Source organism: Danio rerio, chromosome 21 (assembly GCF_049306965.1).
Source record: "Danio rerio strain Tuebingen ecotype United States chromosome 21, GRCz12tu, whole genome shotgun sequence".
Classification (NCBI taxonomy): Eukaryota; Metazoa; Chordata; class Actinopteri; order Cypriniformes; family Danionidae; genus Danio; species Danio rerio.
In genome coordinates, this window is record NC_133196.1 from 31460655 (window position 1) to 31532743 (window position 72089).

A 72089-nucleotide genomic window follows, 5' to 3' on the forward strand; every position below is an offset into this window, starting at 1 on the left:
TAGTCCAAATACCTTTGGATTATGTACACACCTAAGCAAACAAAAAAAGTCAAACAAACCCTAGGCTTTGACATTTTTTTTTTCTTTTGCTTGAGCATTTTTAAGACTTCTGTTTTTGTTTACTTCCAGATTTAAGTCAGAGAGATAACAGCTAGGTAATATTTTCGAGGCAGAAATGTTTACTTGCAGTAAAGAATGTCACAAATCACATGCATAAATGATAATGGTTAAGTATTTAAAAGTGCGTTCACGTTTGCAGTTCTCTGCCTGAATCTGAAAATATATTTGAAAAAAGGCTTTTATGGCATATACAGTACTACAGTTTGCATCTGATCTTATAGAACATCCAAAGTGTTGTGTGCATTGCTAAAAGCATTTATCGTATGTGCATGCATGTAATGCTGTTTTTATTAGTTGAGAACTCATGAAGAGCATAAAAAAATGAGAGTCAAAAAGCCTGAGATTCCTCTGTCACACAAAAATTAAAATCAACTGCGAGGAGACATGTTTCTCATGCTAATACTAAACTGCAAGTGGCAACATATAAATGAATAAAAAACATGTATGCTTGAGCATTCCTCCCTGTTTCCTGTATCCTGTCCTGGTAACATCTTTTTACATAATTCCCTGTTTTTGATTCATTTAGAAGTCTCAGCTCAGCTAGAAAAGTTCCTTTGGAAATTGGCTGAAACCAGTGTTTTCAGTGGTCTCGGTCATCTTGTTGGTCGCATGCCAAAGTTCACACATCCAAATAAACCAAAGTCAGGCATACACGTTCCAAATTCTGATCTGATGATTGTATGTGCATGCACACATCCAAAGTGAGTTTTTATAAAAATTATGTGGATCCAATGATATCTACACATATTTTTGACCTGCTGAATTTTAAAACATGAGCATGAAATACAACACCAAAAATGCAAATGTTTTTTTTTTTTGGTAATTTTAAATATAAGGAGGATATTTTTTTGTGACAATTGTAACATTTTGCTTTGGTGCTGGTTGAAAGTCTCTTCACATTCCAATAGAAATGATTAAAGTTAATGATGTAAATGTATTTATATGTATTTTAATATTCAGTGTAAGGCATAGGGAAAAAATGTCTGTCCAATTAAAATGTGTTTTCATTTCCATAATTCTGATAAGTAGCCCAAACTGTCTGTTAAGAAATGTAGATTTGTACAACTGTGCATCCCTATTCACGCAGACAGATTCGCTGTTTGCAAGTACATATGAGAGAGAGAGAAAGAGAGAGAGAGAGAGAGAGAGAGAGAGAGAGACCAGTAAAAACAAATGATGAATCAAAACTTTTTAAAATCCTGAATCAATATTGGACTTACTTTTGCACACTGAAGGAAAGGATGACACCATAGCTTAAGTATTTCTGTTAGACTGGTAATGTTACGTTTTAAAACAATTTTAGTCACGCAAAGCTGATGTAGATTGTTGTTTTAGAATGGGTTGTATGCACGCAAGTGTAGTTCAGCCACTGAAATCTTCTGGTGAAAGATTGATGTGACTATATTCAATTTCATAAAGGCCCTTTAACAGCATTGATAATGTAGATTTTTTAACAAAACATAAGTATTTAGAGCTATTCCGCCTAGCCTGCTTTACTGAGGTAAAGTTGCTTTTTATATTTATATTGGTTCATTTTTGAACAATGACAACCTGTGGCGCACTCCCTATATTGTTTACCATGCTACTTTAAATATTCAGTCTGAAATCGCATGTAAATATGGTTTAGTCCTGCACTCCACCGGCCAAGCACCATAGTTGCTTTAGGACAAAGCTCGTGAGAGAGTGAAACCAGCTATCCATGGATGAAAAATTGCACATTATGACAAGTTTGTCTTGCTACACAACTGAAAACATGCTTTTTCATTTGAAATTGTAATATTATAAAGTACTATAAAGTATTCTAAATGGCAAAAGACATGATCTGGTGGGTTGTCTATTGTCATCTTTATGGTGAGCGTTTGTGATTTTAGGAGGTTGCTTTGAACTGGACTTTGGAGAGGGACTGTGTTTTCAAAGCTATACGCTTATTTCACGCAGCCGACATTTTAAAGAACAAAAGCAAGGCTGTGGTGGGAAGAAACCCGGAAGTGTAGCACCAGCACTGGAAACAGCAGTTACAGTACATGCTGTGGACTACAAACCTTCAGCTGTTGCCAAGATTTCAAAATGCAAAAATGGTGTAAACATCACTTTAATATCATTCAGTAAGTTTAATTTAAACATTTAAAAGCAATTTAGCATCAAACAACATCACAATCTCTGTAAGAGTAATATGTTCAAGTGTCCTCCTAGGATTCAGTTCATAGCACTAGTTCCTGCTTCAGCATATGTAACCGTTGAGCGATAAAACACCGCAGTCCTCTGTAGCACACCCTTGTGTTGTCTGTTATAGTATTGTCCCGGTACTGAAGTTTTAAAAACGTTCATTTCCCGCTAACTTTTAAGCACTACTGAGCGCGTTCATAAGCAGAGCTGATTTACCATAGTATTCTCCAGTGCTCAACAGTTTACCGCTCTTCACCAAGTGCAAACACAGATCCACAAACACTGGAGTGCGAAGCAGCCATGAAGATCAGTCAAGTCATCAAGCAGATCGCCTGTCTGTGTTTGTACTCGGTAAACAGCGGAGGGTAAACTGATGTCCTTCTCGGCCAATCACAATCATCTGTTGAGCTCGTGAACACAATGGCAAATCAGCGCTGTTTTAAGAAAGCCATCAATTTGAAGATTTTTCTTTTAATTCAGTATCATGACAAGACTAATATAGTGAAAGAATCAGTATATTAACTGGATAAATGGCATCTAAAACGTGTGTTTGGGAAAGAAAACGTTAGCTGACTACTGCCATTTCTCTTAACTTAGCTGCAAATGAGCTCTGATATCCCTTTTTATTTTCACCAATTGTTCAGAACGAATCTTGGGTCACTCGGAAGGTGGAGAAACTATAAATTTGTGTCACTTTCTTTTTGCTGATAAGATATACAGCCAGGTACACAATGTTCCTCTGTAACTCCCAGTGATACTTCCTAATTTTCTTCCCACTGCAGCCTCGATTTCGCTTTTAAAAATGGCGGCCGCCTGAAATCTGTCTATTATGCTAACGAATAGCATTTTGGCAGATCACCTACTGCACCTTTAAGTGTAGAGGAAGAACACACAATTGAAAGACTGAAAAATGTTGCTGGGAAAGATGTGTTTCAATTTGATAAAAATCAAGAGTAATAACAGATTTCATTTTCTTTTTTAAAGATATGAGTTGTTGTCATTTGAATTCAACTGTAGTGTAAATGTATTGTTTTCAATATGTAAAAAGAAGTTATTCTCTGAATTGTTCCTTTAGTAAAGGAGTTTACAGTATTGTGACATTGTATATATTTTTTAAATGGCAAGTGTTTGTGTATGTGCTATATGCATGTAAAAAAAATAGATGTCTTTTAGAAATGTCATAGTTTTTTTGTGTTGAATGTATTTTTCAAATTTAATTCTCTCTCTCTCTCTCTCTCTCTCTCTCTGTCTCTTACAGCAACTTAATATAGGAGCTGTGAATGATTGCTACACTTACACATTCTTTTTTCAGCAGCAGGAAATACCTTGTCACCTTCTGTGTGTGAATTATAAAGCCAAGTTAAACACAACAGCTAACAATGTAGCTACCTACTGTACAAAATAAGAGCTACATCTCAGCTGATAGCTGTAGCTCTTGAGCAAACCATTGTAAACTATCATCTCTGTTGATCCTGTCATGCATGACACACCATGCAGGGCTTACAGTTTGTCGTGATCGGTCAACTTCAGACAGATTGACAGACCGCCTAATTTATCCATACACACCTCACAAATTCAAGCTTACAGCTCTCAAACTTTTTTGACATCTTTTAAAAGAAATCATGAGATGTGAGATGATCTGCTCGTGAAGTCCTCTAATAATGTAAAAAATATAACCATATAGGCATCAACAATTTTCACATGACAATGTGCAATTTTGGGCAGATTTTGAGCCGATTTATAATTTATGCTGGGTTCAATTAATTTGTGTAGAAATAACATGAATGAATTAAGATAACATATTAGTTTTTACAAATTTGAGAGGGTTGAACATAAAACAATTAAGTTAGCCTCCAAAAAGCCTCATGAATTGTGTTGTTTCATTTTAAATAAGGAGTTTAAATAAACAACAAACATTTACATGTTTGACTGTCCAGAGAGGTAATTGAGCTGTCCCAAGCAACAATCGAAAGGTTGAACAATTTTCTGAAATGTCTGAAATTTCAGTTGGCCCTCATAAAGAAATTGCACATTGAATCAAAGCTAGAAACAAATTGAGTTGATTGTGTTTTTACCCTCACTGCACCTGCGTGAAAACTGAAACACATGTTTCCGGGTTCACTGCACTAAAGGTACAAGAGCTGTCACTGGGATGGTACCTTTTCAAAAGATGTACTTGTACTTAAATAGTCCATATTGGTACCTCAAAAGCTTATATGTACCTAAACATTTAAAAGGTACACTTGTGTACTTTCTAGCTACTAATATTTACCCTTGAGATATTAATTGGGATCCTTTAGATACAAATGTGTAGCTTTTAAAAAGCTAGTACCAGCAGCGACAGCTCTCATACCTTTGTTTCTGAGAGTGTAAAGTAACATACTGTGTATATATATATATATATATATATATATATATATATATATATATATATATATATATATATATATATATATATGTGTGTGTGTGTGTGTGTGTGTGTGTGTGTGTGTGTGTGTGTGTATATATATATATATATATATATATATATATATATATATATATTATTCAAGAACACAAAGAACCGGTTAACAATGTATGATATTATGTTCATACATGTATTTTTGTCAGATACTGATTTCACATGTATAGAGTGAGCAGGCAAGACACTTGAATGGTGAGCTAAGGATTTACATTGCATGCTTTTTTCCCATACAGTGAAAGTTTGTACCTTGCTGAAATCGCATTAAAGTTGCGCAATGTATGGCCAACCTTAAAAGATCAAACATACCAAAGTACATTTTAATCAAACCAAATGTGAACACAAATTTTTCTTTAACTAAAAAATGAAGCAGTGACACAAAGTGTTTCAGATTTTGTAGTATATCTCACTACTCTTTTCCTTCCCTGCGCCCCAGTTATGTCCAGCAGTTTAATATAACAGTGATATTAAAAACCAATTTTAACATGCAATACAGCACACTAAACTTCACATTATTAATAATAAACCAGAATTAAGAAAAAGTTTAATACAGCTTAAGAGCTGATCAAAATGTTTGTGTCTGATAAACATTCAGACATTTATTCAATTTCTTTTCGGCTTAGTCCCTTTATTAATCTGGGTTCACCACAGCGGAATGAACCGCTAACTTAATCGGCACATATTTTACGCAGAGGATGCCCTTGCAGCCACAACCCATCAGTGGGAAACATCCACACACACCCATTCACATACACACACTATGGACAATTAAGCTTACCCAATTAACCAATGGTGCATGTTTTGGGACTTGTTGGGGAAACCAGAGCACCCAGAGGAAATCCACGCACACACGTTGAGAACATGCACACTCCACACAGAAATGCCAACTGCCCAGTCGATGCTCGAACCAGTGACCTTCTTGCTATGAGGCGAACGTGCTGCCCACTGCTCCACCGTGACGCCCTCCGATAAACGTGAACATTTAAAACATACACAAGCAAGCTAAGGTCAATGTGTGTTGTTGTTTCAATCGAAATAAAGCTGTACTATTTCACTAGCTCTTCTTTTGCTGGAATTTTCTCCCACACAATGGGGTTACGACTAGTTGAACATTTAGCATATCCCCATTACAGACCCGCCACTGATTGCACACCTGCACCGCCTCTGTCGTGCATCCCATGTGCCTGCAGGTGCCAGCAGCTCTCAGCATGTGTGTGTATGTGTGTGTTTCCATCAAATGATCATGACTTCCACACATCCTTCCTTTCTATCAGCTCATCACAGTTTGATACAAAATTACAGCCATCCGCTCCACCCACGGCGGTTCGCAGCCATCGATTCCCGTGGGAGCAAACTCTTCAAATCTTCTTCAAATCTGTCCCTCCACATGTCCAGGTAAGACGCGTTCACCCACAGGCCAGCATGCATGAGCGGCCACACTCGCTGGCCTCGGTTACCCAATATAACCCCTTTCAGCTGAACCCTGGCCAGCCGTAACTTGATTTAATTACTATCTCATTACTCGCTGCAGCTGCACATACTCCGTCCACTCTCTGTCCTTCTACTCCAGGCTAGTGAATTCCACTCAATTGCCCCGGTTAATGGGGAGAACACAATAAAATACACTCTCTTGGAGGTAGACGTTGAGAGGGAAACCTCAGAGTCAGAAAATCGGCCCTGGCGCAGCTTGCTTCTGTTTAGGTTGTACACGATCGCCAGCCATATCGATAGACCCTCCACCATGGAGCGGTAATGCAGCCGGAATGAGAGGAGAACTAAAATCAGCCATGCGGCCTCACGCCCACCGCTGGCGTTCGACTCCACTGTAATAGTTTCTATTTGCGGAAGAGGAAGGATATAAACAAATGCATTAGCTTCGCTTCGCCACAGGAACGGCGGGGGAAAACAAGTCAAAGTGAACAGCGGGAAAGAGAAGGAGGTGAGGCGGTGGGTGCCAGGAGTGAGGGGGAAAGCAGAAATGAAAATGTTGAGATTGGGATGTAAAACTGCAAAGTGGCGTGAACAGATAAGGGACGGCGAGAGAGAGAGAGAGAGGAAGATGGTGTGAGTAGATCCAATCTTCAGCCCTGTCAATCAGAGGCGCAGTGTTTACTGCCCCACACACTCCCTGCCCCTCTTACAGACATTACACATGCAGCGAAGAGCGTCTCGCGTATTGATCATGTGCCAGGATGGACCGCGGGCCTCTGCCGATTGAATATGTTGGATGACTTCCATTGTGGTGCTTCGTCTTCAAAGTGGTTGTGAAGCTCGGGATCAAACACGCAGTGTCGTAAGTGATTATAGACCATAATGATAATGACTTTGTTCTGTCCTGCATGACTGTTTGATGAAGTTTGTTCTGCTTGCGAAGTTCAAAGAGGCACGACCAACACTTCCTGGAGTGAGCGAAATGGTTCCTGTCGTTCAATTGACTATATGATAAAACCTCTTGCTAGCTCATAAACTGTGAAGTCTATAAAACAGAAGTGATTCATCTGGAATATCAGCGCCTCAACACAACTGCTTAACTCCTTGCTAACAACTGCTAGGGAAATCCTATTGTTTTGGCTCAAATCTCATAGTACAGATGTTTTTACTATGTTAAAATGTAATGTTAACAGTATATGTATAACTGACATGGCCAAAACACAGACAATAGATAGCTATACATTACAGATAACATGGTCAAATGCTCCCCAGGCTAAAGGGTCCAAAAACTGACAAAAAACAGCCTATAGCGCCATCGTCTTACAGCAAGAAGGAAGCGGGTTCGAGCTCTGGCTGGCATTTCTGTGTGGAGTATGCATGTGTTTGTGTGGGTTTCCTCCGGGTGCTCCAGTTATCCCCACAGTCCAAAGACATATGGTATAGGTGAATTGAATAAGCTAAATTGGCCGTAGAGTATGTGTAGGTATGAATGCAGGAGTGTAAGGGTGTTTCCTAGTGCTGGGTTGTGGCTGGAAGGGCATTCACTGCATTGAACATATGCTGGATAAGTTGGCGGTACATTTTCGCTGTGCAACCCCTGATGAATAAAGGGGGACTAAGCCAAAAAGAAAATTATAAAATAAATTTTTAGACCTGTTAGACTCGTGTTAGACTTTTGTTAGACTGTAAGAGACTCTTATAGGCTCTTACACACTCGTGTGGACTTCTTGAAGACTTGACTGCAGAACAACTAACCCGTGTTAATACAAAACCGTTCATGTTAGGAGTCCCCTGGTCTGAGTCCTTCAATTTACAACAACTGACATGGTCAAAACATAGAAGATAGCTATATATAAGACACAACACCAGCAAAACACTCCCCAGTCTCAAGGGTCCATGTATAAACTTACAAACTGAAAACGTAAAATACAAGACATCAGAAACACGAATTTTGATGCCAGTTACCAAAAGTTTTAATTTTTATATGAATAAGTTTATGTAATGTAATGCAATGTGTGTATTTAGTGCATTTATCATGTACAGCCATACACCCAAAGCATTTAACAATTATGAGGGGGGCTCTCCACACCACACCACATTCACTTGGATGTTGCGACGGCAGCCACAGGACAACGGTGCCCGTGTGGCAGTGTGGGTTTTTTCCATGTGCTCCAGTTTCCCCTACAGTCTAAAGACATGCAGTATAAGTGAATTGGAAGACCTAAATTGGTCGGAGTGTGAATGTGAGTGTGTATGGGTGTTTCCCAGTACTGGGTTGTGACTGGAAGTACATCCGCTGCATAAAACATATGCAGGAATAGTTGGCAGTTAATTCCAATGTGGCCACCCCTGATAAATAAGGCACTAAGCTGAAAGAAAATGAACGAGTGAATGAATTTTACATGTTTAAAGCACTAATAAATAGAAAATATACTAATATATGAAAATATGTTTTTCATTACAATATTTAGCAGCACATTATTTATAATAAAACATTAGAAAATAAAACATTAGCAAAAGAAGAACCTAATTGGTTTTTGAAGGATGATGCAACATTGAAATGGCTGATAAAAATTCTGCATCCTGTGAACCACAGGAGTAAATTACATTTTAAACCACATTTAAACAGAAAACACTTGTTTTAAATTTTAATAACAGTTCATAATTTTACCATATTTAATAAAGCTCTGTTGAACAGAATTAGGGCTGCATGATATTAGAAAAATTGGATATTGTGATATTTTTCTGCAATAGATATTGCTAGGAATACAGTTTACAAGGTAATTTGAATATCACTTTTTGACAGTCTAAAAGTATTCAGATACAGAAATTGAATATTCAGATATTGAAATATTCTAATATTCTGTACACATAAAGAAATACAATTAATCTTAGATACACCTCTAAACAACATAATTTTTGTGCCCAAATGTTTAACTCTCTTGTAATGCTCAGACACAGGACTTAAAAACACAAATAAGAAACATTCACTCTATTATGGTTAAACTTACAGTAGCAATGACTCTACAAATCAAATGTTGTGTAGCTCCTGGTGAACTATACGTTAGACTTAACATTGCAAATCCTCTTATGTGACTGTTGTAGATGCACATATTGCAATATTGAACATATCACTGAAATGAACAAAATATTGTGTAGCTCTAAACAGCTATAAAAAAAAAAATATTCTGGCCTATATACAGCAACACATATCATGAATCTTAAATCCTGCTTTCAATTGATCATACAAAAGTCCATTAAGTCAATAATCTGACTTTCTCTGTGTACATTAATAGGTCACAGCTTTAATTTTCCAGCAAAAGACAAATAATACACATAAAGGTCACTTGGGTGACCTTTAACACTGTGAGAAGGACATGCTACATTATATCCACCTCACTGGTTTCCCGGCAGCATCAATAAGTGTATTTCAGCATTAACTCTGTTTTCCTAAGCAAAGCGAAAGGTCTGTGTACAGAGCGGTTCAGATGAGGATAGTACAAATTACAATTGGCCCCGTAATGATGACTTCTTTTCAATGTCAGTGAAGTGACTGGCCCAGAATGGAGCATGACATAAAGCTCCGACTATCTTTTCTGACAGGCTCGTCTTCATCTCAGCAACTCTTACATTTTCATTCCCTCCTCTGACCTCAATCAAGGCCTTTCGCTTTTATCATAACGCAATTGCCATCACAGATATCAACTCATTTGCGTTCATGAAGGTCAATGACTGAATGAACACAAAAAAGAGAGACTTATCTGGACATGGCTGATGTTACAGCAGAATCTGATGTCATTAGGAAGATTCCCTCGCAAATAAGCAGCTCTCGAAGATGGCAGTGGCGAAGCAAAGGAGCCGGTGAAGGACGGAATCATGCTGGAAAAACACACACACACATACATGTAATACTGCACTCCTCCTGTAAATATACCCTTCCCAGAGCAACCACTAATGAATGTTAATTTCAGTCCCCTGGTGCTGATTCAATATGCTGATAAAGAGCGAGAGAGAGGAAGTGTGTGTGTGTGTGTGTGTGTTTGAGGCCCGTGGGGCCACCTAAGCATCTCGTGGAGCGGCGCTTTCATATTGAACATTAGCAAAATGGACCAGAACGCCTGGCTTTCTTCTCTCGTCTGTAATTAACGAGTTGATTATTAAAATGAAGCTGTAGATAGTTCCCTTAAGCATGCTTATATATGCAAACACTGAGTGAGGAGATCCATGCAGATGCTGATGCAAAGGTGAAGGGCCGCTCACAACAAGAATGATAATTATAAAGATAACGACATTTACCAGCCACTTTGTTAGGTACAGCTGTTTGATAACAGAAATTCATATTCAGCCAATCAAAAGATAATAACTTTACACATCTGAGCTCGCAGAATTTGCAACCCAGGCTCATTCTGAAAACGTAGTCCAGCGGACGTTTCTGGAGACCGCGAAATACGTCCCGGGAGGTACGTATTTTTGCAGTTTTTGTTTTCGCGAATACGAGAGACGCCGACGTGCGCTCTTTTTCATATCTCTAACGTCTCTAGTGAGTGCCGTTCGCGCCCGGGCTGTTCTCGCGTCAACCCACCAGAGGCCGCTGTCTGACTGACCAAATGATTGACTGCACGCCCGGCCAATCGGCTGACCCACCCTCCTCCTTCCCTGAACCCAACCAGTTTTACCGATTGACCTGCCCGCCCGCTCACTTCCCTAAACCCGAGCAACAATTTAGAAAAGCCGTCTAGAAAAAGAAAAGCCCTGTTTTTTTTTTTTTTTTGTTTTTTTTTTACACATTTTCAGATATTACCGCGTTCTCACCCTGTTATGAACTTGTTCGCTTTATTTTTTGAATTCTGTTTTTGTCTTACCTGATTTCTGGAACCGCTCTTACCCGAACTCGAACCCAGACGCCTTTGTCAACTCCTCCTCTCTGCATCTGAAGTCCGCCGACGCACACGATGAGCTGACCGGACAAACTGACTGCAGCGGGAAAGCTCTCCACACGGAGGTAAGCGGTCAGCCGGCAAACACAAAAGGGAACGGCGTCACACCGCCCTGTAGCGTTCGCTTAAAAAAATGAAATGCAGCCATACGTACCTCCCGGGACATATTTCGTGGTCTCCAGAAACGTCCGCTGGACTACGTTTTCAGAATGAGCCTAAGAATTTGAATATGCGCATATCAGAATGAAGAAAAAGATTTGTTTTTGAAGCCCCCTTTATATTTTAATATATATACATATACATACATACATACATACATACATATATATATATATATATATATATATATATATATATATATATATATATATATATATATATATATATATATATATACACATACATATATATATATATATATACATACATATACATATATATACACATACATACATATATATACATATATATATATATATATATATATATATATATATATATATATATATATATATATATATAATAAAGTGGATAATAATCTTTGCATAATAAAGTTTTTTTTTAAGTTCCACGTGGTGCCATTACAAAAATTATGCTTTGTTCCCTTCATTTGACATATTATTTATATACTGTATATGGCACAAGTCAATACTGGTTTTTCAAAAAGATGCTTGCAGACTACATTGAATCTGACAGTAATGTTGTAAAGTGTGAGTAACATGGATATAACAATACACATTCATAATTTGACCAATCTCATCATATTGAAATCAGTATCTTTGCTAATTTCTTGTATGCTTGCGTTCATTTCCCTTCTCTATCTTCCCACATTCTGTGCTTACATTTCCAACAGATGCAGTTCCAGTTTCATTTAAATCAAGGCATCATTCAGCATCATCATTGGTCTACTAGTCGAGTTTGACAGCTGCTCCTCTGGCCAATCAGCCGAAGGGGGAGTTGACATCAAAGGGTAAATAAATGATGACAGAATTTTCAGTTTTCAGCGAGCTATCTCTTTAAGTATGTAGGCTGCCCGTAGATGCTTACATCGGTGGACACACAGCTGTCAATTTGAACTTTTGCAAATGTTTTAATATGCAAACTGTTAGTTAATCCTGTCATAGGGCATTTACTTCAGAGTATGCAATCTGCCATGCCTATTCAAATCTTGTGTTCTGATGGAGGGGGTCAAAACAGGATAAAAAACAAACAAACATTTTTTTCTAAATACGTTTTATGTAAAATTCTTGATAACATTATAAGTGGACTTCAGAAAATGGTTCAAAATGAATGAAAAGCTAGTTAATGGTCCCTTTAAGTGGTTTTGAATGTGGCATGGCTGTCTGAGTATTGCAGAAACTGCTGATCTACTGGGAATTACAAACAACACCATCTACAGTTAACAGAAAATGGTCCGAATCCAGCGAATGGGAGGTCTGTGGGTTAAAAAGCCTGCACACACTGTGCAATTACAGCCATAATTTGGTTGTTTGAGACACATTTGGTTAATTTTTAAAGATTCCTGTAATCCCACGCTAAAATCTGTGATCTTTGATTGTTGGTTTGACCATTTTCCTTCCGATGGAGTTCTAGCAGTGTTAAAAGATTTCTGACCCTTTCTTGCAGTGTGATTCCGCTACGAAGATCAAACCAAGAGCCCATAATAGCACCAAATTAGCACAACTTCAAACCAGCACAGGGAAATGTCAGAACAGTTATTTTTTTGGTTTTATTATTGAGACATGCTGTGAGCAAAATTATGTTTTCCGTGAGGTATAATTTCAGAGAGTAATATTTGACGTCAAACTCTGGTTTTCTTGCATGTCCGTGTTTGATGCGTCTTCATTGTCTTATAGTATGACAAATGTGACTTACTGTGTCACATGGGAGTCACAATTTTGCAGTTTGACATGCTACAATCTTTAAAGATGATTAAAAACTGCAGTGTGAACCGAGTTTAAATTGAGTTTCAAAGCCAACATTATCTCAAATAACCTTAAGGTCTGCAAAAGAGCATCTCAACACAACAAACCTTGAAGCAGATGAGCTACAGCAGCAGAAGAGAAAAGCAGGTTCTGTCAGGTCAAAGCAAGAAATAAAGCTACTGTTCACATAGGTTTATTTAAAAGGCTGCTTGTTCTTGTGATTTTTCTGTTCTTTCTGTAACAATGGGGTCAGAATTTGCAAACTCCAGCAGGATAATGCACCATATTACAAAGCTCAAATCATCTCAAACTGGTTTCATGAATCCTATAGAGAGTTCCCAATAGTGAACTCTAAAAATGCCATGTTCCCTATACATTTATTAAAAGAGTATCATTTAATTATAATGTTAGAAGTACAAGATAAAATGATGATTTAATAACATTTAAAAATGAAAACACTGTATTAAAAAAAACAAAAATATAATTGTGGCGAGGTGGGGTGGCCGAGAGCCGTGGGAACGGAGTGAGGCCACCGCGTAAGTGGATACACCTGTGGTGCACACTTGCTTCGGATCCCACGGAAGGAGCTCTGGACGATAAAAGGAGGAACGATGGCAGAGGAAGCCGAGAGAGGACCGGGCCCGGACATATTTTACTTATGCTTTCAGTTTAAAACTGCGTCGGTTCTCCGCCTCCTTCTTCCCGGCGGCCAAAGGGCCGTGAACTTCATTACAATAATGATTGTGTACATTTACAAAATTTCTATTAGGTAATCGCTTACTTTAAATAAAAAGTCATTTATAGCTTATAACTTCAGGTTAACTGTCAATATTTTTTATTGTTCATCAGCTGGAAAGTGATTCTCTCAGTATCGTTCCTCTGTTATATTTGTGGTATTAAGTTGTTCTTTATATTTAGAATGATTTTCAGTGTTCTATCATTGTCGTCTTTGCTGTGAATGGGCATGCACAGTAACATGGAAACTCTCAGTATCAGGTGCAACTATCAGTGGCGCTGGAGGGCTCTCACGAGACCCACATCATCTCTGACCTCTGCTGCGGTTTTCTCTTGCTATTCACTTTCCAAATCCTCCAGAAATAGAAGAAAATATTGATATTCAACCTAGTGTGGGGTTTTGGTATCATCTTATTCACATAGTTATAAGATGCATAGAGTCTTGACAATGAAGCATGTACATATGTACAGCACATTTATCAGTTATGTCCTCAATTTGAACAGGCTGTGGAAAAATGCTGTTTTATGGATAATGCCTGTACTGTATTTTTTAAGTTTAAAACAATCACATGTTATTTTAAAATGTGCTTTTGTGAACAATTAAGTTTTGAAAAATATTATTTTAATGCATTCTTTGTAAATGGAATAAATGTTTTTGAATTTTTTTAATAAAAAATAAAAATAATGATTTTGTTATTTTATTTACTTTAAAACAGTAGTGCTGAATATGATTTTAAATTCAAATACCCCCATATTTTAGAATAAACTGACAAGCAAAACTGTACATTCGCATGTAGTGAATGCAGATTTAGAGACATTCATTCATTCATTTTCTTTTCACCTAATCCCTTTATTAATCTGGGGTCGCCATAGTGGAATGAACCGCCAACTTATCAGCACATGTTCTACGCAGCAGATGCGCATGTCTTTGGACTTTTGGGGGAAACCGGAGCACACAGAAAAAATCCACGCGAACACAGGAAGGACACACACAGAAATGCCAACTGACCCAGCCGAGGCTCGAACCAGTGACCTTCTTGCTGTGAGGTGACTGTGCTACCCACTGCGCCACCATGTAGCGGATTTAGAGACAATGATGTTATTTTATTTTAAAACATACACCAAAAGAATAAACACAATACTATGCAACTAAATTATATTCAACAAGAATTTTTCAACATATTTTATAAGTTGAATGTCAATCATATGTTTATTACATTTAGTTATATATTTAATTTAATTTATTTGCATATTTCCAGTTGCATATTGCATAACATTGGTTGCAAATTTCCATTATATATGGCTGTACAATATATCAGCACTCTTGGGATACGTGCATAAGCTGAGTGCCAAAGTTAGTATCGCAGCATTGTTGATATACGGAGAGTCTCAAAAATCCTTTTGTGTGAAGAACGAGCTTATTTGAACGAGCTTATTTAAATGTATTGAACAATATAATATAGTTGATGACTGATCAAATATTGCTTTTAGATATAGCCTAAACAAATTACATTTTAAACTACAGACATCCAGCAGACTCCTGAATAAGTATTCAATAGAGGAAAGCTCTTATAGAGGGAAATTAGAGACTGAACATCTGCTGACGTTCCATCTCTTATCCTTATAAATAAACCCCTTTTTTTCCCAAAGAGTCTTAAAAATACATGATGTGGTCTTGCAACCACATTATTTGTCAAATTATACACTCTAAAAAAGGGGTTCTTTGAGATAGTTGAGGCACTTCTACTGTGAAAAGAACCTTTAAAGCACCATGAAGGTTCTTCACAGGTTCGTCATTGGTTCTTCGGGGGGATTAAGGTGCTTTATTATAGCACCAGCGACAATACAAAGAAAAATAGTAATAATATTTAGAGCTCTTAAGAGCAAATAATCTTTTTGATATAGATATACAGTTGTAGTCAGAATTATTAGCCCCCCTTTGTCTAATGGTATTTTTTTCTTCTAAGAAAGTCTTATTTGTTTTATTTTTGACTGAATAAAAGCAGTTTTTAATTAATTTAACACAATTTTAAGGTCAAAAGTATTAGCCCCTTCAAGCTATATTATTTCGATAGTCTACAGAACAAGCCATCATTATAAAATAACTTGCCTAATTACCCTAACCTGCCGAGTTAACTTAACTAACCTAGTTAAGCCTTTAAATGTCACTTTAGGCTGTATAGAAGTGTCTTGAAAAATATCTAGTCAAATATTATTTACTGTCATCATGGCAAAGATAAAATAAATTAGTTATTAGAAATGAGTTATTAAAACTATTGTGTTTAGAAATGTGTTGAAGAAATCTTCTCTCCGTTAAACAGAAATTGGGGGAAAAAATAAACAAGCGGTCTAATAATTCAGGGGGTTTAATAATTCTGACTTCAACTGTATATGTCCCTTATATGTCAGAAACATATGTCCCATATATTTCGAAAACATATATGTCCCTTACATGAATAACATATACATATCCCATATATGCCAGAAACATAAATGTCCCATATATGCCAAAACATAGATGTCCTCTACATGTATAACACATATATGCCCCATATATGTCCGAAACATATTTGTCCCCTACATGTATAGCACGTTCCATATATGTCAGAAACACATATGTCCACATATATGCAAGAAACATATACAGCACATTTATGTATGAAACACATAATGTATGTCCCATATATGTCAGAAACATCTATTTCCACAAGTAAGAAAGGTATACAACTCTTACTCATCATTCATTCATTTTCTTTTCGGCTTAGTCCTTTTATTAATCCAGAGTCGCCACAGCAGAATGAACCGTTAACTTATCCAGCACGTTTTACGCAGCGGATGCCCTTCCAACTGCAACCCATCTCTGGGAAACATCCATGCACACCCATTCACACTCATACACTATGGACAATTTAGCTTACCCAATCAATCCATACCGCATGTCTTTGGACTTGGGACCGGAGCACCCGGAGGAAACCCACGCAAAAGAGGGGAGAACATGCACACAGAAATACCAACTGACCCAGCCGAGGCTCGAACCAGCTACCTTCTTGCTGTGAGGTGAAGGTGCCACCCACTGTGACTCCTATGGCATGCGTAATGAAATTTATTTGTGTAGTAAGTGTATGTCTTGCCCTGGAAGTCCTCGATGGTTGGCCTCAGTGGTGTCGCTAGTAGCCAATTGCTGAGGCACATCGAAAAATAGCCACGCCTGTCATGCATTGTGAAACAGCCATTACAGTCTTTTAAGTGTCAGCATGCACCGAGTTTTGCCAATCGACAACACAAAGTTTAAATGACACGATAGCGATTTTATTTAGACTAAGCATGCTCCTGATAGATTTTTTGTATGAACCAAAAAGGAGGGACGATGAGTCTGGGAGGTAGGACTAAACCTAATTCTCAGCCTTGAGTCGAGTCTAAGACAACACACAACAGATAATTCTATCAGATAACTCATCTGTTTTGTGTTCTATAGAATTTTCTATAGAATTCCATTCAAATTAAATGATTATTAATTTAAAATATTTTTTAGATGATCTTAGCATCACTCCATTTGTGTCTACATTGTTTTCCAGTTACATTTATAATTATATAAAAATGATATGTATATAAAGGCTGTCAGCTGATCAAATTCAAGAACTAAAAAGAACTCTTGTACAAATATATGCTAAATTTCTTCTTCTCTGATTATCACTTACAGTCATGAACTGAAATATACATGCGGAACAAAGCCTCTCATCATCCCTCAAATGTTAGGGTTGCTATTTTTCCGTGAATTTGAGTGAACCTATACGGTTCACCATAAATTAAACAGCATTTTCACAGTGTATAAAAAAATACTTGACATGCCACAGACACTAATGGAGGTCTTGAGCACATAATGTGGCATAAATGGCCATGTTTTAAGCCCTGCCCACACCGTCAGCCACACTGACATGAACAATAGCAATTTCTGCACTCCAGCTGACAAGGTTCACCCAAGTGTTACAAAAATCACCTTAAAAGCCCATGTTGATGTAGTGGCAAGCACAACTTAACTGGGAACGTAATTGCAGCTTTGCAGCTAAAGGTCCAACCTGCTAGATTAACCCTCTGATCGAGGCCAATTTCAGCTCATGATTCACACAGCAGGCTGTGTGCAGTAAATAGTGCGATGCTGGGAATAAAACCTTCAAACTTTTCTTCAGTTTGCCTAGAGAAGAAGTCAGTCTATGATGTGGTTTCTTAATCAGCATCCACAGACAGTCTCAACGTCTGTTTCTTTTAAATAGAACATATAATAAAAGTTGACTACTTTTGTATTTAAATGCTATACTTGGGTCCCTGCTGGTGCATCAATTAACCCAGGAACTTACATTTGTTCAGATGTTGTTCCTCTTGTAATGTAGGAAGGGGACAAGCCTTGTTTTCACTAAGCGGTACGGTACAGTTTAGTTTAGTGCAGTATGATTCGGTACAGGTCACCCAGATCAGGCTTGTGTTTCCACTGCCAATAGTACTCCTAAGAGCAGATCACACAGAAAACAAGGGTTAAGGTTTTTTTTAACTGTAGGCACACAGAGCACTCCGTTAATAACACAAGGTACAGCAGGCATTTAGAACACTTACTCGGTGAGTGTAGAATACACCAGAATATGACATTTGATGACATACTTGTTCACCGTTGAAAGCTCTACAAGTTTTGTTCGGCCTTTGTTTGAGCATGGTTCATTGCTGTGTGCTGTCACTGTATTAATATGACGTTGTGTTTCTTATTTTCTATTGTGTTTGTGTATGTTGCACAGCACAACACACGTGATAATTTTCTATAAACCAGTAGCATTCAGCAGTGAGTCTAGCTCCAACCTTTTTAGCAGTGCTATGCTAGGTACCCTTATGAAGGGATCCCAAAAAAGAGATATGGCACAGTTCACTACTTTGGTACTTCTGACAGTGAAAGTAGAAATAAAAGTGTCTCATACTGCGCTGTACTTAATCGAACAGAACCGCTCAGTGGAAACAAGCCATAAGTGAAGCCTTAATCTGGATTTTCCATGCATAGCAGTATTGCTACAGTTAAACATTTCTGTTTACTCGCTATAGCACCCAAAAAAAAAAAAAAAAAAAAACACCACAAATGTTCTGTTGTTAGGGTGGCTCAGTGGTTAGCAGTCACCTTACAGCAATAAGGTTGCTGGTTTGAGTCCCAGTAGGCATTTCTGTGTAGAGCTAACTTGTTCTTTCTGTGTTAGCGTGGTTTTCTCCAGGTGCTCCGGTTTTCCCCACAGTCCAAAGAAATGGGATATAAGTTAACTGAATAAAAATTAATTGGCTGTATGTGTGTGTGTGTGTGAATGAGAGAATGTTTGGGTGTTTCCCAGAGCTGGGTTGAGGCTGGAAGGGCATCTGCCACATAAAACATATATGCCAGAGTAATTTGGTTGGTTCAATCCACTGTGGTGAGCTGTGATAAACCAGGGACTAAGCCAAAGGATAGTGATAGTGTTTTGTTGTTGGATGGACCAGTTAACGTACTGTAAGAGTCATCCAATATATCTGAGCCACTGAGGACATGGTGGTTAAATTTAGTCATTTATTTTTAAGGAAATGTCCAGGCTCATGTTACTTCATATTTATTTTAATGCTTTTCCCCAATGTCTTTTTGTTGTTAACATTGGGTTAATATGGCTAAAGTTTGCTCTGTCTAGCTCGAGTTTTTTACTTTACTGTGGTCATTTTACCCAGAAAGTGCTTACTTTTAGTGTCATATATAAACACACAATAAATATAGACTGCTTGTTCAGGTGACAGATTTTTTTTTTTTTTTTTTTACATTATTAATAATGTAAGGTTTATTTGCTAGTTGTGTATGGATGTTTCCCAGAGATGGGTTTCAGCTGGAAGGGCATGCAATGCGTAAAACATGTGCTGGATAAGTTGCCGGTTCATTCTGCTGTGGCCGAAAAGAAAATGAATGAATGTTTATTTGCTAATTAAAACAGAGCAGTAACGTGGTAGCTATTTAATTTAATCAACTTAACTCCTCAAACATTAATGTACCTACCTACCTTAAAATATTTATGATTATCTTTCAAAACATTATTCTAGGTAATAAATAATATAATGCTACAATAGATGGTGTATGCTGGACATTTTGAGATGAAACTTTACAAACACATTCATTGGACACTAAATATTTATTTTACATTAAATGAAAAGTAGCTCTTATTTGTCACGTGACAATCGTTTCTCCCTCAGCAGAATGTTCCCATTTGATGAAAGGGCCAGATCATTATACATGTATCTATCTCCGCGGCAAAACATGTAAATGTACATCAAAGAAAACTAATGATTCATCTGAATAATAATAATCTACATGTAAAGACAGAAAGCAAATAAGGCGCGCGGGAGTTTGTCTCGCCGGTCTGTCAGGTTAGAACAACAGCGCCTTCTCTTGGCGGGAAGCGAGAGTCTTTAATGATGAGAGATTCACTGCTGTCTGTCACCGTCATTCATTTGACCTTGTGTTCGCCTCATAATCATTCATATCAGGGGAGTCAGAAAGGTCAGTGAAATCATGCCGTTACATGAATCAGTATTAAAAGAGGATTCTCGGTTATATGAATAGTATCACTGTTGTCAAATATGATCTGGCCATATACCAGTTGCGTCAGTATCATTGACATACTGTTGTAATAATTATTTTTGGTTAAAAATATTGCTGTTGTGTTGTCTACAAATGAAAATATAAAAGTATCTAAACACACCGCAATGCTTTGGTTAATTTATGAGGGGACAAGATGCTCTAAATTATATTTTCAATAAAAATTTCAATTTAAATGCAGAAGAAAAGTGGCCTCTTAATTTAGCCTCTTCATCACCAAGGTTATTACAAAACCATCAAACAAATTATGAATCTAAATCTGAAACTAATTTTGTTACTTATAAATAAACATTTCAAGCTTATTATTACAAACAAAATAAAGCTCTTACACTCATACCATATTTTAGCCTAATTTTTAAAATAATCTAAAAATATATAAATATTATAAATGACCCAATTAGAATGTTTATAATAATTATATATTATTACAAAATTACCTTTTATTGTATGTAATTTAACTGTGGTACTATTTTGGTAACACTATTTTACAGTACACTTGGCCTTGTTACACATTAAATAACATGTATAATAATAATAGCATTAAATTATGCGGATCACTTTTAATAAACCTAAAACAGCCTAACACAAGTAAGTTATTAATATCCCTCTGTACTTACACATGCTGTTACAAGGACACTGTAAAACTATAGTGTAGATAGTTTCTGCAGATTTCATCAAGTCAAATTTAAGACATTTGTAAGACCACAAAGACTGAAAATTCAGACTAGGCGCTAAGGATTTTTTATGGCCCAGCAGAATTAGTCATTAGTAGTAATTAGTCATTTCTCAGCCACATATTTTAAATAATGTGTCAGAACAAGCAGACCTCAGTTGTACAGTTGAAGTCAGAATTATTAGCCCCCCTTTTTATTTTTTTCCCCCAACGGAGAGCAGATTTTTTCAGCACATAATATTTTTAATAACTCATCTCTAATAACTGATTTATTTTATCTTTGTCATGATGACAGTAAATAATATTTGACTAGATATTTTCAAGACACTTCTATACAGCTTAAAGTGACATTTAAAGGCTTAACTTGGTTAATTAGGTTTACTAGGCAGGTTAGGGTAATTAGGCAAGTTATTGTATAACCATGGTTTGTTCTGTAGACTATCGAAAAAATATAAAGCTTAAAGGGGCTAATAATTTTGACCTTAAATTGTTTTTTGAAAAATTTAAAATTGCTTTTATTCTAGCCAAAATACAACAAATAAGACTTTCTCCAGAAGAAAAAATATTATCAGACATACTGTGAAAATGTCCTTGCTCTGTAAAACATAATTTGGGAAATAATTAAAAATGAAAAAAAAAAAAAAAAGTCAAAGGGGGGCTAATAATTCTTACTTCAACTGTATGAATACATTTTTGTTCAACATTACTTAAAAAAAAAAAAAAAAACTCTTTAAAAAACTAAACGTTCGAACAACGGACTACAGTTATAATACTAGTTATGAGTAGTTTTGCTAAAAGTTAAGATGTGTTGTTGGTTATTGGATTTGTTTTGGATCAATTGGGTGGCTTTACGTAAACAAAGTAAAATTAAAACATAAAAGATAATATTTCAATGAATTTAAGACTTTTTAAGGCCTAAAATTGTGTTTTTTTAAATTTAAGACATTTTAAGACTTTTTGCGAAAGTCCCCACAAATACCCTGCATGTATTAGTTCTGCTCAGCAGTGGATGAGAAGTTCCAGTGCAGCAGCTCTGAAGATCATGGACCTCACTGGAAAAGAGTGGCTTTCTCCAAGAGCATCCTCTGGGAACGAAGCGGAAAGGAACATACAGTATCTGATGGCAGGTGATGGATTTCTCTTCATGAAAATGGGGTAATAAAAAGGCTCTCAAGCAGAAGGTGATTGTGTTGGCAATATACATCATCTTTTCAGATCTCATCAAAGGTAGACATCAAAAACCTCATCCTGATCCTGCAAAGGGTCTGTGCAGATCACTGCAGAGAAAGTGTGAGTTATTAGCTTTGTTTATTCTTCAAAACATCAACAGCATGGTTTACTACACATAACTGTTTAGTGAGTTTATTAAAAAATATGCATGTTTTTAATTAAAATTCAGTTGCAGTTTTTTTCTTCTTCAGAAATGATCCATTTTATTTAACCTGACAGCATAAAATACTTTTGAAATAATAATAAAAAATAATTTAATTATAATAAAATTATTTATCCATTATTATTTTTTTCTTAAAATGCAGCCCTGAAATAAATGTTTAAAATATATTACAAACTATGAAAACATACACTAAATTAATTGCTGTAAAAATGCATCAGATAAATTTTTTTTGGCATAATCAACCTCAGTCCTCATCAAAACTGAGGACTATTAAATGTTTAATAAACACATAAATAAATAAATAAACAGGATTTTAACTCATTAATTGCCAAATTCACATATGATATCACTGATTGGTAAAAAAAAAAAAAAAAAAACTAAAATAACATGTTTTCATATAAAAAGTAACTGTGGACTGGATTTTCTTTACCTTTTATCACTGTCTTGGACATGTGAATGATTAGTAACAATATTGTCTTATTTGTTTTCTCCCTAATTTACTGTTGGTGGCTGTTTTTGCCCCATAGACTTCCTTTATAACCACATTTGATGGTGCATAAATACACAATCTTTGTTTTTGTTTACTCCATGTAGTTCTAAAAGCTGAGATGCATATTTAGATTTTCTCAGACACATCAAGGTAAGTGCAAAGGTCACTCTCGCACTCACAGACATACATACACACACTTTAATTTGCTGTTATACGCCATACACAGGCGATTCATTCCAATGTGGCGATTGCTGATTAATAAGAGACTAAACGAAAAGAAAATGAATGAATGAATGAATGAATGACTACATGCACAATCCAAAAACTACGCTTTTTTGCACAGGCCTATCTAAGACCTGGGTTAATGGTGCCAACTGATGATCAGCAGTAACAATGACAAATTTTACTTCTTCCCAACTAGGGAAAAAATTTTGCAAAAAAAAAATTTTTATAATGGAATTGTGTTGAGTTTAAGTATTTTCTCAAAATATGTGTAATTAAATATAATTCCGCTAGCTTAAACAGAGAAAAGGTTATGGCCAAATTAAGAATCAAAATCACCCCAGGATGGATGAATACATCCCCAACAGAACATAAGGGTTAATATTACTAATAAATATTCATAAAACGTTTCATTCATTCATTCATTAGTTTGTTCATTCAAACATTCTGGAACTCTAACTTATTTCCAGGTTTAACATTAAACAAATACAGTATAAAGTAGAAGTTGTGTCTTTGTAATAAACTGTAAATCATGTAAAACTAAAAACCCTGTATTAAACTGATGGTTAAATTAGTAAAATATTAAAAATAATGCTATAATGCTGTCAAGTTACATTTTTAGTAAAAAAAAAAAATCCAGTTATTTAATAACTGTATTTATTTTTTATATACTAAACCCTTTAAAAAAGGAGTTGCTCTTTTCCAAATAGATTCAAGCATGATATTATCAATTTATTATTCTTTTATTATTTCATTCTTTGCAAAAACAAAATTGTATTCATCAGAATAAATGTGATTTTTTTTAATGAATTTTAACACCATGTTAATTTTGATTAATTGGCTTTTTTTGCATTGTTATAAAAACATTTTTAAAATTCTACTAAGTTTGAATCAAATTCTGAGCAAAAAAAACAAAAAAATTATTTAATCCATTATCATCTAATATATTTTAAACGATTTCCCAGAGATGGGTTTCGGCTGGAAGGGCATCCACTGCGTAAAAACGTGCTGTATAAGTTGGCGGTTCATTCTGCTGTGGCGACCCCGGAGTAACAAAGGGACTAAGCTGACAAGAAAATGAATTAATGAATATTTGAAACGAAATATTTAAAATCCTAAAACCCTGTTGATTAGATGTTTAAAGCAACAAAAATAACAATGAACAACCAATCTTTGGCATAAAAAAAGATCATTAAAATGTCCTTATTCTTTATTTAACATTTTTACGTTTAAAATCATAAAACCTTGGCTTTTATTTTGAGTTTTAATCTTTATATTTTCTTTGGAACCCACAGTCAGTATGAGTTGGCTTGTATAATTATATGGTATAGTGTGTGTGTGTGTGTGTGTTGTTTTGAAGCACACTTGTGTATAGATTTACCTGGGCTCTCTGCTATGGTCTCAGTGCTCTGTGGAGGTGGAAAGCTGAAGGAGCGTGTGGCCTTTGAGGACACATCATTATAAACACTGACACTCTGCGTTCTCTTACGGCACTCAATGGCCAAACGACTCACACAGTCTTTATGACAGCTCACTCCACACACTGAAACACACACAAAGCCACATTTACACAGAAAAAAAAACTGATTAATGTAGTTCAATGGTTGAGTTGGTTTGAAGAGTTGGTTTCATACCTTTGCATTTGCATCGCTGATTGTAAAATCCCCATATCTGCAAGAATTAGCATACATGAAGACACAATGACCTATGCAACACAGCACAAAACAACCCAAAACTTTAACACTTTACTTTACTACTTTACTTGATGCGCTTATCTTTTAGGCAATACTAAAAAATACAATCTCAGTAAAGTCAAAGTAAAGTCTTGCTGATTTTTGGGTTGAAAATTCTGGAAATGCATATACGTGTGTGTGTGTATGTGTGTGTGTGTGTATATATGTATGTATAAATATAAAATAAATCAGTTATTAGAAATAAGTTTTTAAAACTATTATGCTTAGAAATGTGCTGAATTAATCTTCCCAGAACAGAACAGAAATTGGGGAAAAAAAAAAAACAGGGGCGGTAAAAATTCAGGGGCGCTAATAATTCTGATTTCAACTATATATATATATATATATATATATATATATATATATATATATATATATATATATATATATATATATATATATATATATATATATATATGTATATATATATATATATATATATATATATATATATATATATATATATATAGTTATATACACACACACACACACACATATATATGTGTGTGTGTATATATATATATATATATATATATATATATATATATACATTTATATATATACATATATATATACATATATATATATATATATATACATATGTATATATATATATATATATATATATATATATATATATATATATATATATATATATATATATATATATATATATATATATATATATATATATATATATATATATACACATACAGATATACAGAAGTTGTTTTGTATTATTGTTGTATTATTAAGGTTTATCCCCTCCTCCGTAACACTATACAGTTATTTGATGGATTAAAGACTCAAATAGAATACCATTTATTTTAAACAGAATGCTTTGTAATGTCATTACAGCCTCTTATATCACTTTTTATTCAATTTGCTGAAAAAAACATTCAAGAAACAAAGGGGAAAAACAAACATTTCATTGTTAAAGTATTTAGTAAATAAAACAGATTTTTTCCACAAAACTGAAATCCAGTTACTCACAGAATAAATTAGATTAAACATTGCTCAATATTACTTTAAAAAACACTACTTCATTATCAACAACAACAACAACAACAAAACATACTAGAGAAAAGGGAAAATAGGTTCTGTGCTGGGGTGGATCTTGACAGGAAATGAGAAAATAGGAAGTGGTTACCATCTACACCCAACTACCAGCTGTGAACAGAACAACATCTTTTCCCTAGACACACCTTTAAACGCAAATACTAGAAACATCTGACAGCAGCGACAAATACGAACAAACACAGGCATAAAATAGGCAGTATATGCTTGTGTTCCTTTTTTAACATAAATGCAGATTTTTCTCATGATCTTATTTCATTTGGCAGCTTGTCATATGTGTGGTCTGTCATCATCACGTTGGAGATGAAGATAAAGAGTTTGAGCCACAAATAAAACGTGTACTTACCAAGCGAGAGCAGTGGCGACAAAATGAAGGCTTGATGCTGCTCGTCTCTGCAAACGTGTGAACAAAACCCATCTTACAGTTCTGTAAAGAGCTCGCCTTGGTGAAGTACTCAATCATCTCCTCTCGGCTAATTTTACAATCCCTGGGAGTGAAAATGAGAAAAGAGAAAGACGGGGGCCTGTACTGTACTGTAGACGTTGACAAATGAGGCAAAATAATAGCTCTAGATAAACTGGACAGATTGTCGTGATAAACCCACTGGTTTTGGTCCAGTTCGTCAAACTTGCCGAGGTAGGGGAAATTGCTCCTGATGATCTCGAACTCCTCTTGGGAAATGTAGCCATCGCCATCGGTGTCATAGTTTTGGAAAACTGACTGCAAAATAAAAAGTCGTAAATTAATTTATTCCATGGCATGACGTTTATAACTCACTATGGTGCTGTGCAAGTCTGATATCTCTTTTATTCAGCTATTAGGACTGGGTGTTGATTTAGATGCCCTTGTTTGATTCAATTCTGAACCACAAGCATCCAATTTAATCAGATTCAATTCTTGATTTCATGAATACAGATTTAATTCAAACAGTATTGATATTTCCAAAACTGAATAGGGTGAACTTCAGTTTACAAATGGTAAATTAATAAAAAAAATGAACTGAAGAGCCACAGACTTTTGCTGCTGCACACATTAAACATATTAAACAAGCAACAAAGCCCACCTCAGTATAGCCAAAGATTACAGAATACACTCACTCGTATAGTTTTGAATGGGGAGAAGTGTAACAATATGGCTAATGAAGCCCTGTCTACTAGCACAGGAGCCAACCATCAAAGAGTTGCTGGCATTTCTGGAGGAGATTTGCCATCAGGACCAAGTTGTAAATTACTTCAGAAGAACAGTGCGATCAGACAATCAATATCCAGAGGATGATAATGTGTACGGCCATAAATGAGGTTGGTGTTGTGATCTCGTTCCTTTTAAGTGTGCATGCACATTAGCTTGGGCAACCTGAAAACATGCCATTTTTGTTTGATTCGAATGTTAAGAAACTAAACTTATAAGAAAGTTGGTTATTTCTATTGATGATTCCAAATACGTGATGTAACTGTGAGCTTGGCAAACATTTTTAGAGACATTTGCTGTTTTTCCATTCAGACCGAGCATACTGCCCGAGAGGTGTTTCAAAGATGATGGCAGAGTGAAATTTCTTGCCTTAAAGAGACTTTGGTATAGCCTAAAAATGTAAAAGTGTATAGCCTGAAAGATTAATCTGATTTTTGGATAACTGTGCACATCATACAATACATAGCTTGTTTAAACAGGACTACTGTAAGTATGTTATTTTACATTTAGGATCAAATGTGACCATATCCACAATATTTCACCTCAGCATGGCAAATCACACATACTGCTTTGTTCTTGTCAGCTTTTCCACTGTGCTGACACTGTTTCCTTCTCCCATTATTTGTGACTCCCTCGTACATTTTGTTTATGAATGTATTAGTGTTTTTGAACAAACTGGTTAAGTGAATAATATAACGACTCAATGCAAAATCCAATCACTTCTTTCAATTTGAAAAGAATCAGTGTTTTTAAAGGTGCAGTATGTAAGTTTGACACCCAGTGGTTGAACTAGGTATTGCATTCCTGGATCAAAATAAATGCAAACGCAGGTTGCTAGATTAAGGACCAACCGGAGCGAGTCTGACCACTGAGCCTGAAAGCAAGGTTTAAATCATGGTTTAAATAAAAGCAACAGCACGCGACATAAGGATTATTTTCCATAGTAAAATAAGTTTTTGTTCTAACCAACACCTCAAATTAATATATTAAAAACGGCTTCAATTTCTTGCAGCTGAACAACACAAAACTGACAATAATCACCTCGGATACATTTAATAATATTAAAGAGATTTAATATATATATTAATTAGATTATAAACTATTTCGGTGTAGTGCAGTTAGTGCATTATTCTGTGCTTCTGAAAGGCTGTATTTAAATTTCTGTCATGTTTCGTCTGGTGCAAACAGCTAAACTGCTACTTACTGCAAATCTGGTCACGTAGCATGTTGTTAGGACAGGGGGTTACGTTTACATTCATAATATTTATATTATTTGTTAATTAATAATCAACTCATGTGGAACTCTGAATCTGCGTCTCATTTTAGAGTTTGCTACTGTCCACTGAAGGTCGCATTTCGGTCACGGACGCATGCTTTAAGAGCCTTTCAGAATGAAAGAATGAAATATGCGGTTTTCCAACAAGGCAACCAGGGGTGCTAAAATATAATTGGCTAAAGTGGCAGTGGGCGGGTAAAAGAACCAAACAAAAACGGCCTTCTGGCACGTAACTTACATTTTCAAAGCAGAATAACTGACTTGAGCACTGTTTTGCAGATAAACAAGAATGCACTAAGCATATTTCTTAAATATCTGTAAACATATTTTGGTATGTGTATGCTTTAGAAGAGTCAAAAACATAGAAGCACCTTTAAATAAATGTAATGAGTGAATGATTCAATGACTCACTCGTATGGTCAGCTACTTCTTTTTGTTTTTTTAATGGCTAGCTTTTGAATAAGTTGTATTATTGGGACTTGTATTAATGTATTATTTTTGAACAAATCACTTAAATGAATGATGAGGTCACACATATTTTCCCTGATTGAAATCATATTTTTGAATGATTTAGGTTAATATTATTGGTCACACTTATAAGTTTTAATAGTTAATGTATTTATTAGCATGACCAAATGATAAACAGTACTTGTACAGCATTTATTAATCATAGTTCAACAATTACTAATACATTATTAACATCCAAATTCATGCTTGCTACCTTTAGTTAATTCACCAGGAGTGAATATGAACCAACAGTGAACAACTGTATTTTCATTAACTAGCGTTAACTGAGATGAACAAGAACTGTAGTAAATGCATTGTTCATTGTTTGTTCATGCTAGTAAATGCATTAACTAACAATAACTAATACAACATTTTTGTAAAGTTTTACTATAATATAACCTAATGTAAACAACTAAATAATCCCATCCAAAAATCACAGAATGAACGTTTGTCTAGAAAACACAGGCTGAGTGATATGATACAGTGATACGGTTGAATCAATTGTATCTATATAAAACAATGGATAATGATGTAAACTACATAACTGACAATCAAGAAGTATCGCATATAGCTGTGCATTTTCATAAAACAAATTTTTGCATTTATTTACACCTCTTTATTAACCATAAAATACACTTCATTTAATGTAAATCAATTAATGTAAATCAATTAATTATTCAGAAAAGAAGAAATCATAAAGGATTTAAAGTAGTTTAGGTCACATACCTCCACCATTTTCTCGATGTGCTTGTTGATAATGGATGGATCCGCTTTGGGTTTGACTGAAGATGCCCACTGTTCTATTAGAGGAGACTGTGACTTTGAGCTGGAGGTCTAAGAGGCCGGAAATCAATGGTGTATTCACTTAGCAAGTGAAAATAAGGCACCAGCAGATATGGATAAATGACTGCTGTCCGTTGGTTGAACAGAATAATTATAGGGTAGTGGTTCAGTCTCCCAGCTGCAAGTCTACGTAAGTGGATTACGCAAGCAACATGGGAAAATTAATCTGTCAAATTGTGTCATGAGTGCTTGTAATTGGTGGTTTCTGCCTCATGGTGGCTACTGATTTGCTATCTGAGCAGTTTTTATGTTGGTGGTGTGTGACTCACCGAGAGTTTAATACTGCGAGGCTCCCTCTGTAGAGACAGCTGGTATATATCATCCTCTGAGTGGTACTGGTCCAAAGACACCTGGAGAGGGACAGAAGAAATGCAAATGATTATTAATTAGTGATTTACATGACATAGATTTGATAAATAACATCACATTTCCTCACTTTATCAGCAATCATGCTTAAATCTCAGATAACTGGATGATGCATCTCTACTTCCTTCCACTGTAGACAGTGATTTCAAAGGGGCCTATCATCACCCGGTGCAATAAGGCACAAGATGTGTTTGGCATGATTTGCTGCTATTTTCAGACCAGCGCAACCCTAATTTTCACGTTTTGCAACACGCTGTTTAAATAGCAAATCAATTTGTGCCACTTTTCGGACTCGTGGGTGTTCCGGTCTAAAAAGGAAAGTCCAGCGCAGAACATGTAATGTGCCTATGTGCTTACACATTGCCTACAGCAATACACAACTATCCTTACTTATAAATAAACATTAAAGGACTAAAATGTTACAAAAAATATTATTTTCTACATAAATAAAAAAAAACCCACTAACTTCTATGCCTTCTTCATTTCGAGGTGCTTGTTTCAGTTTATTCATGACAATTTGCATTTGTAAAATGTTATTATTATTAGCAGTATTATTTATATATGCATTTTTATATTTGTTTTAACAAAAACTAGCTTCGATTTGTCCACCTGTCGGGTTTTTGAGATGTATGCATTACTATATGAGGCATAAGAATAGGATGTGTGTTTGGATATAACTCAGGTTTTTTACCACACTTATTATTTTTTGTCAATATTACTTGTTATTATTGTTCATTTATTAGTTTTCTGGAAATTTGAACTGAATTTAGAAATAGTTTTTAAACAAATCTTTGCGCTTAACAAGCAAAATTAAATATGTAGGCTATAAATGTCTTTAATGGAGTGAGATTCCACCGTTTCCCTACTCCACGAAAGTAAAGAAGTAAAGTAAAGAGTAAAAGTAAAGAGAAAGTACAGTGGCCAAATGGAGGAGGCTCATTCTTTATCCTTGTGCTGCAGATGGTCTGTTTAACTGTTTTCTCATTAGTGAAGTGTTCAGTTTTTCCACTTACAAAGTCCGCCATGTAAATAGCAGATGCGCCATGGTGTAACGCGAGTGACTCTTAAAGGCAACAGGAGATGAAACTCTGATTGGTTTAATGCACGTTACACTCAAAACACACCCATAATTGATTAAGAGAATAAGCACAAACCTGTTAGACCATACACCCCAAACTGTATTTTCCCTTTTTTTAAAATAGCAAAAGTGGATTTGGACATGCCTTTAATGCTTTTGCACCATGCGCTTTAGACTTTGTGCCCAGATCTTTAAAATAGAGCCCAAAATCTCCCAGCAGCTGACATTTTTTGTTTGTTTGTTTGTTTTCTGGATGTAGATGGTCTGTCTGTGCAGTAGTGATTTAACTAAGTGGTGTGGTTTTAACGTCTTACCATAAAATGTTAATCATGTTTGCAAATGGTAAATTAATAATAATAATAAAAAAAGGAAATTGTTAATCAAGAGGCCACACTCCATTTTTTAAAGATCAACTAACTAAAATATAGGAAACATAAATATGAAAAAAAATACAGTTGAACATTTCAGTCGACACAGAACTATTAAAAATAATGGAAAACCATGAGCCATAGTTTAAATAATTATTTGAAGTGTAATTTATTTTCTTAGTTGGGCTCACATCCCATTTATTTTCAAGGAGAAGGTGGTGTTTTTGGACTGTAACACAGCCAGCCAGCAGGGAATGATCAAAATGGTGGCCTCACTTTTGTTACAGGATGTCTGAGGCACATTTTTGCTATCTGTGAATCACATACTTTTCTTCTACATACTATGTGAAAACAGCATGTGAGCTGAGTAGTATGACTGAATGGATAATATCCGATGTACCCACAGCTGACCAAATGGTTGTGCCCAACTGAGCCTGATTGCTCTATTTTTTTTTCAATTGGTGAAGTTTGTTCCTTGCTATTGTCGCCACTGGCTTGCTTGGTTTTGGGACTTGGAACTGCGCATCGAAGGATTTGCTCTTCAGTGTTTGGACTTTCAGCAGTGAAATTTAAACCAGACTGAACTTTAACTCTAAAACTGGACTGACACAGTTTCAATTTACTAGAACTTCAATGTTAAGCTGCTTTGACAAAATCTACATTGTAAAAGCGCTATAGAAATAAACATGAAGGATGAAACAAATAGCTACTTCGGATGAAATCCTAAAGCGCACATTTGATGGACATTTTATTATCCCATGAGGCCATAAGAGAATTTATGAACGAAAATAAAGTGATGCAACTGATTCTAGTAGGTCACGTGACAAGAAGAACACAGCCGATTAAATACATACAAATTCCAGTCATGTTATTAAATTTAGATTTAATAGACCATATTTTTAATGGTCAGCATGTCATATGTCATTACTTGTTTAATATTTGTTATTTGTTTCATTATTTCCACAAGATTGTTATGAATTAGTATTTTTAAACAAATTGTTTAAGTGGCAGATCCATGAACGTGCATGGACGCTCAGTGATTTGTTTGGATCCTGAATGAATCAGTGCTTTTGACTACATCAGTTAAGTGCGTGATACAATGACTCAAACTGTTTTTAACACTGAAAATAATGTAAAAAATGTTTCTTGGACATTAAATAATACTATCATGTAACACTTAAGACAGTAGTAATTGATGTAAAAGTTCAGCTTGGATTCACAAAAATAAACCACATGATCCAACATTTGGATCACAGCAAACTCGTCCCACCCATGACAAACTCACTATAAGTAGATTGAGCAGGTCTGTGTTGGCCTCTATGTTGGGGGGAGTGCTTTGAATGAGTGCCAGCTCCTCCAGGATGGCGTATAGTTGATAGGTCTTGGTTAGGTTGACCCTGGTCTTTTCTGGGTCGATCCAATCAGGCAGAGCCACATGGACGGCAATCAGGTCCTTCAGATGAACCCCAAGGATGGGGAAGCGGAATCCTGAACATTCAGAGAAACGCTGACGATAGCGGCTGTAGTTTCCAAAGGAAGTGACCAGCTCCACCAATCCATCAAACACCTGATTAAACACAGACAATACCATGAAGATGGACAGAATTGGGCACAAATGAACACCATAAAGTATTTCATTACAAATGACAAAATAATTGTTTAACAATAGTACTATTTTTTTATTCTGTTGGACATAAAAAAAAAAATTGAAGAATGTTAGAAACCTGTGGCCATTGACTTTCACTGTATTTGTTTTCCAATGTCCAAAAGATCTTGTTTTGTGTTTCCAAATGAAAAACTCAAGCAGGTTTGAAACAAGTCAAGGGTGAGTAAAGTATAACAGAAAAAGTATTAAGTATAACCGATTTTTATGTGAACTATCCCTTTAAATCAAAGTATAATTCATTCATTTATTCATTCATTCATTCGGCTTAGTCCCTTTATTCACAAGGAGTCACACAGCAGAATGAATCACCAGCATATGTTTCACACAGCAGATGCCTTTTCAGCTGCAACACAGAAGTGGGAAACACCCATACGCACTCACATTCACACACACACATACACTATGGTCAATTTAGCTTATTCAATTCACCTATAGCGCATGTATTTGGACTGTGGGAGAAACCGGAGCACCCAGAGGAATCCCATGCCAACACAGGGAGAATATGCAAACTCCACATAGAAATGCCAACTGACCCAGCCGGGACTCAAACCAGCGACCTTCTTGCTGTGAGGCGACAGTGCTAACCACTGAGCCACCATGTCGCCCCATATAAATAATTGTGCAAGAAATATTTTAAATGGAATATTGTCATCTTTTGAAAACACAAAAAAAAACATGCAAAATAAAAGCAATCATTTGAATAAGTGCAGTGCTGCACAATTTCTCTCTAATTTTCTTTGTTTAACATGAAAAACATGCAATGGGTATACAATCTATTAATCTATTTGTTTCCTTTTGTTTATGCTCACTCGAGACAGAACTGACTGTGCTGGGTAAAATATAAAGCTAAAGAGAACTGAATAAGGAACACATGCGTTTTTGTTTGTGTGCCAAACGATGCAGAATATGCCTGAATTAGATCAACCACTAAAAATACTGATATTTTGCTTCTAAAGTTTTCAGTACGCAAAAAAATAAAGCAGTTTGCTAGCAAACCAATCATCAACTAGCATGAAGATTCACAACTTCTAGAGCAGCGCAGATAAGATATGTCATCTGATTTATTTACATCTAGCCAAAAACTATATTATATAGTCCTATTAACTCTTTCATAGGTATTGTATTCTCAATTGACCTTTTGTGAATGAGTTATCATTAAAACAAAAAAGCTGATCTATTGCAACATGGTGTTAGGAACACAATTTTATTATAGATATAAGTATTGAAAAATCATTTATTTGATCACTTTTTGATTACAGGTCAAAATAAATGAGCTTCCCTCCAACATTAGTCATAACTATAGCAATTCAGCGACAATGCCTTAATTTCTGTTTAATCTGGAGGACACTAACATGTGCTTCACCAGGAGACAACCTGCAAATATGTTTATAATAGATATTAACTTTCTTTATTCATGTCCCTTCGGCTTAGTTCCTCTATTCATCAGGGGTCACCACAGCGGAATGAACCACCAACTTGTCCAGCATAGGTTTTACACAGCGGATGCCCTTCCAGCTGCAACCCAGTAATGGAAACATCCATACACACTCATTCACACACATACACCACAGCCAATTTAGGTTATCCAATTCACCTGTAGTGCATGTCTTTGAACTGTGATGGAACTCACACCGACACAGGGAGAATATGCAAACTCCACACAGAAATGCCAACTTATATTAAATAGAGCATATTGTTTTAATGGTCAACATATCATTTGTCATTATTTTACATTGTTTCATATTTGTTACTTGTCTCATGATTTCCACAAGATCTTTAAGCAAATGAACTGAATGAATTGGTGTTTTTAAATAAATTAGTAAGTGATTAAATGACTCTTTAAATGAATCAGTGTTTTAAAACAAATTGTTCATGTGAATGGTCCATGGACACACATGGATGCTTAATGATTTGTTTGGTTCCTGAATGAATCAGTGTTTTTGACTAAGTCAGTTAAGTGAATGATACAATGACTCACTTCTAAAGTAGCTAATAAATTGTAGCTAACTAATTAACTAATTGTTTTTAACACTGACATGAATTAAAAATAAAAATGTTTCTTGGACATAGAAAAATAATATTGTGCAGGAATATTCTGAAGGAATGGATGCAAAAATTCAGCTTTGAGTAATTCACCTAAACATTTGGATCAACACAAACTCACAACAACTTCTTGCTGTGAGGCAACTGCAGTAAACACTGAGCCACCGTGTCACCCAAATATTAATTGTATGGCTGCGTATGATCTTTTAGACATTGGAAAACAAATACAGTGGAAGTGAATGGCCACAGGTTTCAAACATTATTCAAGATATCTTCTTTTTTGTTCAACAGAATAAAAAAATAGTACTACTACTATTATTAAACAATTATTGTGTCATTTGTAATGAAATACTTCATGGTGTTCATTTGTGCCCAATTCTTATAATAACTTATAATAAATAAATATTTGCAAAGAGGTAGCTAGCAAATGTTACCATGAGCTTTTAGATTTGCCCGCTACATGTGGGGTGATTCTTGGCCTCCACATTGAGCATTTAAAATACTTTTAACGCATGACAATTCATTGATTATCCCTTATACACACACACACACACACACACACACACACACACACACACACACACACACTATAAATATATAGTTGTATACTCACTTTTTTAATGTATCGAAAAAATTAAATTGGCTCCATACTTTCATATTATACACACTCCTCTAAGCACCACTATACCACTGCATATACAAACTTTAAGTATGATAAAAAAAAATACATAAATAAATCAAACTCTTTGGTTTAAAAACATGTTTTTTTTTACCATAAATTGCAGGCTGTAATCAAAAGAGTTACTGGAGATTTTAACTGGTTGCTACATGAGTACAAGTTATTTCAGCTCACGTTTGCTTGCCCGATAGCAGAGCACTTGACTCGAGTATTGATATTTGTGTTCAGTCTGGCAGAGAGTATGAAAATGGCACTTACTGCTGAGTGGACTTTGAGAATCTTATCTGCCGTGGCCAGATCTGGAGGGTTTCAGCTGTTTGTTTTGATTTTTTTTCTTTCTGGCCAGGGCTGGAGGTGTGTTTGTTAAGCAGAGCTCTGGCGGTGTTTACCTTGCGTGTGTCGCTGCTGATGAGAGCTTGTGTGTTCTTGAGTCGAGCGATGGAGCTGTTGCTGAGGCCTCCAACTACAGCCATCAGTGTGTTAAAGTTCTGCAGCTGCAGCAGTCTCTGCACACACACACACATATACACACCAAACATAATACCAGAACTTATGAAAATACTGAGGTGCAAAATTATAAGACCTTCTATCTCACCTTCCTTTAAACCATCATATTCAAATTAGCATAAAATGTTTTACGTAACATTAATTTATTTTTAATTTTAATTATTTTTTTTGTTTTTTATGACGGCAGTATCAATACAAGATCATGTTTACTACAAATATAAATATCTTATTAATTTGTTCCAAATTATATATACATATTTATTTATTATTTATATTTACTGTACATGGTTTGTTTGTACTGTATGTTTGAATGATAAACTGACTTGAAGAACATTTGGCCATTTTAATTTTTGATTATAATTACATGATCTTACTTGAAAATATTAGAATAAATATTCAAATTCCATCAGACATCTTTTCTTTTTTTTTTTGGAAATGAGCAGATCAGGCTCCTACAATTAGGTTCAGAAGTTTTAAGTTCAGAATTATATAGTTAATGATAAGGTTATTAGCTAGTAAATAAAATAGATTTTTTCATGAATGTCACTTTAACAACGTAGATTTTCTTTTGTGTCAAAACCCGTTAAATCCACTTGTGCTTTTTTTTTTTTTTTTTGCAAAAACCTCTAAATCCACCTATCTGGACAAGATATTGTAATTAGCTGAAAAATCATTAAAGATGCTTTTAGAAATTATTTTACCAAACATAAAATATTTTACACAAACCACCCAAAATTAAATAAATCTGTCAAGTAAGATGGTGGTTCATTCCGCTGTGGTAACCCCTGATTAACCTGGGACTACACAGAAGGAAAATGAAAGAATTAAGTCTGTCAAGTAAGTGCATTAACCAATAATATTAAAATTCAAATCAATTAAATCTTAACATTCTGTTGTCATTTCTGATATTTTGGATTTAGAGCAATGTAAATATTGTAAACATTATAAAGCATGTTAGATTCAAGTAATGTAGTGTAAAACATTATTAAACAACAATATCTGTGCATTGCTCATTAATATAATAAGCTTATCAAACGTATAGGTAATATGAAGTAATATCAATAACGTATAGTTTTATACATTACATTTATCTTTTAAAAAATAGCTTACATTAGCAAATAAAACACAAGGTAGGCCTACTGGGGAAAAAGGGGGATGTCTCACACACTTTTAAAGTCTGTCCTTGAATATAACTACCTCCAAAATCCAGGAGTTTTTTAATACATGAGTTTTTTTTCACAACATGAACTTGATTGCAGGGCTGCACAATATTGGAAAAATCTGATATTGTGATATTTTATTTTTCTTCGATAAATACTGTGATATAAATACAGTTTCACAAGATGGTCTATTTGACAGTTTTCTGGGGAGTTTAACAGTATTCGGGTAGAAAACTTGAATGAGCACAATTCAATAAATGCTTTTATTGCTCTCATTTCTAGTTCAAATATTTAAAAATGATTGGATCTAATAAAAATAAAGTTTTTTCACCTTCGAAACAAATAAGTCAAAATTAAGGGAGTTTTTCTTTAAAACAAGCAACATTATCTGCCAATGAGATACGTAAAATCTATTTTGCTTTGAAATGTGGATATTTAGACTAGAAACAAGACAAAAATGATGTGTATAAATAGTTAAATACAATTAATCTTTGTTACACCTCCTTACATCATCATTTCTTGTGCCCAAATCTTTTAAACCCTCTTGGAATGCTCAAAGTTGACAGGCCTTAAAAACACATGCAAATGATCAGCTTTCAATCTATCATGGTTAAACTCTGTGTTCTGTAATTCTTGATCAACTCCAATTCCGGCTCAACGTTGTATATCTTGCGATGTGATTATTGTAAATATGCACATTGCGATATCGATACTGAAATAATATATTGTGCAACCCTACTTGATTGTTTTATCAGTGGCCTACAATTTGACAGATACTTTTTTAATTTGTGTTAATAATGTAGCGCTCAACAAAGAACATCAGCCTTCTATACAGGAACCCATGTTCATCAAAAACTTGACCTAGATATATAATAATAATAACTTGTTTAATATAAATCTTGTTTTAATATTAGTAATTCTTAAACATGTTTAATAATCTATAGTAAAAAAAATCCTTCTGTTTGTTTCTAGCTCTAAATGAAATTCTGAAGCCCAGATCTTCATCATTTTGGAGCCGACAGTAAACAGATTACAGGTCTTTAAACACAAGAGAGATTAACCTCAGCCACTTTGATGAATTCACTGATGACGGTTGCTCTCTGCTGGGCTGTGGGTTTACTGAGGACCATGATCTGGATCCACTGCGAAACACTGTTGAACAGAGTAATGAAACGCTCCAGAATGGGATTATCCACCGTGCAGCCGTGCATCACGAAACTGTGGTAGTCCTGAAACTAGAGGACAAACACATTTTTCTCAACTGAAACATGAACTCCGACTCGAGGTCAGAACAGCTGTGAGTGAATTGAGAGACGCACCAGAATTTTGCAGAATGATTTATATTCCATGTATGTGAGGTGTTCGGCGAGGGTGGAGGCATCTAGGTGGTCGAATAGAAGAGAGGTCTTGCGCTTTTTCTGGACAGTTTCGTCCAGCTGACGCCGCCATTCATATGATGGGCTACAGGCAAAAACAGACTTGGCATATGTAGGTCATGTATCTCATAAGTCACTGTATTAGATTATATTTATAAAACTAAAATACAAATAAAAACCATACGGATGTTGTGTTGCACACATTTTGAAAGGGTTTTAAAAAACTTTGCCACAAAGTATTTAGGAATGATTTAATTTAAACTCATTTATACAGCCATGGAAAAAAATAGAGATTCTCAGTTACTATATATAGGTAAATTTTTTTTCTCTTTTTTAAATATTTCTCAAATGATGTTTAACAGAGCAAAGAAAATTTTACAGTATGTCTGATAATATTTTTTCTTCTGGAGGAAGTCTTATTTGTTTTATTTTGACTAGAATAAAAGCAGTTTTGAATTTTTTAAACACCATTTTGAGAACAAAGTTATTAGCCCCTTTAGAAAAAAAAACATCGCTATACGAAAACTTGCCTGATTACCTTTACCTGCCTAGTTAACCTATAACCCAGTTAAGCCTTTAAAAGTCACTTTAAAATTAAAATTTTAAATTTAAGATAAAATTAATCAGTTATTAGAAATGAGTTATTAAAACTGGAATGTTTAGAAATGTGTTGAAAAAATCTGCTCTCTGTTAAACAGAAAACAGAAGTAATTCTTACTTCAACTGTATATATATATATATATATATATATATATATATATATATATATATATATATATATATATGTGGGGATTAGGTGTCGCAGACGAAAGTAAAAAGTGGGGGAGAGGCGGGGGTAGGGGGTTCTGTGTCACGGATGTAAAAAGTGAAGAGGGTTGGGGAGTCGCATAAGAAAGGAATCGCTGAAAAAAGTGAAGTGAAAATCGCACGGGGGAGGAGGGTGGTTTATTTATACCCAATTCACCTGTACCGGATGACTTTGGACCGTGGGAAAAACCGGAGCACCCAGAGGAAATCCACGAGAGCGCAGGGAGAACATACAAACTCCACACAAAAACGCCAACTGACCCAGCCGAGGCTCGAACCAGTGACCTTCTTGCTGTGAGGTGACAGCACTACCTACTATTTTATTTTATTTATTAATTTACTTATTTATTAATTATTTATTTGTTCCTTTGTTTATTTATCTATTTAATTATTTTATTTTTTTATTTTATTGATTTTTATTTTCTTTTATACAGAAAATTACATTTTGTTGGATGATTTATTTAAACTGAAAATGAGGGTTATTTAACTAAATGTTGTTACCACATTCCACTCCTGAAGATAAAACAATGATATTGTGTTGTCTAAAGATAAACAAGTCTGAAAACATGGCAAGTTATTTTACTATTTTATAGAAGGAAAAAAACTGTCATTAGTATATTTGTCAAATAAAAAAAACTTAAATATTAAACATAAATCATAAGCAATATATATATATATATATATATATATATATATATATATATATATATATATATATATATATATATATATATATACAATCTTAAAACTATTAAAGAAAATTGCATTCAATATAAAACTAGATACTTCGCTATCATCTTTGATATTCTCATTCTATCACTGACCTAAGAACTTCCTGCAGCTTCTCAGTGAAATTCAACACACTTTCTGTGCTCCTCTGTCTCAAGGAATCAGTAGTTGAGTAGAGTTTGTGACTCACATGCTGTCGATGTCGATGAGCAAACTGCGCCTCACGTCTCCATTCTGCTCCAGTCGCTCCTTCAAACCGCGGATCTGCTCAGCCAGCGCCGGGTTCAGGTCAAACTCGGCTGGAAACTCTGATATCCAGTACCTGACAGAGAGAAACAGAGCAGCTCTGACACCGAGTCGCTGTGCATGAAATAGGTCTAGCCAAGAGGTTTTTTTTTTCCTGAATAGTCTTGTCTCAAAAAGCTTTATGTGATTTCACAAAACACCTCCATGATCTGACACATCTGCTTCATGACAAAGAACATCATCCACATCTTTATGAAGACTGCTGGACCATTTATTGGAAATCTCAACAAAACACAGTTCATGATGGGGAGTTTTATGCTGGTCAATTTTTTTTTATAAAATGTTTTCTATTTTCAGTCTAAAGAAAATATAGATTACATATTTTTACAGCTTGTTTTCTTGTTAAAGGGATTTTTATTGTGTAATGAGCCAAAAATGTCCATTTTAGCAACATTTTCATCCAGCAGACCTCACAATTTTATCAGTGGTGTAAGGTAACAAATTATAAATACTCAAACTGCTGTAATTGAGTAGTTGTTCGTAGGAATTGTCATTTACTAAGTAGTTTTAAAAATGTGTACTTTTACTTTCCCTGAAGTACATTTTTAGTGCTGTATCAGTACTTTAACTCCAATATTTTCTTTCAATCTGCAGTCACTACTTTATTTCTTTGCGAGTAGAAAAATCTGTGATTCCTGTCCAAACAAATCGCACATAGAAACTAAACTGCATCATACAGAACAACCTCAAGACATAGACACTTCATAAATGCAGCTAACCTTTTGGATGCGTTAAAATTGTCCAAGAAGATTTCCAAAATCATGCACAATGAATTAGAGACTGTTCAGACTGCATGTCATTGATGAGAAGATGACAAATGTTTAATGTATGATGACTGAAATGGCCTTAAACAATAACTAAATGCACTACAGAATGTTACGTTTACACACACACACACGCACGCACGCACGCGCACGCATGCATGTACGCACGCACGCACATGGTTTCCGCTACATTCATTCTTCCATGGTGGGACGCCACACCAAAAATTATTCTCCACCACAGCTACATTGCTGCTTCTCATTCTAAAGCTTCAGTTGTTGTTGTTTTTTTAAATAGCGGGTTATAGTCGCACCAAAATGTGAGTGAATTATAACAGAGCAAACTCTTCTTTAATCATAGTAGTGCTGTGTGTTATTTGTTTAACCCTTTAGGGTTACATGCTGAATGACTGACAGGGCTGTGTGATGCGTGAGGGCAAGTTTGCTTTCATTTATGATTAACACAGTTTCCATAATTATACTTTATTTATAGATAAAGGTCTGTGGTTCTGCATACAAAGAGTTTATCTTGCTGGGGATTATAGCCATTTCACTTTACTTCTGGACACATTAACGTCGTTCTGTAGGTCTGTTGGAGAAATTCATAAATAATCCTAGCAAATCTAATAAATATTGGAGATAATCCTCGCTACATAAACACACTAAATCGCACTTCAGCAGCATTTATTTGAGGCGCACAAGAAAATCTCAGCTTGAGCAGCGTATATTTGAGGGCGTTCAAGACGTTTTGTGCACAAACAAAGGAAATCCGTGTACAAGCAAAGAGACTAGCATGCTCGTATTACATAAATGCGATCTTGACTTGTAATATGTGCTCTTGACATTTGTCGTTGAAATAACACCATAGGTAGTTAAAAAATCTGTGTAAAAGGCCTGCCACAACAGCTGGAAAAAGCCTAGAGGAAACACTGCATTAAGATAATGATGTTTTTTTTCTCTTTTTTACTGTTTTTTCAGTTTTTATGAATTATGGAGTGGTAAAAAGAGATTCCCAAAATCCCCTCTTTAAAATCTTTTGACACGAATATGTCAAAAAGTTACAATTATTTTGATGTTTAGGTTTTTGTGCTAGAAACAAGTGCAAATTAACACATACTAACTGAAATAATAAATAATATCATAGATATAGGTTTTAATATAACATTTTAGAAAAGGTTCTTCTTTACATCACAGGCCCATAATGAGAACACAAATCAAGATATATTTAATTAGATTTTATAGATTTCTGTCCATCCAACAGATGTCTGTTCCATTTTAAGATCAAAAAATTAATCCATTTGAATTGAGCAGTTTAATCCCATTCTAATCAAGAGACATGTTTGCTTTACAGTATAAGATGAACAGAATTGATTTAGTAAACACTGATCAGCAAACAGATTATTATTAATCTTTTAGATTTGTTCACAGAAACTCAATCTTGCTTGCTTGATGCGTGAGAACCAATGAGGTTCAATACTAATTGTCACAAGGCAAATTTATTCTTGCTTGTCAAGCAGGTTTGGCTGAGCATCAAATATATACAAATGAAAGGCTCATGGACAGCAAAGTGGCTCAGTGGTTAGTACTGTTGTCTCACAACAATAAGGTGGCTGGTTCGAGTCCCGGCTGGGTCCGTTGTTGTTTCTGTGTGGAGTTTGCATGTTCTCCCCGTGTTGGCGTGGGTTTCCTCCGGGTGCTCTGGTTTCCCCCACAGTCCAAAGACATGCACTATATGTGAATTGAATAAACTAAATTGGCTGTAGTATATGTGTGTGAACAAGAAAGGTTATGGGTGTTTCCCAATACTGGGTTGCAGCTAGAAGGTCATTCTCTCTGTAAAACATATGCTGAATAAGTCGGTGGCCCTTGATGAATTAAGGGATTAAGCCGAAGAAAAATGAATGAATGGAAGGCTTATTAAAATTGGTTTATGATGCAAGTTGTTTGTGTTCTTTTATGAATGTTTCGAAGTTTGAGCATTTTGGGTGAATAGTCTTTCCCTAGAGGGGCAGAATTTTTTTTATATTTAATTAAAATATTGTTATATTTATTACACTTAAAATATCTTATAAGATATTTTAAGTATAATAAATAAAAAATATTTAATATAATGAATTTTTCTAAAATATTAGCCCTTCGGTTTGTAATGACATTATGGTAAGTAAGTGATGGGTGCTTTTTATTTCTAGTATAACCATTTCAACTCTGAAAACTGGACTAACAGTTTCAATTTACTAAAACTTCTATGTTAAGCTGCTTTTGCACAATCTATTGTAAAAACGCTAAAGAAATAAAGATAAATTAAATTGAATAGCATAAACTAACTTTTGAAGAAACCATTTCAAACACAGCTCTGTGAGTACCTGAGTTATATTATGTTTCTTTCTTTTTATTTCTTTATTTTTTTACAATTGTGATGTTATGCTTTACAGTTGTGGTTATAATCTCATGGTTGCAAGTAAACATGTCACATTTCTTTCTTTTTCCCTTATATCAGCAGATTAATTTCAAACTACTTTTTTTTTTAATTTTGAGGGGGGAAATGTAAACTAATGATTGTGGGAGAAAAAAAATCTGAATTGCAATATGTAAACTGAGAATTTTGAGATGAAGCATGATCAGAATCTCTAAAACATTTTGAGAGAACAAATCTCAATTGCAAGATGTAAACTTGGACTTTTCAGTCCCAGTTTACCAAAAGAAAGTCAAAAATTGTGAGAAATAAACTCTTAATTTAAAAAAGAAAATTGCAAGCTGTAAACTCAAAACTCAAACTAAAAAACTCTAACTTCCAATGAATACATTTGAATTGCAAGATCATAGCCAAAATCCTGAGACATACAAAAACAGTGAGCTGTCAACTCAATATTTTAAGAATTCTAAGTTGCAAGTTTATAAACGTACAATTTCAATTCCCTCTAAACCGGTGGTCACCAAACTTGTTCCTGAAGGCCGGTGTCCGGCAGATTTTAGCTCCAACCCTGATCAAACACACCTGAACAAGCTAATCAAGGTCTTACTAGGTATACTTGAAACATCCAGGCAGGTGGGTTGAGGCAAGATGGAGCTAAACCCTGCAGGGACACCGGCCCTCCAGGACCAGGATTGGTGAACCCTGCTCTAAACTCTAAAGTCTACATCTCACGAACATGTCTTTTTTTTATTCTTAGAATTGCAAGTAAAAACAATGTGAGAGTTGTGAGAAAAAGCAGTAGAAACAAGCTTTCATAGTAACTTTAAATAAGATACATTTAGCTCCTGATTTCATCCACCTGTTAGCAGTGAACATAACTATATTCAAGCCCAGGCTCTCTGCATGCTTTCAGTCATGCAGCACATTTTATTATTTTTTTTTCAGAAAAACTAGATGAACAAAAGAGATTTTAACCTACTTGACAAGGTGACAAATCTGCGACTGGCGATTTGCAGAACAATCCTGTTGCTGAGACCTGTAATACTGTCAAGGCAGCTCCAGTTCATTACTATTATCGGCTGTGAGGAGAGTGATGGAAACAGTTTGTGATGCTGTCGACCTCCTCTATAAATGACAAACCTCACCCATGAGCCACTCCGCTAAGTGCTAAATGTCTAGCATAAAAGCCGGCCTGTCAGCGGCGAAACTAAAACTGCACAAAGACTTGTATTTCTTTTTCAGCCATTTGACATTAATGCTGGTTCTTTACAGTTTTCTGGAAGTATAATGTGACTGGGGAAAGGATACTTTTGAAGGAGCTTCTTGGCCAGGTCACTGGATGAAAGGTACCAGGGATGCATGGTGAGAAACATTCGTACGAGAGATGGATCCTTTAGGACACCTTCATTGTCTGAGAGGAGGATAGAAAGCATTCGGTTACTGTCAATTTACAGTAATTTTCAGTTAAATCAATCTAGTATTAATTTAAATGATACAAAATGCTTAAATATGATACACTCAAAAAATGATTTTATCTCTGTCAAAAAACATTTAAGGAAATGACAGATTAGCAGAATACTGGAAAACACTATTTCAAATGTTCGTCTTTATTCAAAATTTAATTTGAATACTTAATTTTAATTGAATTAAATAGAAGCCATTTGAAATTTACCACTAACTTATGATTCACACAAAGAAAAATATTTAGCTGCTGTTCAATGATTTCCACTGATTTAAAATAAGTTAAAGTTGAAGTAAAATGAAGTTTTTTTGGGGGGACAACTTAATTGTTTTTTGTTCAATCTACTTAACTTTGTAAAAAGGATAAAATTAGCATTTTTACAGTGTTCATTTCTGAAATACTAAATGTATATTATTATTGGCCAAGTCTAAACCGCAGCACTCAATCCCTGCTGCTTCTCCACAGTCTGACAAATACAGTTGAAGTTGACTATGTGTTTACAGAGCAGAGCAGAGCAGAGCAGAAGTGAACTGACCGAAAGCTTTGATACAAGCCTCCACCAGCTCCTCCACACTAGCCGGCTGATCCCACGAAACGCTCTCCATCCTTTCCTCCTCCTTAATTTTACACTCCTCTCTTTGATCCCTCGCTCTTTCGCTCTGAAAACGAAGCAGAATCAATAAAGCAAAGAATGGCTGAGATGTGAGAGGCGTCGCTGAGTTTTCATTTTCATCAAAAGCAGACAAATCCTGGTCACACATGGATGACACGACGGACAAGACTCATCCAGAGGGAAACAAGGTGCATAAAAGAAGAAGAAAAAAGAGCTATAGGAAAAAAAAAATAAAAATGCACACACACATAAAAGCCTTAGAATTAGCTTTCAAAAGAACTTACCAGGCATCAGTGGTGAAAAAGTGAAGAGCGCAGGTTTGAGTGAAGAGAAGAGAAGTGCTGATGAACCTAGGGCTTCAGTGGTGCCTCTACCAAAACCACAGAGGGCCTCAGTGGCTTCACACACTTCCTGTCAGTTGAGAAATCAACTGTTGCATTTCCTGTTTGAAATCTTTCAGCGCTTTTTTTATAGCAACAAAAAAGGGTGGAGGACCTGGTGTGAGAAAATATGGAGAGGACAAAATATTTAATTATGCAGTATATATAATTTTTTCTTCTTTTTAAAATATTTCCCAACTCATGTGTAACAGAGCAAGGGAATTTCCACAGTGTGTCTAAAAATATTTTTTCCTTTTTTATTTTTTAAACACCATTTTAGGGACAAAACTATTAGCCCCTTTAAGCTATATTTTCTTTCGATAGTCTACAGATCAAACTATTGTTATACAATAACTTGCCTAATTACCCTAACCTGCCTAGTTAACCTAATTAACCTGGTTAAGCTTTTAAATTTCTAATATATATACAGTTGAAGTCATAAATATAAATATTATTATTAAAAAATATAAAAAATATAAAAATATAATTATTATTATTAACCTGCGTAGTTAACCTAATTAACCTAGTTAAGCCTTTAAATGTCACTTTGTCTTTATTTACTGACATATTATATTTAAAACTTTTAACAAACGTTTTTTGCTAAATAAAAAGTTATGCAAACTATGTATGATTATACACTTAACGGCCACTTTATTAGGTATACATTACTAGTACCAGGTTGGACCCCTTTTGTCTTCAGAACAATACTCAGGTAGGCTGTGGCATTAGCATGATGCTCAATTGGTTTACTAATGGGCTCAAAGTGCGCCAAAAAAATACAATTGATACAAGCCAGGATTGATTTATACTTTCAAGTTATTGACGCCAAATTCTGACCCTACTATCTGAATGTCACAGCAGAAACCGAGACTCATCAGACCAAAGACTAATTGGACTATTATTGTCCAATTTTGGTGAGCCTGTGCGAATTGTAGCCTTAGTTTCCGGTTTTTAGCTGACAAGAGTGGCACCCGGTGTGTTCTTCTGCTGCTGTAGCCCATCCGCCTCAAGGTTGAACATGTTGTGCGTTTAGAGATGCGATTATTTGAGTTAATTATTTGAGTTAATGTTGCCTTTCTATCAGCTTGAAGCAGTCTGGTCATTCTCCTCTGACCTCTGGCATCAACAAGGCATTTGTACACACAGAACTGGGACTCAATGGATATTTTCTCTTTTTCTGACCATTCTCTGTAAACCATAGAGATGGTTGTGCGTAAAAATCCCAGTATATCAGCAGTTTCTGAAATAATTACACCAGCCTGGCACCAACAACCATGCCACATTCAACCACCTTTTTTTGCCCATTCTGGTGCTCGGTTTGAACTGCAGCAGATCATCTTGACCATGTCTACATGCATAAATGCATTGAGTTCCTGCCATGTGATTGGCTAAATAGAAATGTGCATTAACAAGCAGTTGGGCAAGTGTACCTAATAAAGTGGTCAGTGAGTGTATATCCCCTGTTTAAAAACAAACAAACAATTATGATTATGAAGTCTGGTGTAAGTGCTGCTGAAACGGAGATGTATTGCTCAATGCAGTAGAATTTGTTTTTCTTTTGAGAAAACAGCCTTTTGAAATATTTAATTATTGATGATCTCACCTCATAGCAAGAAGCTTGCTGGATCGAATCTCGGCTCAGTTGGCGTTTCTGTGTGAAGTTTGCATGTTCTCCCTGCGTTCAGGTGGGTTTCCTCCAGGTGCTCCGGTTTCCCCCACAGTCCAAAGACATGCGGTAAAAGTGAATTGGGTAGGCTAAATTGTCCGTAGTGCATGAGTGTTTGTGTGTGTGGATGTTTCCCAGAGATGGGTTGCGGCTGGAAGGCATCCGCTGCGAAAAAACGTGCTGGATAAGTTGGCGGTTCATTCCGCTGTGGCGACCCCGGATTAATAAAGGGACTAAGCCAACAAGAAAATGAATGAATGAAGTGTAACAAAATAAACACTTAAAAGTGTAATTTGGATGTTACATTTGAATGATAATGTGCTTTATGAAAAACAAAAATATGCAAAAAAGATGCTTTTTTTGTCCACAGCATCTTGCCTTAAGTAACACTTTCTTCATTCTCTGCAAAACATAAAAACAGTAATATTGCCTAGAATAACAAGATGAAGTACAATATGATTTTATGTATATTTTATCCAGTTAACATTCCATCAGTAACATTGGTAATGTTTTAACACTTATTTTTTCACACTAAAAAAGGTGAAAGAAAATATGAGATCTATTTTTGTATTGAGTTTTTAAACATGGTTAATTAAGACTAATTTATTCAAAAAGGAGAATATGAAACTGAGAAATAATTCATTGCAAAGGACTGAAATAATATTATTAAGTGTAATTTGATACATTTGATCTAAAGTTAAAATGAACAGCATTTATTTGAAATTCATAAAATAAGAAATTACATCACCTTCACTGTTTCTTTTGTAAATGGAATTCATTCTAAGTTTTTATCTTCAAATAATACAGTATATTAGTGTTTTTATATTCATTCAGTCATTTTCTTTTTCGGCTCAGCCCCTTTATTAACCCGGGGTCACCACAACGGAATGAACTGCCAACTTATCCAGCACACGTTTTTTACGCAGCGGATGCCCTTCCAGCTGCAACCCATCTATGGGAAATATCCATTCACACTCATACACTACGGACATTTAGCCTACCCAATTCACCGGTACAGCATGTCTCTGGACTGTGGGGGAAACCGGAGCACCCAGAGAAAAACCACGTGAATGCAGGGTGAATATACAAACTCCACACAGAAACGCCAACTGACCCAGCCGAGGTTCGAACTAGCGACCTTCTTGCAGTGAGGCGACAAAACTACCTACTATGCCACTACACAACTACTTATATAAAATGTGCTAAAACACAATTCTTGAGATTTTCGTGGGGACACCCTCCTTTTTTTACAGTGTACTTCTTCTGTATAAGATAAGAACTGTACTTAAGTATAAATACACTAAATGAGAACATATACAATAAAACTTTTGGAATTTTTGCTTATAAGGAGTTTTTAACTATAGGAGTTTTAAAAATAACTAAGGATGACTGTGATCTCTAGCAGGTGATTGTGTTTGCTTAAACTGGCAAGAAAAAGTTTTGATAAAAAAAGGCTCAAGATTTACCCATAATTCACAGTGCTGTGTTGGCTCCTCTCAGTGGCCGCAATGTGTCAAACAGTCTCGTTTCCCACTGCTGCTGATGCCTGAATTAAAAACCCAGAAATGCCAATAACCTGCGTCAAAAGGGTTGAAAGATAAAGAGTGGACTGTCATTTTTTTTTAATTAAAAATAAATTCTATAATTCCAAAAACTATTCAAGGGCACTTAAATAAAACAATATATACATACCTATGTTTTTATTATACATTTTAAAAAAAGGACACTTTAAAACATACACACCTGGTTATCCAATAGTATCTGGATAAAGACTTGGATTTGCAAACTGAGACTGCATATCTCAGAGATGCAATTCTAGAGAGAGGGTGCTCGCTGCAGAGCCTTTTGAGGAGAGCTGAGCTCCAGTGAGGGGGAGCATGAGCTGTCGCTCCTCCTCCTGTAAGCTGTTTTAATGCGTACACCAACCCCACCCCTAACCCTACCCCCAGTGACATCACTCGTAGAAGAAGTGCAAAAAAGGTGGAGATCAAGCTTAAGCTCCCCCTCGCTGGAGCTCAGCTCTCCTCAAATGGCTCTGCAGCGAGCACCATTTGATACTAGACACAATGCACTCAAGGGTGGGGTTAGGTGTGTACCTCGCAACTGCACCAATTCTAGGTTCAAGTAACAAACCACCAGTAGGCCAGAAATTCTAAAAATGCTATTTATTGTATTTTCTTTACTTAATTATTATTAACTACTTATTTACTTATTATGGTAAAACTTATTTGATTTTCTTGTTAATTGTTTATTATGAGAACCAATTAAACCATACAGTTAATCCAAGTCTTTCTTTTAAACAAGTTAGGCGATTTATGAATTATAAATACTTATGATCTAATTTAATATAAACTATGTTTCAAAACAATGTTGTAAGCTAAACCCTTTGCGTGATGAAGTAAAGGCAAAATACACTACCTGACAAAAGACTTGCTGCCTAAGTTTTAGGAACAACAAATAACAACTTGACTTCTAGTTGATCATAAGAGGTGGCTGATATGAAAGGCAAATGCATCCAGATTATGCTTATTTCACCAAAATAAAATATGATCATGTCATCAAGACAAAAGTCTTGTCACTTAACAGAAATAATGTACAATATAGAATTTAAATCATGGTGCAGTGGAAATAAACATTTGCAAAGAAATGCACTAAATAAAATAACAAAAAAAGTTTAATTATTATTATGTTAATCAATAAATATTTTTGAGGATTTCTCAAAAAAAAATAATTATCTATTATGCTAATAAATAAATTCGATGGTTATTATTAGCTGCAATGAAGAAACTAATAAACTTAGACAAAAAAAAAAAAACAGCACATCTTATGTTATCTTACGTTTTTTTGTTGTGCTGTCTACTTTTAAGGCGAATATATTGCAAAAAGCACACTATTCCAGTTATATAATTGTGTATGGTGTAATACACGTTGTGCAATCTTATCAAAGATGCTCATTTTAATGTATGACTGGATGAATATTGGATTTGTTGGTTCCTGGGTGGAAGAATCTAATGAGTGTGTGTAATAAATTACATATAACACATTTTGCTTTGAATGATCAGATCCATTCATTCAACAAGACGGAGAATAGATGTGGTCTGCTCAGCTGTTATATCCAATTATGTGAGCCACATACCGTTCAAATATCATGGCCTTTTCGCTGGGTCATGGTGGCTATTAATGTCTTGGGGTCGAGCTCGAGCTCTGCAGCCTGGTAGGAGTTGTAGTTCAACTCATAATTAGGATTTTTTAAAGAAATGTACACTTCCAATATATATATATATATATATCGCACCTACGTAAAAAAAGAAACACCATTTCCTCTTGTATAATCGCGTTAACTACTTGTTATATAAGCGTAATAGGTGTGGCGCTGCAGGTCGACCCCGCCCCGTCATTAATATTCATGAGGGTAACTTTAAATAGGCAGAGCCGTCAGCGGAGAATGGGGTGCTTCTGTGTGCGGTCTGGTGTTAAACCACTTACCTGAACCAAAGACGAGTCTGCTGTCACCATGTCCAAACCACTGTCAGACCACGACAGGAAGAAGCAGATTTCTGTGAGGGGGCTCGCCGGTGTGGAGAATGTGGCAGACTTAAAGACAAACTTCAATCGCCACCTGCATTTCACGCTGGTGAAGGACAGGAACGTTTCAACCAAACGGGATTATTATTTTGCGCTCGCGCACACAGTCAGAGACCACTTGGTAGGCAGATGGATCAGAACACAGCAGAGTTATTACGAGAAAGACCCCAAAGTAAGTTCATGCATGTCGAGCTAAAGCAAAAGCAAGTCCATGCATGACACTGCATCATAACAGACAAGGGCGGATTTGGTGATTTGGGGGCCCTAAGCTATTCCAGCCATGGGGCCTAAAAGTTCTAAAATGCACTTTTTGAACTTTAATTCATTCATAATTGGTTTATTTGGCAGTTTTTATTCTTATATCACTTTTATAATGTCCATTTTTGAATTTTGTATTAATGCAAAATAATAATAAACATTTAAAGCATCTTGTAATAAATGTAAATGATTTGTTTTCTTAAAATGGATTCACAACTATAAATGATATAACAAAAATGAAATCTTTACCTGATTTGACTGCTGGACTGCTCCATGATTGAGGGTGGGGGACACATTTGTAATTTAATAAACAAACTTATTTGTTTTTAGATCCTCATCTTACAAAATATGATAGAAAATGATGTTATATATAATTTGTTGGTATACTTTATACTTCTAAGTTTTTATATGGGGGCCTCAGTTTTCTTGAGGCCATAAGCTGCCACTTACCTTGATTTTTGGTTAAAATCCACCCATGAGAACTGAACTATTAAAAATAACATCATTTAGTGCATCTTTAATAACGCTGCATTTGTGCAGAGACCACATGCAACATGTTGACCTTTTGTGACCCTTCTTCACTGCTAGCTATTCAAATAGATTGGAATCATCACCATCTAAAATTATATACATTTTATAACAGGGATTCAATTACAGATCAAAAACCCAACGGCAAAATTTGCAGTTAAAAAATGCAGGTCCTAATTTGGCATAACATGTACATATGCATGTCTACAACTTTTGGATGGTAAATAATGCAGTTCTCTTTTTTTTCATTACATTAAACAAAGCAATTAATGACATGTTTAGTTTAACTTTTGCTGTATATTGCATTAATGTGATTTTAATTAAATCCATTTTACATCATTTTAGAGACTACAAACTTTAAAGCGCATGGACATTGGTGAAAGAGGTTGGAAATTACGGTATTGTCTATCAAGCTAAAGCTAGATATTACTGTACATAACTGTATATATTAAAAATAGCATAATTGATTTTTGGCTAAAATGGAAAAAGGACCAATAAATGAATCAAAAATTTACACCTAAATTGAAAAATAAAAAATGGTCTCAAGTTGGAAATTATTAGTATAATTGTTTCAGGTTGAGACGAAACAAACAAGTACAATACTTGTTTTTTGGTTTACAGCTTTACCAAAGATTACCAAAGATCATTCATTCATTTTCTTTTTCGGCTTAGTCCCTTTATTAATCTGGGGTCCCCACAGTGGAATGAACTGCCAACTTATCCAGCATATGTTTTACGCAGCGGATGCGGAGCACCCGAAGTAAACCCATGCAAACACGGGGAGAACATGCAAACTCCACATAGAAATGCCAACTGACACAGCCCAGGCTCAAACCAGCAACCTTCTTGCTGTGAAGCGACAACGCTACCAAAGATCCCTTAAATTTAATTTAGAGCAGGAGTTATTGATGAAAATAATGACAAACTAAACAAAACAAGACGATCTTGCATAATCCTTATACTGTAGGGTAGCATTACAAGCTACTGTAATTTGCTAAAGGATATTTGAGATCTGGTTGCACTGGAAATGACGATAATGCATTGTTTTCTAATGACATTTAAATGTGATGGGACATTCGATCAATAAGCTCTAAACAGGATTACAGATATGGTACAGTAGGTGCATACAGTGGGTAGTGACCAATCGGTCTGTCTTACAGTCATAATGATCGCTCCCCAGGATCTTATTACTTTTAAATAATATGTAAAAAAATAATAATAATATAATAATAATAATAATATATATATATATATATATATATATATATATATATATATATATATATATATATATATATATATATATATATTTCATGTAATTGGGTGGATTATTTATCAATCTGAGTAGGCCCATGTCACCAAGGACTTTCTGTAGTCTCATCACAAGACAGGCCTTGCAATGTTTTTTTAACAGGTATATGAAGAATTAAGCACACTGTTAGACATTTCAAAGGGTTTTTACAGTAACTTACTGGCAACACTGTTGCCAGTAAGTTACTGTATTTTAGATTTACAGTATACAACTGTAAATCCGTTTACAGCATGTTACCGTAGTGTCTGAAAATGGTTAACTACTGTAAAAACCTAAGTTAACAGTTAGCTACTGTAAACCTTTTAATTTTGTCCTAAATATTTTATAATATAATTTTATTAATATTATTTTAATACTATAGACCTAAAAAAGACACAACTACAAAATATTAACAAAATAAACACTCTTTATTTAAAACATTGGAGATGCTTAAAACAAGCTTAAAAATGTGTAAAAACATTACATTTCAATCATTCAAAATATTTTATTTTAAGAAAAAAAACATTGAAAATGAAAAAGCACATTAACATACATGTACAAATCTAATTTAAGTGTCTGACCTGCATATTGTTGAGAAAAAAAAACCAATTGTACTAAGTACTACTGACATTAAACCAGACACAATTACAAAATATTCCATTCTTTAAAACATTAATAATGCTTAAAGCATTTAAGGAAAATGTGTGACAATTACATTAAGCAATAAAATCAACACATTAAAAATAAATAAATCACACAAAGCACTAGAACATACATGTACAATAAAAATTTAAACTTCTGAATTGCATATTGTTGGAAAAATAAATATTTGTAACTATTAGCCGACTCAGAAACAACACAACTTTAAAATATTACTAATTCTGGTGTCAAATGCTCAACAAGGTCTGAATTCACATATTCAAATGCAATTCATCTTTATTTCTATTGCACTTTTACAATGTAGATCAATGATGTCAAAGCAGCTTAACATAGAAGTTCTTGTAAATTGAAGCTGCTTCAGTCCAGTTTTCAGAATTGAAGCAGTAAATGTCACTGCTGAAAGTCCAAACACTGAAGAGCAAATCCACCGATCCACCAATCGTAGCCAAGTGAACGAGTGGCGACAGTGGCATGGAAGAAACTTCACCAACTGACGAAAGTGTAGAATAAAAGCCCTTGAGTGAAACCAGGCTCAGTTGGGCACGACCAGTTCTCCTCTAGCCAAACTTGTGCAAGGCCGCAGTCTAGGCACCGGAGGCTTGAAAGTTCACCAGTGGGTGGTCAGGCTGGCCCATTGGATCAATGCGGAAACTCATTGATCACGTGTGTCTTTTAGGATTCACTCCTCCATGACCACCACAGCATCTGGTCAGGATTTGGCCCAGTCCAGGATTATGAAGAACTCTGGATAAGGACAAACAGACTAACATAAGCATAGAAGAAGCTTGTTTAAAAAAAATTAATCATATACTGGTTAATTATTTTGAAGCATGGCAGCTAGGTTGGGCTAGTTTTCAGCTGGTACTGAGCAACTGGCTCCTGCTCATAACCTGCTCACTACCATGTTTAAAAGATAACTAACCAGAATGTCCTGTTAATTTTTTTCCCCAACAAGGTTTTACAAAAACATTGTAGCATTTGTGATGGGTTGATTCACAGCAGGACAGATTAGACAATTTGTTTTATGTATTCCTAATAAACTAAAACAGACTGAATACTGATACAACTATTGAGAGTGTCTCACCTAATCCAAGTTCTCAGTTAGCTGGTGAAAGAAGGATAACTCACTGTTGTTCATGGTTGTCATTCTCTTCACTACTTCTCCTGCCTTCTTCTGGCTCACTCTGGTTGTTGCTGTGCATTTTGTTTCATCCTCTGGAATTATTTATACAAAAATTTTTATTATTTTATTTAATATAATAATATTTATTATTTAATATTACAAAATATTTAGGCAACATGAAATGGGGAAAAAGACATTTAATACATAGACAAATGCATGTATCCCAATACTAATTATTGTATTTTGAAATGTCTGACCCATGACAGACCTCAATCTGCTCAAAAATATTATAAACAAAGATGAAAAAAAACCCTACTAAATGGTTTAATAAAAAAGGGAAAAAGATTTTTTATTTAGCTAGCAACTAAACATGTGACACATTTTGTATTAAAAGTAACGTTACTATATTGAGAAACAAATAGATGTACAGTACTTACTGTTGTATGAGGTCCAGTTTGCACAGGCAAGTTCCCAGTATTCTATATTGAAACCATAAAAAAGCCAAAAATACAGATAAGAATACCATGCTACAATCCACAACCTCCACACAACTTTTTTTTTATTTGTTTACCTTGGTTGCTTACTGGTCTTGCTTATTTTTTAAGCATAAGGCTGTGCTGATCAAGATGTTCCTCCGAAATGCTGTTTGTTTCTTCAGACAAAACCTGGTGCTGTGCTCGTGCCATATCTAAACAGAAAAAAATATAATGGTAACAATTATGTTAAACCAAATGTCAAGAGTTGTGATAAAAAAATAATTAGCAAACAATAAATAGCAAAAAGGTGGTTATTAGCATAATGCATAGAGGTAAAGTTGGTTTTATATTAGCAGATTCAGACTTCCCCCTTAATAATTTAATTTCATAAAAGTATTATTTGCAAACTCTAAATAGTGAAATCATTTTAGCAGCTAACGACTATCAAAGTACAACATGCTCACGGTCAAATAAACAGTGTTAATGTTGATTTCAAGTCATACTGGCATGCTAATTCTGATCGAATATTCAAAGTAACATGGTAAACAGTATAACGTTAGAGTCTTCTAAATGAACGAATGTGCGAATATAAAACCAACTTTACCTCTATGCATATTGTAGATTTACGTTAACGTTCTTATAGGTTACGTCGCGATGTTATTTTCTCAAGCTAACGATATAAGTTACTCTAAACCAGAGAAAAATAAGTTCACAACATCTAATATATATAGTATAAATCAATATAAGTTAAACGTTGCACGTTAAAATGAGTTTGAGTCCAATTCAGTATAAACTTAGCTCAGTTTAGCTAACAGTTAACATTACCATTTTAAGATCGCTTCAGCTAATGTTGCCGAGCAAACATATGCTAATAGAGGTGCTCAAATCAATGTCGAGTGTTGTCAGCACAGACAGACGCGCTTTTACCTGGATTATTTGATGGTCTTTCATTCATATTCTTCTGGGGGAAAACACTCTCTGCCGGACCGTTGTCTCATGCTAAGTGTCCTCCAAAACTGTCTGCATACCTCTGGTTCCCTCCTAAACCAAAACCCGCTGCAACAACGGTTCCTATGTAAATAAATAAAAAGATATGACGAGAACAATGGCTAATAGTCATAAACAGTCTTATTTAAAGTAATAGTAGTGTTAATGTAATAAATTAAATAAAGGTAACATCTTAATAGATGATATATTTCTCAAATGGGCGAAATAACGCCAAGCCAGAGAAAATAATAATAGCCAACTTTATACTTTACTTTGTTCTATTCTCGTCCACAAAACATTCTGTAAAATGAATCACTGCCTCAGCTTTCCATAGTAAAGTTTGTTAAATCCAGTATGTTCTTCAGGCACACTAATAAATTGTCCTCCAGAATTGCTCCAGGGTCCTCAGGCAAAATGTGGTGCAGAGTAGTCGAATCGCCGCAAGGTGGCGTTGAAGCAGTTGTGGAAAATACAGTATAATACACGAATTTTTACAAATACAGTACATCACTGTATATGTTGTTCGACGTCACACTAAATTCCCATAATGCAACGGTAAATACAGTTATTTACCGTAAAAGGAATTTGCAGTATTACACTGGGTGAAATACAGTAAATAACTGTGTAATTTACAGAAATGTCTAACAGTGCAGCAGAAACAGTTTAACAAGAAGGTGTCAGTATTCAAGGCATCAAAATCTAAATGGGAAGACAGGAGATGAAACCACAGCTCAGCATCCTTGACCTTATACTCTCCAGTCTAATCTGAATCCCTGGATGAAAGAGGTGTCTACGATATAAAGGTCAAAAGTTGCCCCTATAAGAAAGGTCACTGTGGAAACTTATATGGGAAGAAGAGGTGACATAAGAAGTAAAGACTTTACAGATGGCTTTACATAAAATCTCATATAGAATTACCTGGACATATTCTGAGATCTCCATACACTATCATCGTCTGATTTCCATACTGTTGCTTTAAGAGGACATTGGTAATAAGCATAGGCTTGATTAGTTTTGATTTAATATAGTGGTGGTGTGGAGAGACATCCTTATTCGATTGTAAATCACTTTGGGTGTATGGAAATACACAATAAATGTACTATAAATATACATTAATTACTTACTTAAGACTAGGGCCAGACGGAATTTGCAGACGTTTTTTGCTATTTCTGCGGAGAATTTTGGTAAAAGTCGGATTTCTGCGGAATGATTTTGGGAGAATTATAACTAAAACCTTAATATATGAAATAGAAAGTAATACCCTTTTAACTTTTATTTAATGTTTAAAATGCAAATCCAATTAGATTCACTTTATTTGGTAATCAAAGCATGTCTCTCATATAATATCTCTACTAAAATACAAATATGAAAATATGACTACAAACTGCATTGTACATAAATTTGATTAACATTTTCATATTAGTCAATAATATTACTTTAATTAATTTAAAAAAACGGAATAAATACAGATTTACACACATTTACTCAAGTAAATAAACAGAATTAATGATGGCTTAAAATCTGCGGAATTCTGCGTGCGCAGATTCCGTGTGGGCCTACTTAAGACTGATGTCCATTATCTTGCTAAAGTGATCAGGCTGTGGATAAGAAACCAACACTTTGTATTCTATAAAGTCGGTGCGGGCAGTAATGTGTGGTTTACCCATTATTGTTATAGTTGAATCTGTTTAACATCAGCAGCACATTGCTCTACACTCAGGCATTCTTCATTAGCTGCTTTACAGAATAGCATTACACACTCTGTAACCTTTGCTAGCGACCTCAATGCTGGTTATTTTTGCTGGAGTCAAAATGCCAGTGTTATATAACACCAGTGACCTTCCCCAATCTCTGACTAGTCTGTTTCAGCCTGTCGTGCCTCCACACACCCACTCTTACCTCCACTGTCTCCATCTCTCTTGTGCTTTTCATACCCAACACCAAAGGAAAAGCCAAAATGTCAAAGGCTACAACAGGGACGGTATCAAATTGCCATGTGTTAAACCACCCCTCTGCCAGGAAGTATTAATAAAGTCTATAAATAGTCCTCACGGTTAGGGAGCTCTGGGGGGAGCTTGACTTGGTAACCCTAAATGAATCTACTGAAGTACACAACATGTAAACAATGCCATTTTCCTCATAAATTTCTCAATTTGTTGATTATTATCATTCTTGTGTTTGTTAGCGTGTCTATTACATCTCGCTGGAGTTCTACATGGGTCGTACCTTGCAGAACACCATGGTAAACCTGGCACTGGAGAACGCTTGTGATGAAGCCACCTATCAGGTAAGACGACACAATAAACAGGGTTCCCTTGGGTCATGGAATCGGGAACCTGAAGATCCATTGTTCTCTGTAGTTTGTATAAAGGGAACACTATCTTAATTATATAAAGAATACATCATATACTACTATTATGAGATACATAAATGAAACCAAATGGTCAAATTAGGCAAAACCTAAATTCTCTTCAACAATAGATGTTCAAATGTCTAATTTTAGGGATTAATACAACAAGTGTAGCCTTATTTAAATTGTATCTGTCTGTATGTGTATTGCATGACGTGTCTAAAACTGGTCAAATACCAAAGGAGAAGCACAGCACTGTGCCAAGTGTATGATGGGTATCACACACTGGAGGAAAAAAAAATGTTTTATAATAAGTTTCCAAATGTGCTTGAAATCTCCTCCAAATTTTGCATCAGTTGCTTAATTTTGTGCTAAATTCAGTGATTGCAGCTTTTTTGTCAGTAAAGGTCAGGGAAAAGTCAGGAAATTTAGTTTAGAGTGGGGATCCCTGAATAAAACTAATATCTTGCTTAGGATCAGGAGTTCTCATCAGTCCTGACACTGTCCTGCAGAGTTTAGCTCCAGCTTTCTTTAACACGCCTTCCTGGAAGTTTCCTGTATGCCCAGTAATTAGCTGGTTTAGGTGTGTATAATTGGGGTTGGATCAAGACTCTTAAGGATATTTTTTGAGACACTTTTTGGCCACTCAGGATTCAGATTACTGATAGAGTGGAAGCAATGTTAGTGAAAGTACTATTAGAATCCAACAAATGTCATTTGACTAGAATTCCCAAAATTTCAGTCCAAAAACCACTTAAGAAGAAACTTAAAAGTACTCATGAGCAGTGAGTACTCACTACTATGCTTCAGATTCTACTGCTTAATAAAAACGATGTTTTAAAAATTATGGAAACCCTGTGCATTGCCCTTTGCCATTTATCTGAAAGTATAAAGAACATCTACTGTATATAACCAAAAAGTCTTCATTTTGACAAACTTTTTAAAACATACCACTATCAATCATAAAATGCATCTACTTTGAAAATAACAGGGAAAAACAATTATATTTTAAGTTCACTTGACACTATTTAAATAATAACATACGACAAAATAATATATTAAAATGGTTTCGTAAATGTAATTGGTGGTTTATTATTACATAATACATCAGTTTATGTTCAGAAAAAAAGCAAGGAATAAAAGTTAACCTCACACTGCCAATGGGTTAAAAATATGTTTAATTTTAAAAACACTTTCACTGCAACATTCAATTACTTAAGATATCAGTAACTAAATATACATTAATTACTCTGAGACATGCAGCAGTGCAGATTGTGATTAGGCTAATGATTGTGATAAATATGACTTAAACTTTGATAATTGATCTTTTTATTTTTTAATTCATCAAATTATTTAAAACATTGAGTTACAACAATTCTAAATAATAAACAAAACAGGGAAACTACTTAATCCGTTGAAATATTTCTTTTTTATTAACTTTGAGCCAACTGAATAGTTCAATCTCCTTCAGATTTTTGTTCTCCTGGTTTTTATTACAAATTGGCAATTACAATCTTTTCAATCACAATCACTAATTACAATTTAATATTTTTTTTTAAACCATGCGTAAATGTCCTCCAACATTCATTTAAAAAAAATATATATATAATTGAAATCAGAATTATTAGCCACCCTTTGATTTTTTTTTATTTTTTAAATATTTCCCAAATTATGTTTAACAGAGCAAGCAAATTTCCACAGTATGTCCGATAATATTTTTTCTTCTTGAGAAAATCTTATTTGTTTTATTTCAGCTAGAATAAAATCAGTTTTTAATTTTTTAAAAAACATTTTAAGGTCAAAATTATTAGCCCCTTTAAGCTATATTTTATTCGATAGTCTACAAACTCATTGTTATACGGTAACTTGCCTGTTTACTCTATTCTGCCTAGTTAACCTAATTAACCTAGTTAAGCCTTTAAATGTCACTTTAAGCTGTAAAGAAGTGTCTTGAAAAATATCTAGTAAAATATTTACTGTCATCATGGCAAAGATAAAATAAATCAGTTATTAGAAATGAGTAATTAAAACTATTATGTTTAGAAATGTGTTGAAAAAATATCTCTGATAAACAGAAATTGGGGGAAAATATGCAGTACAGTATATAATATACAGTACATCGTTTTCATGTACCGTTTAGTCACCGGTACCGTTTAGAAAATATTGATTTTACACTGATGTTGAATTAAATACCCAAAGACTACAGACCTAGTTTGTGGAGATTCACATCTAGTTCCTCCCCATGTTGCATGAGAGGTGGCTAGATAGTACAGCCATGCCCTAACCCTAACTCTTGAAATCTAAATTTACAATGTTTATTTTGCTAGCGCACATCATCAGATGAACAATTAATCTGCCCAAGTTTATCCACTGAAATTGTTTTTTTTGGTAATCTTCAATCAAAATCTGCCCATTTGCTTCAGCATTTGGAGTGGCTGTTGACGTAAATTTGTCGGCTTCAGCCACAGTATTTTTAACCATGCCCATCCTACCCTTAGTTCGCTATGAGGGAATGATGTGTAAACATAAAGCCCCACCCCTACTCAATATTGTGTTTCAGTTGGAAGTACATCAACTTTCTGAAATAAAAGTCTCAGGCAGCAACTTAGAGTTCACACAGACTTTAAACATAACCACTATTTAGTTCCATGGGCTCGAGCTGGATTAGATCAAGCTCTGCCTATTGATTCCAGAGCTGGTGTGCTGGAAGTCATTTAACTTTGCAGTGTGTCATAAGGATCATTATTCTCACCCAAAGAAAACACACGGACTGATAAAAATAAAACAGTTGTTATGCAGCAACTACATACGGAGGGAATATATCGGTGTACAGTTAATTCAACTAAAGTGTACCGAAATAAAAGTGCACATTTTTAAATCACTTTAAAAATACAGTGTCTTAGAAAAAACTATTTGTTAGAGTAACATGAGTATTTGCAATTATTATTCACACCATTACTGTATACCTTGTCCTGTAGTTGGGTTTGGACATGGAGGAGCTGCAGGAGATGGAGGAAGATGCTGGACTGGGAAATGGAGGTCTTGGTCGTCTTGCTGGTTAGTTATCTGACATGAGCAATCATTCTCTGTATGGATTTTCTTTTACACAAGAAAGTCATAAAAGAGTGGAGCTGCCTGCTTTGAAACTGTCAAAGCTTTAGAACTTTCCACAGGCATGATGAATCAGTTTCTGAAAATGCACACTCACCTTTGGTGTCTCTCTCTTTGTCTGTTAGCTTGCTTTCTGGACTCTATGGCCTCCCTTGGACTGGCTGCCTACGGGTATGGCATCCGCTATGAGTTTGGAATCTTCAACCAGAAAATATCCAATGGCTGGCAGGTACTTTAAAGAAAAAATAGAAACAATAGAAATAAAAGATGTATTTGTGGTGTTCGTAAACAAAAACTGGCTTGCCACTACCCAGAAGACTCCACCAACCACCTATTATTGCATAGCAACCATACAGAAAACTTTAGCGATCGTCTATTATTGCACAATTGCCACCCAGAATACCCTAGCAACCACATTACCATTGATACTGTAGCAACCACACAGGACAGCCTTTCATACCAAAGTAACCACATAGCAACCATCTGTAATTGCACAGAGGCTCTTCAGATTGCCCTAGCAACCACCTGTTATTGTCCTAACAAAACCAAGCACTAGAAACCACTTAAAACACATAGCAACAAAGGCTTGACATTAACACCCGCCAAATGCAGGTAGATTTCAGCCGTGGTGAGGTTGACAGCTGCTCCCACTAGCCACTCTGGCGGGTTGAAAATAAGTTTTAAATTACAAGTGCTGGCTTGTTGCTAAAAATTCGAGTTTTAGTTTGTCAATATAATGTGATCATTTAAGAATGTGATCTTAGAATTCGAGAAGCAGCACGACTGATAACTGTTCAGACGAGCAAAAAAAGCAGGTGAATACCGAATGAGAGGATGATCAGGCACACGGTGAGACACAGGCGATCCTTACTCACTGATGAGGGGTTAGTGTGTTGCGCGCACAGCTGATGTGATGCGCACGAGTGCTTAAAAGCTCCTGTGTCCCGTTTCCTTGTGCGAAGCAACCGCACCTGGAAATGCACCGGGTGACATTGGGTCTCTTTTAAATAGAAAGGAATAAACGGTGCGCATGCACACACAGTCCTGCTGCTTTCAAAAGCGTCAGATTTTTTTTTTAAGCAGCAGCAGTTGCCGCTTTCACTTTAACCAATCTTTGAACAGATCATTAATGGCCCTAACGTTAACCGTGTGCATGTGATCATCCTTTCATTATTGCACAAAGTAGGTTTTTCACATTTTCTTTTGCTTACAGTTATTTTTATTAACATGGTTTAATTATCGTCCCTTACAATAACATTGCTTTAAAAGGAGATTAACTCTCCATTTAAATATAGTTAACTGGTGATCATGGGACCTTCAGCCAGGACAGACTACTGTGCATAGTTTTACAGTAGATACATGAAAAGATTTTTTTTTTATGTCAATTGTTTTTAAGAACATTTTTGTTGAACAAAAAGTGTATGCATATTGCTATATTTTGCTTGTTTTTACACATTATTTAAAATTTGTAGCAAGGAAATAATTAGTTTGGTGTGGCTAGAGAGAAAATTGGTAAATCCTTAGTGTTGAGCCTCAAAAAGTCACATGAGCTGGTGATCAAAAAAGGTAATGTCAAGCCCTTATAGCAACCATCCTATCATCCCAAACCAACCACTCAAAACACCCTAACAACCACATATTATAGCAAATTTGCCACCCAAAACCATCTACCTTGATAAAATAACTATAGTAGACCTAGCAACCATCTAACAGTACACAGCAAACCCTCAACAACCATCTGTTACTTTTTAATCAAAACCCAGCGTTAGAAACCAAAGAGGAAACTTAGCAACAATCTATCATCACATAGCAGCTAATTAGAACCTTAATCAGCTTATCAACTACCCGGAACACTCCTAGCCCTAACAAAACCACTACCTTTATCATCACTCTAGCAACCATTCAGATCATCCAAGCAACCATCTATCATTATATAGCAACTCTTCAGATTCCCCTAGCAACCACCTGCTATTGTCCTAACAAAACCCAGCACTAGAAATCACACAAAACACATGTCAAAAACCAATCACTGCATAGCAACTGCTCAAAAAACACTAGCAACCACGTATCAGTCTATACACTCTCAGAAAAAAAGTCTTATGATACTGTTCGGTACCTTTTATGGAACAATTGGAATGAAGGTACACAATTGTTCTCATAAAAAAATGAAACATAAGTGTTGAACAACTCCTTTAATACAATATCTATGAAAATAAATCTTACTGGAAAGGCAAAGTGATTTTATAAATATTTTCCATATTAAAACATGAATCATCATTTAAAATCAGATGTTTAAAGAAACTCATAAACATTAATTGTTAAGTTCTATGATACAAAAGAAGGTAATGATTCGCACTCAATTGCTTCATACTGTTTTTATTCTTACTTTTTCTTACATTTTACGGGTGATAACAGACGTTTCGGCACAAAGCCTTCCTCAGTGACACTGTGACAGTGTCAGTGACACTGAGGAAGGCTTTGTGCCGAAACGTCTGTTTGTCTGTTATCACACGTAAAATGTAAGAAAAAGTCAGAATAAAAACAGTAAAGCAATTGAGTGCGAATCATTACCTTCTTTTGTGTGTGTGGTTTATATTAAAGTATTTTATTCTTTATTGTAAATTTTGCACAAAAATAAACTTTTATTTAGTAAACTGAAACATTGCTTAATAAATGTATTTGATGTTTTTCATTTTCTGAAAATAAATTGATGCATTTTGAATATAGCAATATGTCTTTAAACAGTTCTCGGAGGAACACATTTAAAACTGTTAAGGAACAAAGTGTCTTGTCACTGTAGTATAACCTTTATGGATTACATTTGTACCTTTGATGAAGGTACAATATTGTATCTGCAGGTTTTAAAAACAAAATATCCTTGAAGGTACAAACTGCAATGGTACAAATTTGGTACAACATTGTATCATTTTTACCACATATTTTCCCATATTTGCCACACAGAACACCATAGCATCCACCTATGATGACAAAATAACTAAAGTAGACATAGAAACCATCTATCGGTACACAGCAAAACCCCAAAGACACCCAACAACCAAAAATCACTTAAAGAGCCCATATTATGGGTTTTTGAAAATGCCCTTCCATGTAGTTTGTAACACAGCTCTAAGTGAAGTGAAGTATCCAGCTAAGGCTTAAATCTGTAAGTGTACAGTGTTTAAAACTAGTGATTCATCTATAAAAGAGTCGACTCATAGTGCTTCAAACGAGTCGCCTTGATACCGAGTCATTAGGTGTTTCGCCATGACGTACGAACGAAACAAAGTTATTCACGTGCACGCGCAAACCCGGGAGATTTGAAAACTGCAGCCCGCCCTCTAACACAGAAACCCAGACACACACACCTACAAACACACACACACAAACATGCCGGTCGATTGAAGTCACACTGCAGATGGATATTATTGAGTCTCTACCCAAAGATGAAACCTCAGCATTATAACCAAGCAGTTGGAAACTTCTGGAAACTACATGCTACAAAGAATACTTCATCAGCGTTTGTTAAAGGAAGGATCAGTAAAGAGTAACTTGTCAGGATGGGTTTCTTCCTCCATTTCTCAAGTGTAAGTACGTGAGATTAAAGTTGTTGCCTCGTTTACTCTAGCTTGCAAATGTATTTAGTTGTGATTTGTTACTTGTAACCGCGTGTACTTTATGAGGTTAACTCAATATATTCTCATATCGCGTGCAAAGCCACGTTAAAAACGCGACGCGTGCTGCTTTGTTTACAGAGCTCCGTGGAGGAGGGTAGTGTGTGTGTGTGCGTTTGCGCGCGCTGTCGTCTGGAGGTGTGTGTGTTTGTGTGTATGTGTGTGTGTATGCGCGTGCGTTGTCGTCCGGCGGAGGGTTAAGTGTGTGTGTGAAGGACGAGGGCAATATGTGTGTGTGTGTGTCTGTGAAAAGAGCAGAGTGAGACAAACTAGAAGATCTCCTCAACTGTTTTAGGAGTTTTTGCTCAATAAAATAGTTAGTCGTCTGTATTTTCAAGTCCATCGTCTGTATTTACATTGACCCACTGGCAGCAAAAATCCACACCTACACTATCGAGCGTGTATGAACTTACTTTTATATTGCTGATTAGCTGTTGGGCATTTCACTCTCTCACTGAAGGCAGTCGACCAATCGCAACAGACTGTCATCGGTCTAATCAGCGCAGATTAGCTTTGCGCTAAGGAGGGGTTTGGGAACAAATGAATCACTGGACGATTCATATGGGAGTCGCTGGGATAATTAGGTAAAAATAAATGCAGATTATAAAACCATGAAAGTGTTTTTTGACCTTGCATGCATATTAGACTGTTGTTGGAGACCCTTACAACCAAGATATGACCCTATTTCATGTATAATATGTGCTCTTTAACATAGGCCACTCAGAACACTCTGGCAACCTTCTTACTTTTAAGATTATTCAGAAATATAACTTTTTTGGGAATCAAAATTTTATATCTTGAAATTCTAATAATATTGATGATTGACAGGTTGAAGAGGCTGACGACTGGCTCCGCTATGGTAACCCATGGGAGAAAGCTCGGCCTGAATACATGCGCCCTGTGCACTTTTATGGTAGAACAGAGCATCACCCAGATGGAGTGAAATGGGTGGATACTCAGGTATAGCATCCACATTCATAAAGTGGTTCCTTATTACTGTTTTATACTAACACAGCTTCAATTGTATTGCTTCCACAGGTTGTCCTAGCTTTACCCTATGATACCCCTGTACCCGGATACAGAAACAACATTGTAAACACCATGAGACTGTGGTCTGCCAAGGCTCCTTGCGAGTTTAACCTAAAAGATTGTGAGTATCAATAACAATTACTGTACATGCTGTACAGACTTGATCATATTAACCAGAATAAAGGCCCTGATATACTTCAGACTCAAAGAACAAACTGAAATGATTCCATACAAAAAAACAAAAAAAAAATTGAGTTTTTTTGGGTGTGGAACCTACTTGCAATTATAGCAAACTTTTTGTAAAGGTTTCAAACACATTCACTATCATTGGTCTGTATTGATTAATATGTATGAGGGGCTCAGAATCTCCCAGAATATCTCTTCTATCAACATATAGGTATTTGCAATCTCTAAAATAGTAAGTAGGTTGCTCATGGTCAGCAGTGGTGAGAATTTGCTTACAAACCAGAAAGAAAGGCTACTCCATCTGTTGAAAGCCAATGGAAGGTTCATTGTGATACAAGTCACGTAAACATTTTATACTGATTATGGGAAGACAACACACAGTGCACCAGACTCCACTGCATACTGGAGTTGCATAGCTGCACACCAACTAGAATGGCTATGCTGACCTCTGTTTCATGCCTATATTGGGCATGTGAGAACTGGACCTAGGCGAAGTGGAAAAGGTCACTTGATCTGACAAGTCCCCTTTTATTTATGTACTAGATATATGGCAATGAAACAAAAATCCACTGTATGGCTACTACAAGTTAGTGTGAGGGTCTTGACAATGCTCTTCTGGGAAACCCACAATTCATGTGGACTTATATTTCGTACATGCAACCAGAACATTGTTGCACACCAGAAATACCTCTTCATGACAATGGCGTTCTCTGGTGAAAGTAAACTCTTTTAGCTGGATAACCTTCTATTGTTCTGGAATGGTTTGGAGGACGATGAAGAGTTCATCATGTTTCCTTGACCTCCAAATTCCCTAGATGTCTATGTCATATTCAGTCATGTGAAAAATGTCAAGACACCCTATTGTAATCCATGGTTTTCTGTATTGGAACATCATAATAAAACAATCTAGTCAAGGAGAGGCCTTACAAATAAAACGTCAGATGAACAAAACATGGCATATTGCACCATGACATTTTTTTACTTAAAAATAAAACCAAAAATAAAAAGTCATAGGTGACAAACTTAGAACTTCCTAACTGTTAATATAGGGATTAAGAGGGACTCGAATGCCTTTGATTAACTGATCATCAGCAAGTTTGTGCACCTCAATAAAAGTAGAGGTTTTAGTATTTTCTTGGTACGGAACCTTTAGGTTTGTGTTAACACACTGCTAAGTTGGAAGAACATCAGTGAGGATCTTTGAGAAGCCACAGTTGCAGCCATCAAACTAGCAGAACTAAAAATAAAGCCACTTACAAACAATCAGAAGTCCATCATTCAACAGTTAGGAAGTTTATTGACAAGTTAAAGACACTAAGATAATCCTAAGAGTGGACATCCCAGCAAAAAAAATAAAAAATCAAGAGAGAAAACAGGCTCAGTTGAGCATAATCAATTCTCCCTTGGCCAAACTTCTTGTGCAGAGCTGCAGTCTAGGAACCGAGGCCTCATTTAACATGTAAAAGCAGTGGTTCTCTTTTGGGGATTTCCAAAAATCTCATATATTTTATTAAACTATTATAATTATCATATTTTATCAATTATTATATTTTATTTGCGACCCCTGGGGTTATTATGCTTGATTAACATCACAGCAATAGCGTTAGTTGCAGCTGATTGATTTTGCGGTACAGTATTAAGCTTGGACACCTTTATGGCCCTCACATACAGTAAAAAACTAAGGCCATGACTGAACAAAGAGGATGATCTCCACGTGGCTCCAAGTTTCCAAAATTAAACCAAGAATAGTCTTGTGCTATAAGCGTTGTGCTCACCATTCTCATTAAGTGAGGTTCATATTAAATTAAACAAATGAATAATGATTATAAAAAAGATATGGTATCAGACTGTTGCACTTTTTTGTGTTGCCAATATGCTGTTTATATAGTTCCTAATGGTATGTGTGCACCATTGTGTGCAGTATATGCTTACAACCACCTCCGAGCATAGAGGGGGTCAGGCGTCACTGGAGTTGTTATTTTAGGGGTCGCAGGCTGAAAAGTTTGAGTACCCCTGTGTTAAAGTTTAATGACAGGAAAAGGGTTGCATGTTTGAAAGTGTTGCCTTTTGCAACATTTGTAATGTTGCAACTGAACAAACAAAACAATAATCAAGATGACGCAATAGTCCAGTTTTCATCCTGAAAACCATGGAAGTCAATAGATTGTCAACACTTTTTCCACGACTGTAGGTCAGCATTAGGATATTTGCTAACAGTATATGACTGCTCAAATATTTAAAGATTTGCCATAAAATGCCATGAGAAATCCATTAGCATATCAGGGTTTTCGAACACTCAAACTATTTCTGAAAGTGTCTTTTTCTCACATGTTCTTCCTCCATCCTCAGTCAATGTTGGTGGCTACATTCAGGCCGTTCTGGACAGGAACCTGGCAGAAAACATCTCTCGTGTGCTTTACCCCAACGACAACGTGAGTAAACATACAACTAGTCAAAATTTAAAGGAATAGTTCACCTCAATGAAGCTGCAAAAATGGCCCAAAATAATCAAATAGATCAACTATTCATTTAGAAAAAGCCATACTTTTTTGTACAGATTGATGTAGTATTTGAATACCTGTCTGAACATTTTTGGCTTCAGTTTTTTGAAGGTAAAGAGCTCCGACTGAAACAAGAGTACTTTGTAGTGGCTGCGACTCTCCAAGACATCATTCGTCGCTTCAAGGCCTCCAAGTTCGGCTCCAGGGATATAGTGCGCACAGACTTCAGCACTCTACCCGACAAGGTCAGCTGCGTTCACATATCTTATACATATCTACAGGTGTAGCTGAAATATGTTTGTCTTGAAGTATCTTTCAGCGTTGAAGGATGTAGGTGTCACAGCTCTGCTTTTTCCATTATTCCCTTTTTGTTTGGCTCTTCTCAGGTGGCCATTCAGCTGAACGACACTCACCCTGCCTTAGCCATCCCTGAGCTGATGAGAGTCCTGGTTGATGAAGAGAAACTACCTTGGGAGAAGGTTTGAAATGTGTTATGGAATGGCATTATGTTAATGAATCATTCATTCTGTTGTCATATGGCAAGCCATTTAAACATTTATTGTATATAACTTGAAAGTTTATACTAGTAATAATACTAGAATAGTTTCAATTAAGCACCATTAATTATTCAAGTTATTAAAGGTCCCATGCAATTATTATTCTTTTTTTAAATGTCAGAATTGTTCGTTTTTAGGATATCTACAAGCTAGTGTGCTTCAAAACAGTGACAAAATTCACATTTAGGAGATATAAAAGTGATATAAACATGTAAGTCTTGTAGTTGTAGTTTGCCTAAATGGATCAATGGCTGCATCGGAAATGGGCAACTACTCAGTAGGTACTGCATTTAAATTTAAATGTACTACTCGACTATTGGAAAAGTACGCTCTATACACTGAGTGCGAGTAGTATGAATAAAACTCAGACATCCTACATCAGCAATTTTGTCATAATCAGATGACCTACTGAATACGTGACCTACTAAATTTTCAAATTCTATGAATTTGACATACTACTCGACTCGTATACTGTTTTTAGCGTACCATATAGTGTGGAAGAAAGTGATTTCGGACGCAGCCAATTGCTGCATCCCAATTCACATACTATCCATCCTAAATAGTATTCGAAAATAGAATTAGTATGTCCCAAACCATAGTATGTTGAAAAGAGCATGCCAAAGGTGCCTGGATGGTTTACTATTTCCAGTAAAAAACAAAGTGTAGAAGCGTCCATACTCTAATCGCTAATATTGCACAATGGACGTATATGATTAGAGATACAAAAGGGAATATATATATATATATGATCACTTTTAACAATGTGTAATACTACTTGTTCATTGGGCATTTGGATCTAATTATAAACTACTAGTAGTATCTAATAGAGGCGGCATGGTGGTGCAGTGGGAAGCGCTGTCACCTCACAGCAAGAAGGTTGCTGGTTCGAGCCCCGGCTGTGTCAGTTGGCATTTCTGTGTGGAGTTTGCATGCTCTCCCTGTGTTCACGTGGTTGTCCTCCGGGTGCTCCGGATTCACCCACAGTTTAAACTCATGCGCTATAGGTGACATGGGTAAGCTAAATTGTCTGTAGTGTATGTGTGTATGTCCTGGCCCTCCAGATTGGAGATTGAGCATTGGGCTAACCCACCTCGTAAAAATTAGATGTTATGAAACACCAACATGGTGAGGTTAAATATCAACTTCGATATAAACCACCCTGTGAGTAAGAGTAAGTATAGTATCTATTGAATAAGTGTCTAATTAAAATGTACTAGTAACTATTGATAAGTTATTAATATCTAATGAAACAAAACAATTGTTTAATTTATTGGTACTAGTGTCGTCAACACTTTAAAATAATGGTCCAGTTTATTACAGTATTTATTCATCTTTGTTAACATTATTTTATTTCAGTTAAATAACATTAGTTAGTGTTAACTCTGTGCATTAACAATATTAATAAGCACAACTTTAGATTTTAACGCATTAGTTAATGTTGAACTATGATTAATAAATGCTTGACTGGATCATTCATACATAGTTATGTTAGTGAATATATTAACTAATGTAATAATATTCAAAAGTGTTAGTCTAGTGTCTTTTAAAGATGAAAAAAAACAAGCTTATATAAGG

General features: G+C 35.4%; 2 protein-coding genes and 1 long non-coding RNA gene across 7 annotated transcripts in view; 1 reads left to right on the forward strand and 2 right to left on the reverse strand.

Moving 5' to 3' along the window:
- Positions 1-8132: 8132 nt before the first annotated feature.
- rasgrp2 (RAS guanyl releasing protein 2 (calcium and DAG-regulated)) lies at positions 8133-46502 on the reverse strand. Of its 4 annotated transcripts, XR_012397213.1 has the most exons (18): positions 46440-46502; positions 46078-46201; positions 45389-45491; positions 45060-45116; positions 40791-40922; positions 39008-39149; positions 38750-38923; positions 36411-36527; positions 32919-33200; positions 30091-30171; positions 29705-29812; positions 26612-26727; positions 26353-26494; positions 24831-24867; positions 24578-24739; positions 22071-22368; positions 18131-18276; positions 8133-10057 (listed from the first exon to the last, which is right to left on the reverse strand). XR_012397213.1 is itself a non-coding variant. In XM_680043.9 (16 exons), exons 2-16 carry the CDS (start codon positions 46145-46147, stop codon positions 22313-22315), a joined length of 1779 nt encoding a protein of 592 aa, XP_685135.5. In that variant the 5' UTR covers positions 46148-46201; positions 46440-46502; the 3' UTR covers positions 21674-22312. The 4 variants fall into 4 exon arrangements, 1 of the variants encoding a protein (XP_685135.5); XR_012397212.1 differs by lacking the exons at positions 8133-10057; positions 18131-18276 and adding an exon at positions 20955-21281 and having other exon boundaries at positions 21799-22368; XM_680043.9 differs by lacking the exons at positions 8133-10057; positions 18131-18276 and having other exon boundaries at positions 21674-22368.
- A 5146-nt stretch (positions 46503-51648) lies between these two features.
- Positions 51649-72089, forward strand: part of pygma (phosphorylase, glycogen, muscle A) — a 31892-nt gene continuing 11451 nt past the window's right edge. The window contains 9 exon segments of the mRNA NM_001020628.1: positions 51649-51958; positions 59295-59396; positions 62438-62516; positions 62696-62799; positions 67070-67201; positions 67280-67391; positions 69806-69888; positions 70059-70202; positions 70344-70436. Of these exon segments, the coding sequence (NP_001018464.1) occupies positions 51716-51958; positions 59295-59396; positions 62438-62516; positions 62696-62799; positions 67070-67201; positions 67280-67391; positions 69806-69888; positions 70059-70202; positions 70344-70436 (1092 nt within the window). The 5' untranslated portion in view covers positions 51649-51715.
- Positions 54276-57102, reverse strand: LOC141380009 (uncharacterized). Of its 2 annotated transcripts, none has more exons than XR_012397221.1 (5): positions 57050-57102; positions 56218-56334; positions 56084-56125; positions 55652-55738; positions 54276-55267 (listed from the first exon to the last, which is right to left on the reverse strand). It is a non-coding gene; the product is annotated as an uncharacterized lncRNA (long non-coding RNA). The 2 variants fall into 2 exon arrangements; XR_012397222.1 differs by having other exon boundaries at positions 55608-55738.

What these genes read in the sequence shown, in the direction of transcription:
- rasgrp2 (XM_680043.9), bottom strand. Translation starts at nt 46,147, where the DNA reads ATGGAGAGCGTTTCGTGGGATCAGCCGGCTAGTGTGGAGGAGCTGGTG. An exon ending in AATTCATCAAAGTGGCTGAG is followed by an intron (nt 36,528 to 38,749) that starts GTTAATCTCTCT and finishes GTGTGTGTGCAG; the next exon opens with AGACTGCTGCAGCTGCAGAA. An exon ending in ACATCGAGAAAATGGTGGAG is followed by an intron (nt 26,728 to 29,704) that starts GTATGTGACCTA and finishes TTTATTTTGCAG; the next exon opens with TCAGTTTTCCAAAACTATGA.